Here is a 72089-nt window from a genome sequence, read left to right on the forward strand (position 1 = left end):
AGTTGGTACTTGTGTAACTTGTGCAATTGCTTCTCTGCGAAGGAAAAAGGTTTGAAGGTTTACTCTCTTTGTCCAATGTGAGACAGGGCTGTTCATAGGAGCAATGATAATGTTGTTTTGTATTGCCAGAAGTACACAAACTCTCCAGCTTCCATATCCAGTAAGTATGTTTGCATGTTGGGTTGATATTGGTTAACTAGCAAAATTATTTGGTGCCATGGGGCACCACACCACATAGGCCATGTCATAGACCAATCAGCAAATGTCATCGCCCCAATTTGTCTCTCTAATTATCAACACAAATTTGTGTGCCTAACTTTTATTACTATCACTGTTGAGTTCTAGCACCATGTGGCCATGTCCCAAGAACTTCTCTGGTTAACTAGGGCCTGTTTGGTAATCATTCTGTTTTCAATTTACAGTTTATATTTACAAAAATTTTAAAAATTATCATAAAAACTTGTTTGATAATTTTTTTGATTTATAAATGGTTGTCTCAGTTTATAAGTTTGAGAAAAAAACGTAAACTCAAAAAATGAGTTTACGTTTTTAGTTTTCAATTAATTTATTTTTCAAATAATTTATTTTCAATTTTTTTTTTCAAATATTTTTTTTCCCAATTAATTTTTTTTCAATTATTTTTTTAATTAATTCTTTTTCAATTAATATTTTTTCAAATATCTTTTTTCCCAATTAAATTTTTTTCAATTATTTTTTAATGAATTCTTTTTCAATTAATATTTTTTTTCAAATAATTTTTTTTTCAATTATTTTTTTCAAATAATTTTTTTCAATTAATTTGTTTTTCAAATATTTTTTTTCCCAATTAAAATTTTTTTTCAATAAATTTTTTTTTCAATTATTTTTTTAATTATTTTTTTTCAATTATAATGTGTGTCCCATTGTCATAAATAATAAAAATAAATATAAATATTTTAAGGCCGTTGAAAACGGCTTCGCATTCGGAGGACCATTCAAAAGCCTTGCCCTGCCGTAGTGTATGAAAGAATTGTTAGTAGCGATCTGTGGACCGACTGATGAACCTGTTGAGCGCGGCGGCCATCTCCATTAACTTTTGAAACTCTTTTACTGATCGGGGGGAGCTGAGCTCCAGGATTGCTGTGATTTGCCTTAGGTTAGCTTCGATTCCTCGGTAGTTGACAATATATCCCAAGAATTTGCCAGAGCCGATTCCAAAAGTACATTTGGCAGCGTTCAACTTCATTCCATATTTGCGTAAGATGCTGAATGTTTCTTCAAGATCGGCTATATGATTCTACTTTACTTTGGACTTGACCACCATATCGTCAATGTACACTTTCATTGTGCGGCCAAGTTGCTTCTTGAACATGGTGGTAACTAGTATCTGGTAGGTTGCCCCTACATTCTTCAGTCCAAAAGGCATAACCTTATAGCATTAGGTTCCTCTTGGGGTGAGGAATGCAGTTTTGTCCTAGTCCTCCGGATGCATGGCAATTTGATGGTAGCCTCTGTAGGCATCGAGGAAACTCATGTGCTAATGACATGCTGTAGCATCTACCAGTTGGTCTATTCTTGAGAGAGGAAAACAGTCTTTGGGGCAGGCTTTGTTTAGGTCCGTGAAATCAACGCATACTTGCCAGGTCCCATTCTTCTTCTTCACAACCACAGTATTAGAGAGCCATGTGAGGTAGGTCACTTCCCTGATTGCCCCTGCATCAAGCAGCCGGTCAACCTCTTCAATGACGACGGCAGTGTGCTCTGCGACAGATCGCCAGCATTTCTAACTGATCGGCTTGCACCTAGGGTCAACATTCAAACGGTGCGCTGAAACAGTTAGGTCTACGCCCGGCATTTCATATAGAGTCTACGCAAAGACATCAAGATTATCGAGCAGGAAGGATACTAGCTGCTGTCTGTCGGCTTGACTTAGGGAGGTGCTGACCATGAAGAACCTCTCTGGTTTGCTGTCAATCTCAACTCGGTCTAGGTCTTCCGTGGCTTTCTCATTTGGGAGCCGCCCGACATCGTCGAGGCTATCATGATCCGGCACCTCGATGGAATTAACTTGCAAATCCTTTGGCGTCTTTCCGGAGAGAAGATAACATGCTTGTGCCGATTGCTGGGAACCACGGATTTGCTCAATGCCATATTCTATCGGGAAGCGTAAAAGCTGATGATAGGTGCTTGGGACCACCCGCATAACATGTAACCAAGTTCAACCCATGATGAGATTGTACGGCGAAGGAAGCTTGACGACCAAGAATTCCACATCCACTGTTCGGGAGCCCGCTCGGACGGGTAATATGATTTTCCCCAATGGGTACTCTGGATTTGCGTTGAAGCCGAATAATGGATAAGGAGCCGGAGATAGGTCTGATTCGTTAAAGCCAAGTTTGATGAAGGTCTTGTAATACATAACCTCCGAAATACTTCCCTGGTCTATGAGAACGCCCTTGATAGTAAATCGGTTTACCCGCAGTTCAATGACCAGTGGATCGATGTGGGGGACTGTTATGCCAATAAGATCAGAATCGTCGAAAATGATACTCGGAGCTTCGCGTGGCCGTTTTGTCGGCGTGAGTTGCTGTTGGGATACTAGGTGTGATTGAATTGTATGTACGGCTGGGGGCGTTGGCAGGCTATATATCATATGGATGACATCAAGTGGAGGTGAATCCCGCCGAAGTGCAATTATTCTGGTTGCGCTCTTTTGGACATGTTGCTGGGGCTGACCATCTTGGACCAACTCCTTAAGGTAGTCTTTCAAAGCATAGCTATTGTCACGACTGTGATCTTCATGATATTCATACCGCCTATCCCTTCTTCTCGTGTCGGGACGTGCCACCATTTCTGACGGCCATTTGAAGAACGAGAAGCTTGTATGCGGACTTTCTTCGAAAGAACTGGAAACTTCAGATCGTCCTTTCTTCTTGGGGACCGAGGATAATAAGTCAGAGTCACTATCAGCATCGTGTTGAGCTTGAGGTCGTCGACCATCTGCCTTCACAAGTTGTCCTGGGGGTTGGCGTGCATCTCGTTTGGACTTTTTCACCTCCGAGGCCAAATCCTAACGGAGACGTCTATTTTCAGCGATCATGTTGGCCAATCTCTGTTCGTTTTGTTTTTCTTTTTCTATGATCACTTGTGTTGCCTTATGCGCCAGAGTTGAAGGTGAAGCGTAGTGCAAAGCGCGTATGGCAGGGATAATCTCCGGTCCGTGCATGTTTGTTGGAGTGAGGTCGACTTTCTATGTGGTATCATTGGTGACCATTGGAGGGTCTTCCGTCACGTTCGCCATGGATATGCTTGAGTATTCCCACAGACGGCGCCAGCTGTGGAGAAGTGGTTTAGGAAATACTCTTCTGATCCTGGGGGACGCTCGTGATCCTCTGATAGTCACCTGAAAAGAAATAAACACTCTGGTCGGGGGTGTCGGAATTAGCACTCCGACGGACAAGTTAGTCTCAACACTCAAGATTACTTGTATTCTAAGTTAAACACCACAATTTTCACATACCTCTTTCTCGCTGATGTCTTTTCTATTTATATCTTTTCTTCTTTGGGCCTCGGATTAGATCCATTTCCAACCCCCTATTCGGCATATTTTATAATAGACCAATCTTCACTCGGCCCCTTGCTTAATCGGCTATTTGGCCGAACAAGGTTGGATTTGAGTTTTCGAGCCAATTGCCGAGTGTTTCGAATCTCGATTCTTCAAAGTTTGACTCTCTGGAATCACTACGACTCCCATTATTCGACCCCCACAAGACTGTTGACATGTATTTGATAACTTCTTGTAATCTTATGAAATTGAGAGAGGATCAAAATTCTTCTTTTTTTCCCTGGATTTCCTTTTATTTTCTTAAATATACCACCCCAAAAAAAAAAAAAAAAAACACACTCAATGAAGAAATGGTTTTTTATTTTTTATTTTTGGTTTTAAACAAAAAATCTGTTTCCAAATTATTCTAAAACAAATAATGATAATAATCATAAATGATGGCAATTGTGTGACATGTGAAAAAATTGGACGATGAATGTCAATATCCAAGAATTGGGAATCAACTAAAAAACTAAGAGAAAATTTGAGTATTTATGCTAATTTCTTGACAAATAGTGCAAGAACTTGCAATTTTTGCAATTACTTTTGCAACCAAAATTGACAAACTTGTCTTAAATCCCAAATTTGGATGCTAAAAAGTTCTAAAATATGCCAAAACATGGAACACCTAAAGTGGATGTTCCTAGACAAACGTATTATTACTAGAAACAAAATATTTAAAAATAAAATATAAAAAGAAGCTAATTTGAAGGATTAAACAAGAGAATCTAATCAAAATCCAACGCGCGTCAATGTCAAGAGGGATTAAATTGTGTTTAGGTTGCAGTTCCATCAAATAACCAAATTTTAATGCACAATTAATGTCGTGATCTAAATACATTTTAGTTGATAATTTTAATGTCAATACATTCTAATTAAATGTCCTATTAAATGTGAATAGTTCATAAATCTGTTATAAATAGTTCATTGTAACCACAACTTCAACCATTTTTCTTTATCCAGTCTTTTCCTTTCCCTTTGTTTTAGGTTTGAAAAATATGTCTTTGAAGAGGTTGTTTGTGTTGGTGTTGGTGGTTCTTGTGGCTAGTGATTTGTTGGACGATATTGTGTGTACAAATCTATATCAAAATCTGAATCTACAAACCAAAAGAAGGACATGTGAAAATGTATGTGAAACACGGTGTCCATATGAATGGTATTTCTGGTCCCCTATTTCGCCATTGGATTGCAAAGAGAGGTGCAAATATAGATGCATAAACCAGAAGATAATGAGAAAATGAACTCTGAGGAAGTTTAATACTCAATGGGTTATTGGGTTTCAAATATGTTATTGATGAATTGATCATGAATATAAATGACAAAATTTTGGATTAAGTGGATAAACAAACATCCAAATTGCACCATTTTTTTTTAATAATTTAGATATCATCGAAATATTTTAATGAAACACTTCGTTTCTTATGTTATGATTTGATGAGTCCTGGTTTGGCATAAACTAATAAGTACACACTTTTTATCTTTTTATTTTTTTTGGATCACATCACCTCTTTACTTTTTTGCACATCTTTTTGTAAAAAGTTAAAAAATATGTATAACTTATAGAAAGATACACATAAAAAGTATGGGAAATTGTAAATTAATGGGATAGTAAAAGAATATTTACATTTTCATGAAGGTTGTAAATTTTTTGTCCACATGGTTCAAATTATTTTTCTATGTCAGAGTTGCACTAGAAATTTTTTTATCTATAATTTAATTTTTTTTTCACAATTTCACTAATTTGTAATTTTTCCTAAAACGAAAAATAAAGGGAGAATTTTGTACAGGGGGACTCACCACAGTTGCCACTTTGACATTTGGATTATTCATTTTGTTAGACCAGGGTCGAGGCTTAAAGCAAAATTTTATTACAATGCTTTTTATATTTTAAAGTTAAATGTAAATAATATTTATTATTTTTAGTAAATTATCATGTAAAATTCATGTCTCTTCCATTCTCATGACTAAAATTTAGAAGTTATTGAAAATATTTAGTTATGACAAAAAAAAAAATTAATCAATTAAAAGTGCCAAAAGTTATCAAATAAATAAAATTTATAAATTCAAAACGAAAACCAATAAAGGTTTGAAGAACCTATTTTAAATTGGTGGCGTTTCTTTTAAAGTGAGCTGTCTTAAAATTATATATTATATACTTTTTAAAATTTATGGAGCCCTTTTCACTGTGAACCTTTATATATATATATATAAGAAACAAAAACGAAAAAATGTGTGCATATGACAAACATATACAAAACCGATGGACATTTTTACCAAAATTTTAAAACTTGTATTTATGCTCATGGAAATATATATATTTTTTACATTTTTCTTGTGTTAGTTTTGTGGAGGCCTTCAACAAAGTAGACCTTATGAGAAACAATTGAATTGTACTTGACTTATGGTTATATACGAAAATTTTGGGGCCATTTTGCAATTGAGGCCTAAAGTCATTGCTTCAATTGCTTTAGGCTTTAACCGGCCCTGTTTTGACCCTGTCCGCGGATCATTTATGATAGAGGTCATTCAACTATTAGGTCACTCAACATGTTGTCTAAAGTCACTAAAAAAATTGCAAAAAATTCTTATTGTTCAAGGATTTGAATTTTCAATGGCCTTGTAAAATAAGGTCTAATTTTAACAATTAGCCTAAAGTTTCAAAAGAACCTTGGACCGTTATTAATTTGTGAAAAATAAATCAAATTGATCTCATAATTAAATGATGTTATTATTATTATTTTTTTGTACTTTGATTAATTTCAAAAAAGAAAAATGATAGAATCCCTAAATATTTTACCAAAAAATTTAAGCATTTAATAATTTTTTTGATAAAATATTTAGTATCCCTAACATTGTTGTTCAACAAATACAACTGAAGAGTTTGATAAACTTAGGCCTCGTTTGGAAACATGCTATTTTAGTAATTTTTTGGCTTTTTAGCTAAAATATGGAGTAAAAAAAATTATATGTTTGGAATGATATTTTGATTTTTTACGAAAAGATGTGCAAAAGTAAAGAGAAAAGAGAACATTCGACTTTTTTATATAGGTTATAGGCTTTTTGATTTTTTTTAAGGGCTTTGATAGAGACCCTATCCAATCACCACCCCCACCACCCCCCACACACACGTGGCGGATGGTGATTGGAGGAGAAGGAAAAAATAAATAAATAAAAAATGCTAGCCAATCATGTTGAGAGGGGGTCAAAGGGGGTCTGGAATATTTTTCTTTTTTTAAATAATTTTTTTGGCTTTTAAACTAAAACTATTATTTCCCAAATGAGACCTTAATCAGACTAGGCAAGTACATGAAACTCAAATTTTGTAAACCCAAATAAATGGTATAAAAGTTGTTTAATTTTGAATTTTTAAGGTAGATTTATGAAAATGGTTCCGCTTCTGGTTGGCAAACTTAAATGGACCATTCAATTTGGGTTTGTGGCCTATTACTCTGGGAGCAAAGATCATATGGTGTTTTATGGTATTATAATTGGTGAAAAAAGTATAGTATTATAATTTTATATTAGGTGATTGAGAAAAATCAGGAAGCATGGTGAATGATGATCAATGAAATAATTTAGACACTATAAAAAATTAAGGTTTTCGAGACCAAAATTTAGGGACAAAATTATTTTTTAGGGGCCTAATATTTTTGTTGCCAAAAGTGTCGTTATTATATTTTTAGCAACAAAATTAGACATTAGTGATAAATTATTATCTTTTTTTAACCAAATTTTTTGTGTCAAAAATAAACTATTTTGAGGCTAAATTATTTTGTCCCTAAAAGTGTATTTGTTAGTGACATTTTCAAAATTTTGTTGCTAACAGCCTTATTTTTTACTTATCGGGACAACCTTTTAGTGACTATTCTCACGACGATAGAAATTGGTCCCTACATGTCTTTTGCAACAAAATTTTTACTTTTAGAGACCAAATTATATGTTGTAATGACACGTGATACTCCAAGAGTACCTATTAATTTTTTCATTATAACTACATCCACGATGATTATGCCTACTCATTTTTTAGGATTCTATGTGTTGGTTGGTAAGAGTATATCTCCAGCTCAAGCAATATATCTCTAGCTCAAGCAAGTAGAACCCACGAATGAAAATCGAGGATAACTTGCCTCTCTAACTGAATCAGTTAGAGAGGTCTGTGTATGTATAGATTATATATATGTTTGTTAATAGTTGGTTAGGTTGCACTCTTGTATTATAAATACTTATGTACTGGTTTGTTGTGAAATGAGATTGAAGATTTCATTTTCTCATCATGGTATCAGAGCAGATTTACTCAAACGAGTATCGAGGGTTCATCTTCTTTCTTACATTATATTCTTGAGTTCGAGTTCTTGAATTTGTTTCAATGGCTTCTCTTCCTCCTAATCTCACACTTCTGATTTCAAGTCTCAATTCTTTTGTTACTATCAAATTGGATTCTACAAATTACATTGTTTGGAAAAACACATCTCCAAAATATACTCAGAGCCATGAATGTTCTCCGCTATGTGGACGGTACTGTTGCTGGTCCATCTGCAACGATCACAGATTCAAAAGGTAAAGATGTGATCATTATTGAATTCTGAGTTGGACACAAATTGATTCACATTTGCTGAGCTGTATTATAGTAACTCTAACTCCCACGGTGTTTACATCTGTGTTTTATTACAAAAGCTGTCAAGAAATCTGGAAGTATCTTGATAAGCGCTTCACGTCACTCTCTAGATCTTGCATACACCAACAAACTCAGTAGTATCATGAAGAAATCTGAGTCCATGGAAGAATATCTTGCTCAGATCAAGAGTCTTGCTGATCAGTTAGCACTTGCTACCTCTCCTATTGAGGATAAGGATCTAGTCTTGATTACTCTAAATGGCTTTCCATCTGAATATAATGCTTTAAAAGTAGTTATTCGAGCTCGATCAGAGGCCATCGCTGTGGAGGATCTTGCTTCTCTTCTCTGTTCAGAGGCTTTGCATATTGAGGTCGATCATAAATCCTCTTCTTCAAATCTTACTTTTGCTTACACTGCAACTAGAAATGAGACTTCAAACAGGTCATCTTCTTATCAGATTGGGAGTCGTGGAAATATATCATCATACAGAGGCTCTTCTCATAGCGGAGGAGGTATATATTTTTCTAAAAATACTTTCAATCGAGGTTGAGGAGGAAGATCTTCATCGTTCCATCATCCATCACATCCATCTTCCTCTTCTTTGGTCTGTCAGATTTGTGGCAAACCAAACCATACTTATCTTGAATGCTGGCACAGATTAGATACTTCCTATCAAACACCAACTCCAAATTCATCTCCTGACAAACCTGCTTTTCTTACATCTTCATCTCCTTCTTCCTCTAATTGGTATGTGGACTCTGCTGCCACAAATCATGTAACTCCCGATCTTAATAATGTCCGAGTCTATAGTCCCTATCATAGCCAAGATCATGTGATTGTTGGAAATGGTAGTCATCTTCCTATTCACAACACAGACAATGGTATTCTTCCAACCCCATCTTTTCCTTTCAAATTGACTAATGTTCTTTATGTTCCACATATTTTATCTAATCTTCTCTCAGTTCATAAATTGACTTCAGATAATAATCGCACTGTTACTTTTGATAACAAATCATTTGTGGTTCAGGACAAGACTACCAAGATACCTCTCTTCAGAGGTATTCATAGTCAAGGCCTTTATCACTGGCCTTCATCTTCTTCACACATTTCATCACCACAACATTCTTCAGCCTTCTACTCCTGTTGTTTCTGCTTTGCCTGTAGTAGTTCAGTTTACTTGTGGCCAGCCTGCTGCTGTTCAGCCTACTGCTGCCCTTGGCCAGCCTGCTATTGCCACTGAAGTGGTACCCAACCACTAATAAAGGTAGATCTGAGTGGTTTTGTATTCTTTTAAATGATAAGGTTGCAATACAAAAATAATGAGCCGAAACCATTGAGTTGTGAATGAGAATTATCCCATGAAACAGGCATTAATAAAGATGAGCTTAGATTTGGACTTAATCTTAGTTTGGACTGGACCTAGGATTGTGCTTGTGCTTGTGCATGTGCTGGGTTTGATCTTAAACTTGGATTTGGAGTTAATCTTGAGCTTAGGCTAAATTATATTATGTTGGGCTTAACTTGTGTATGTGTTTGAGAATTTGGCTTGAATCCGGTTGTGTCCAACATTAGTATTCATTTTGTGACTTATCTAGTTGGTTTATTCAAACATCATTATATATATATATATATATATATTTGTATATATTAAGCAAATGAGAAATGTCAATTTTTGTAACTCTCATCTTTTGATGATGGAATTGATGACCATACACACAATCTTACAAAGCAATACATCAATGGATTCAAATTCACATCTCTCACAGCAAATTTACAATTAAATATGACTTCATGATCAGAGAGAGAGAGAGAGAGAGATTACCACTTGAGAACATTTTCCAGACTAACATTTTGCAACTTACAAAACCCAAAATTCATGAGAAAAGAGGCTTTATACAAGTGGAGACAATGAAAACATACCAATTGTAAGCACAACACATAAACATACAACACAAATCTAAATTGAGACTAGCATTTATTTATATTAAAAATATATATAAAATGACAATTCTATAGAAGAGAGAAGATATATAGAACAGAACCTCTTCATCTGTCTTCTCTCTAAGGCGTTATGCCCCCAATTTTCGATCCTTATCTACACAACAAAATCTACATTGTACCTATGTTGATCACATTATTAGAGATGGCTGATTGAAAACCCTAGGAGAAGATTCAAGATTGTAAACCCTAATTTTGTGTTTGGTTGGAGGATATGAGGAGAGATTTGGAAAGGAAAATGGAAAAGGTAGGTGAAATGTGAATCAAAACATATCTATATTTCACCTAGTTTCACACACCTTGTCCATTTCCCTTTCCAAATCCCTCCTCAAATCCTCCAACCAAACACAACGTAAGAAAAGAATTGACAAGAAGAAAGAGAATACGAAACTGAGATTGTAGACGGTGGTACTCACCTTAGTAGACGATGGTGCTCGCTCTCATTGGTGCAGACGGTGGTGGCAGTGGAGCTTCGAAATTGAGAGAGATAAAACTTCAAAATTGAGAAAGAGAACTTCGAAATCAAAATCGAAATTGCTTTGAGATGAATCTTTCATCCCCTCTCTGAGATGAATCGAAATCACTGAGATGAATCATTGTTGATTCGATCGGTTGAGAGAGATTAAGGTTTAGAGAGAGAGAGAGAGATAGAAAGGAAGAAAGTGAGTGCGAGAGTTGATCGGTTTTCCTTAGATTCAAACTAAGGATGCTTCCTGTTTCTTCAAAATAAGGATGTGGGAATATTAGATATAAAAATAAAATTTAAAAATATATAAAATCACATGTTAATTAAAATGTGTGATAAAAAAAAGGATATAATTACATTTAATTAAAAAGTGACATAAAAAATAAATACTATCACACTCAATTAAATTATGTGTAGTGAATGAAATAGAACCTCAAAATAATTATGACTACACAAGCCATAATTAATGATTTTACAAAATCATATCCTCCTATAGAATTGCCTCAATAGTCACACAATTCAAGAACTTCATTTGATTGTAAAAATTCTTGTAGCGCATTCGAGATTATGTCATGAATCATGATTAGCAAACAACTATACTTCTCTCCTCCACATTTGTGGTAATACATAAATTAGCACAAAAATTAACCTCACTTTCAACAAGTGTCACAACTAATAACTGATTTTTGATAAATTTATATTTTATTTATGACAAACTAACACTCAAGATAACTATATCATTATTAATAAAATAATAATCTATTCTTTTATATGATTATCAAACGATTTAACGATTTATATCCAATTAAATAGAACGACACATTATTTAAATGATCATATTTAAATTTTTATAATGTCAACAACTGCTATGCTACTACCACAACCAAAAAAGGACATCATTTACACATGAAATACACTCTCTTATAAGAGATCTAACAGTGGCAACATTGATATAAACATCATCCCAAATTAATTGAAATATACCCATGTAATTATTAATAATATTGTAATAAATAGTTCAGTTATAATTTTCCAATTGTTATGCATCGTATTATAATTTATTTAATAATAAATTCATGATGAGATGCCAACTATATACATACAAATAAAAGGAAGCATATCAACAAATTACAACAACACTTATCATAAATTGAGATTTAAGATGTACCGAAATTATACACCGACTTTACACATAATAAGTGAATGCTTTGACAAAATAAACTTGAAAAGTTATACCTTTTCATAAAAATGACATCACTGAAAAAAAATAATATCAAACAAATTATAAAATAAAACACTTCTTATAATAAATAGGCAATCATATGATATGTACATAAATGAGATTTGTACAAGATAAATAAAAATTTGAAACAAAAACCAGATTTTGTCTAGATTGAAATGTAAATTAAACTCGTATTCTGAAATCACAAACATGAAATTCGTGAAAATCATATTGTAAATTATGTTTAAAACAAACCAATTTTACTTGTGTAAAACCTCAGAAATTTTAGATTTGTATAACAAAACAAAAATCACTCACGGAAATTTTTTATTTGAAATAAATTCTGATAAATTTTATAAATTTGAACTACAGTCTATTTATACCCTTACATAAAAAAGCTTTTCTCTCTAAACTTTGAGAGCTTCTCTCTCTACACTTTTCTTTTCCTAGGGTTTCAAAGCTTGTAGCCACCGGCGTTGGGGGAGGGGGTTTCCGGCGGCCTCCGGCCTCCTCTCCCCCTCCCCGTACCCCTTCCTTTCTCTCTCTTTTACTTGCTTTGCTACAAATAACTTGGAAGCTATTGCTTTCCACCCTCTCCCTCCTTTGTGAGGTGTTTCCTCCCTTCCCTCCATCAACTCCGGGAGTGGCTTCACGGATTTGCCACCACCACCACCTCCACCTCCACCTCCGCCGGTTTCTTAGCCCTCTTCCCCGCCGCCTTCACCTTTGTCGGACTCGCCGACGCCACTGCTGATGGTAGTTTGATTGGATGTGGATTTGGGTTTTGTTTTTGTTTTGTTTTTATTTATTTTTTTTCTTTTGTGTGTTTGTTGATTTGGGTTTGTCTGGTTTGAAACCCTCGGTTTTGGGTTTGTTTGGCTAATTTTCTTTGAGTCCATCAATGCAGATTTGTTTTAACTTACCCCCTCTGTGATTGGGATCTATGATATATCTTGAACATGCTCTATTGTCGAACTTTTATGATCGGCTCTGCTTTGCAGTATGAGCACAGACACGTAATGTAGGTTCGAATATTGTCATAGTTTTTTCTTCCTATGTGCTTCTCACTTTATTTTCACTTTGTTTGGTGTAAGTTTTGGGTTGGATGGACTCATGTAAATGCCGTTTGGCTTCTTGAATGAAATATTTCTTCCGATCCAAAAAAAAAAACAACAGTCTATTCCAATAAAAAATTAATTAACAAACTCATATCCAATGAAGCAATCTATCTATTGTATTTAAATATACAAAAGATGCAACAATTTATATATGGAGAAACAGAATGAACAGGCAAGACTTGAATTTCAATAAAATTTGACCATTACTTACGATATATCAAAAGATATCTTCCACTTCTGACTTTAAACGGTACACACAGAATCAAATATCGAAATACATCCAAATCTAACTAAACATTAAACTGACAAATGGTGAAAAATATATCCCAATTCTGTGTGTAAAAACTCTGAACCTGTTCTGGTATTTTGTTTATGAGCAAAATAAAGAAATCTAAAACCAAACCGTGCAACAACATTGTGTAACAGAAATAGAAATGAATTTTGTCTAAAACAGATTTAAAATGAATTGTATAATCACAATAGAAACTAAAATTTGTCTGACAACAAATCTAGAACTGTTTTCTAGAACAATACATTAGTATATTGGAAAAGATAAATATGCAATAGAATTCAACTTAAACACAATTTCAGATAAAAAATTAACAAAATTTATCGATTCTATTACCAGGGAAAAGATGCAGTCGCAATACTAGAGTTCTACCGAAAGCAGGAAAAAAACTTTGCAAGAAAGCAAATTTGCAAAAAAATTAATTTAACTGAAAGGAATTAATCTGTATCACTATAGTTAGTAAATTCTGACTTAAAAATTATAGGAAAATATTTTCAGAAAACAATTTAATGTAAATAAATAATAAAATAAAACACAAGAAATTCTTTACAGAAATTTTGTAAACTTAGTATAGATTGTGACCGAGGCCAATGTTTGAATATTGTGTCTTTAAGATAGAATTTTGCCCTTGCCTCTGGTACTTGCGATTAATGGACGTCCTGCCTCTGGGATACAAGATCACCCCATACAGAAATTGCACAATTTTTTGTGTGTACAGCGAACTAATTTGTGTCATGCACTCTCTATTATATACTCAACTAGACATAATCTATGAATCCTAAAACAAACCTTAACTTATGCAATAATGCCATGGGATGGGATGGGATGGTACTTATAGAAGTACTTGTGATCTTTAGAATAGTCATATCTATTCGGTTCACACCCTTTCATGCGAATAAGCACCATGAAAGATTGCATCATTTCATTCAAATGGACTCTAATTCCATTCACTTAAAAAAATTTCCAACACTAACATTCTTGTACATACACCACCTAAACCATTCGTTACACAGAGAATCAATGGTTTAGACCCATTTTTTATTCCACCTACATTGAAGATATAGCGACATCAAACTCTATTGAAGAAGATCCACGGTGACTCCATTAAAGACTCGTTGCATTGTTGAAGGTGAGCATCTCCCTCCCATTTTGTTAATTCACTCACAACCATTAGATATGTCTTGAGATTTTCACATCTTGGGATTCTCATATGATCCAATGGCAATGAGTGAATTAGGACAAGGGGACAGAGTTATTTGGAGACAGAGGATCCTTATCAATTAAAGACCTACAACTCCATTTATTTCTTATTTTCCATCAACCCTCATTTTTTCTTGGAAGAAATTCAATTTTGTTCATTTGGTATTGGTTATTTGAATGAAAAAGTTTTATTTGATTTTGAACTTCTAAAACATGTAAATTCGAAACTTAATTTCCAAAATAAATTCTTAAATTCGAACGTTGAGTTCTAAATTTGGTTTATATCCGAATTCAGAACTTGACTTTCGAATATAATTAATAATTTCGGCAGTTGATATCTGAAAAACGTAACATGTTTCGGCACTGGTTTGCCGAATTAAAATTGCAAAAAAATAAATAAATAAAAAATGCACAAAAAAACTCAACTTCACTGCTTTTGTTGCAACCAGGCATATTCTTATTTGAATTTGAACTTCCATTGATTTGCAACTTTTTCATCACATAAATCAAGAATTATGATAGATTCTAAAAACAAAACGATATATGCAATGGAGAATAAACCTAGTGAGCATTGCTTTGCAAACAATAGAGGACTATAGAGTGTGTAGCAAATAATAGACAATAGAACAAGTGAAAAACAATAGAGGAATTAGGGTTTAATTTTTTTTTTACTCGAAAAATGTGCAAAGATTTTTTTATTTTTAAATGATGTGTATAGAGGAAACGTTGATTCAATATTAAGGGTGTGGTTTGATGTCCATTACAGTAATTTTGTTTCAAGATAAAATTGTCATTAAAATAAAATTGTCATTAAATATATACAAAAAGATAAATAAGTGTGTGGAAATTGAATTACTCAAGCTCTTCCCTTTCATGTGCAATCTAATGAAAGTTTGGTTCAATTTTGGCATCTTGTTTGAGTGTATATTTCTTTTAAAAAAAATTAAAAACACATAAATATATTACAAAATTAAATACAATCCTCTCATATAAAGTGAGTCGTATCTTTATGTAGCTCTCACTTATGTGAAAATTTTGTATTTGATTCTAAGATTTATATCTATGCAAGTAAAACAACTAATTTCTTTTTACAATACCAAAATCTAAGAAAATAGAATGTTTGTTGTAGCTTGAACGATGCAATTTTGAACTTTTTAAAATTTTCAATTTTGGGTTCTTTATGATATAGAAAAGTAAAATAAAACAAATAAAAATAAAAAGAAATTTTTTCTTTCAATCCATTATGTAAGAAAAAATGATTGGTTGGTTTAGAGACACTACGTGACCATGTCTTTAACCAATTATAAATTTTCATTTATTGTCATATTCCTTAATTACGTAACACAAAATTGTAAATCCTACCCTTTCCAACAATCAAAACACACTTAAAACGTTTCATGACGGTACTTTGAGACCAACAAATAACTTAACGTACATAAGAGTTTTTGTCCCAAATGATGTGACAATCCATGACTAATTAGCCTAATTTACTTTATTTGTTTTTAACGTAATATTATCGCATTATTAATCAAATTTGACGTAATTTGCTAAACAAACCTTTAGGATTTGTTTGGAAAGTGGATTGACTTTTTAGCTTTTTTAGTTATTTTAGCCTTGGGCTAAAAAATCTCGTTTGGGAATGACTTCTGGTTTTTTTGACTTTTTTGTAAGAGAAAGAATGTAATGATTATGGGTTAAATGTAATGTTTTATTTTTTGTGGCTAAAAAGCCTATTTAGTTTTTTGTGGATATTTTAGCCAAAAAAGCCTAACCTTTGGCTTCCCAAACCAAGGGTGGGAAAAGAAAAGGAAATTACTAATACAAAGAGGGGTGCAAGTGGCACTTGCACCTCTACAGCATTTTATTTGCACCTCACCATAGATACACTTGCCCCTCATACAGTTGTAATTTTTTCCCCCTTCTCCCACCTACATATAATTTTTCCAGCAAACATCACCATAAATAGTTCCAAAAAAAAAAAAAAATCACCATAAATACCACAATCATATAGAGGTCACTTGGCAACTACTATAATAGCATATTTCTTATATTTTTTAAGGTTATATTATCTCTTTATTTTCTTATACATTTTTTTCATAAAAAATAAAAAATATATTTATTTAACACTTCTCAAACAATCTTATCCTGTTTAATCTGGTTATGTACAAACGGGTTCGGTCCTAGTTTGGCAAAAGCTGTGTTTGGCAAGTTATTTTCTTAGTTTAGTTTGGATTTTTTTTTTAAAAAAAAAAAGAAAACTAAAGTGGTCTATAAAGATGAAGTAAAAGTTAAAATATTATATATAACTTATAATTTTTTTTTTTTTCTTACAATTATCAAATTTAGTATAAAAAAAAATTAACTACCATTTTAAATATTAGTTTTTTTATCAGATTAAAATAACTAAAAAAAAAACAAATAGTAACCTTCTCAAACAAGGGGATAGTCAAAAGACTTTTTGCGACCGCTATAAACCGTCGCAAATAATAAAAAACAGTCGCAAAAGACTTTTTGTGACGGCCCATGCGACGGCAAATGGGGGTCGCGAATGTGGGGGTGGCAAATACTTTTTGCGACCGCAAAATAGCAGTCGCAAACTATTTGCGACCGCCTAATCTACTTATCGCGACTAATATTTTGCCGTCGCAAAAAAATTAAAAAAAATACCTACAATGTATTAGCGACCATCTTGTTACCGTCGCAAAAAAAATATAAATAAATAAAATACCTACAATGTTTTAGCAACCTATATTCTCATATATATATATATATATATATTCAAGTAGTATATACAATAAATATAAAGTGATATTTGCAAAAATTCTAATACACATGTATTATTTTCCATCACTTCCCTCAACAAAATTATCTTTCTTCAAAAAAAAAAAAATGTGCATACAAAATATAAACTTCTATACACACAAAACAAATATCCATCAACCATCCTTAAAAGTATTTATACAAAATACTAATAGATTCAAGTACTAAAAAAAAAAAAACTGAATTTAACTCTCAATATCACCCACTCAATCATATCAACTACTCCCTCAACACTACCTGCAAAAATATACATCAATATATTAGTTGCCAAAACAAAAATGGATACAAAGAGCACATTAATTGACTTACTTGGATGCCAAAACCTTTTCCAATAACGGTACAAAGTTCAAAATTGTTCTTAGAATCAATACTAGTTTGAAAAGAGTTAATCATTTAATCATCTCACAAAAATATCACAGAAAAAATCAAGTTGTCACTGGATATAAGCTTTCGAATGTCCCATTGGTACAAGTAACAATACAGCTGAAATTTGGACTATTCAAGCTAACACCCAATGGTTAATTATTGAATTCTAATTATTAAGCAATGACAGGTTGTAGGCTCCATTCCAACGACTGAAAATTGTCAGAGGCCGGAAAAATGTACAAAAAGGGGGATGACCACAATCTCAAGATCAGCAGCTCAAACCTCAAACCCATGCTTATCAGACGAACCAAACCGAACCTCCAATTCACGTCATTCTCAGAAATTCCATTTACAGACCAAAGCTGCAATTACTTAAATTAAGTAACAAAGAATCAGCTCCATAGAAAAAGTTTAGTTCATGCATGCACAAAATTGTTTTTCTCAAAACATTGAGGGAAACAAAATTCACAAACTATAATCCATTATCTAATTATGAAACATTCATGCATGCACGAAATTGTTTCCCTCAAGTTTTGCCTAGCTGCTGGAGCTGATTAATAAGTCATAATGAACCAAGAAAGAAAACCTAAACACAAGCCAGTACATGTTAAACGTAAAGGTATAAATTAATACAGAGTTATATGATACATTGAAAAGAAAGACTTGTACATTTTCTGGACTAGTGACAACATGTCTCATTTATGATTTCTTATTAAAGGCCAGCTGACAATAGGATACTGCAACCAGGTAAAAGAATATACCAGCATATAATGGATTAAAAAAAAAAATTAAGCACAAGACTTACTGTTTTACGAACTCCAACAGGTGACTCTCCAAAAATGTCATCACAAAACATATCATTTGACCTCTCACTCTGCAAAATCAAACAGAAACCGAAATCATGTACCTATATAGAACAAACTACCCAACATGTGTTATTCAATTAACAATAACAAAAAACATAAATCATCTTGATTCATAAAAAACATAAACCAATAGAAGAACAAGAAAAATTAAACAATGAACCAGGTTGGTTAGCTCTTCCTAAATTAACACTTCCTATACATTGGGTACCAGATTGACAAAATTTAAACATTGGGGACCAAATCGACAAATTTTAAACAATGAGGACCAAAATGACAAAAGACTCTTACTTTGACAACCAAAAATATAATTAACCCGATATGGAATATGGATGAAGTTATTTGCACTAAGCAACGAATGGTTTGAGGGCTGTGTTCACATAATTCTTCCAGTCCACATTCATGGTTAGAAACATCAAAATTTATGGATTTTGTAACGCCCTCAAAATAATAACATTAAACCCATCAAATAAGACATGCATTTACATATAAACTAACCACATTCTTTTATTCCTTAGAGTTCCATTACATAAGTATTACATGTTAACATCATAACAAAATGCCCTATGGGCTTACAGCTTTCCAAGTTAACACTTGGTTACAACAAAAGAGTACTAACTCGTTTACACATAAAGCCCTTGGCTTGAAGTTACATGTAATACATCAAAAGTAAAACGACAAAACATGTCCGCCTCTAGCCTCCCAAGCTATGTCCTTGGAGGTGGCATGCTTCATGTACCTGAAAATGATATTCCCATATAGGGTGAGCCACAGCCCAGTAGAAATACACTAAACCAACCATGAACAATGACTAAAATATTAGCAATTGATAGATGGCCAACACTGGTACAATCACATATTTATGTCATACGACTTATGAGTCCAAGTTTCCTTTCATTTTCCCTTTTTCAACGGATAGGCATATAAGCACTAACCACATTCACAACAGATATGTATAACAACAATATCCACATTCTCAGATAAGCAAATAAGCTATATCCACATTCTACAACAGATATGTATAACCACAACATCCACAGATAAGCATATGAGCTATATCCACATATCACAAAGATAAGCATATAAGCTCTATCTTTACTTCTAGACAAGCATATGAGCTGTATCTACGGAGTTCATCCCCTATCTTCTCCCAACACTAACCGGTTTAGAGGTACATCCCCTATCTTCCCCTAAACCGCAGAGTACATCCCCTATCTCCTCCTCTACACAAAACGTATATAAACACATTGGTTCTATATACAATCACCCAATACATACAGTTAATGTATTCTATCAACCGTCAAGTTCCATGACACACTTCATTGATTAGTTTCAGTTGGCCTAATCATCATGCATTGTCTACAACAATCACGACTATCCTCCACCGATAGCCCAAAGCAGTTATTTCTAAACAGAAAATAAATGCACAATGGATATTCAATCAACATTTCATTTCTTCATTTTTCTCAATTAATTATCCCAATTAATTAAACAATGTAATTAGGTCAATTCCCATAATTAACATTTCAACCCTTAGGTCCCATTTTCATCAATGATTTAACAATCATTCCATTTTTCTATGCCAAACATGCATCTAGGTTTATTATGAATAAAACCCCAACTTTTGTAAAATTACACAAAAGCCCCAAACTTTCACAAAATTACCAAACCAAGCCCAACATCTCAAAATACCAAAATTTAAAGACAAAATCCATAGAGAGGAGTAGGATATCCCTACCTCGAAGTTTTAGCCCAAAAGGAGATGAAGACTCCAAGATTAACTTGCTCCAAATCCAAACTTTTTCAGATTAAATCGAAGCTCTCAACGCCCTCTATCTTTTTAACAAAGGCCCTAGGCTAGATTCACACCCTAGGGAGATCAAATCTTAGAGAGAATGCAAGTTTAGAGAGAGAGGGTGTCGGATTTAGGTTTTGCTCAAAGAAAGGGACTAAAAAAGTGATGTTTAAGACGCTGCTGTCCGCTGATATAAAACACGCTCGCTCGAGCGAAGACTTGGTCGCTCGAGCGACCAGACACAGAAAACTCTCGCTCGAGCCAAGAAGTTCTCGATCGAGCGAAGAAAAATCCAGACCGCTCGAGCGAAGGAAGCTCGCTTGAGCCAAGAAATGGAACTCTCAGGTCCAGAACCAGACGCAACACTACTCTCGCTCGAGCGACAAACTCCTCGCTCGAGCGAAGGACTAAAAATCTGGGCAGCAACACTAGGCTCCCAAACACAACCAACCTGTAACAAACCTGCCCAACACATCCCATAACTCAATATACAAAGTACAAAGGATGCAAACTAGATAATAAACAACAACCAACATCCACGGACACATGTCCGGATCACTGTACAACAAGGGTAAACCCGGGATCGCTATAGATTTGTTCCTCACTTCCGGAGGTGAACAGAAAGGGGGAAAACAAAAAAGATAGTTCGTACTACCTGTTCAATTCTGAAGTCGAGCAACTTCCTCCACGGCCACAAAGAACATCATTGTTATCATCTGTTTCCAGCCCCTTGCACACCATCTCTGCACACTGTTTCTGAACAGGTGAGCCAACTAAACAGAACTCATTTTAATCTTCAATGAGTGATTAAATCATAATTGACCAATCATTCCATGATGATAGACAATTATCAATTCATAGAAAGCTGAGAAAAAAGGAGTGAAGATTTGGGTACCAACAAAGCACCAATCGTTCTGCAATTGAAGTGACGACAGTTTCTCCAGAAATATCTCCTGTATTCAATTTCTGTCAACCTAGAATATCAAGACTTTGGAATTAACCACAGCCCTCTGCCATGAAAACATGAGAAAAAATGAACCGGCAGCAAATAATTGTACCCTGGAAATAAGAAAGTCAGTAAAGAACTTAATAAGTGAAATTTTACTTATTACCCCCCTCCCCCCAAGAATAAATAAATTTTATTCTTATTACCGGCAGCTATTTCCATTTTTGTGATGCTGTATGAATCTAGGAAAGTACAAAATAGTGGTTCAGTTTAAAAAGCCGCCTACACCCTCCCCCCACCTATTACCCCCCTCCCCCCAAGAATAAATAAATAAAAACATAAACATAAAAAATACAAAATACAAAATAAAATAAATAATCAGTGTACAAGACACCTCCAAAATGAGCAAATAAAAAGCTGCAGAAAAAGCTTTAGAAAACTTATAAAATTGGAACCTCTGTATCGAGAAAAAATTCAATGAAACGGTTATACCATGTCATTGTCAGAAATATACGAGTAGTATGGTATGTATGCATGACAACATGTACATTGTACACAATGGATTCAAAATTATTACCTGGGAAACTCCAAACACAAAGGCTTCAGACCCATGTATACTGATAAAGAGATGAATTTCTTGCAACGAGCAAGTTGGCCTGATATCAGACTTCCAGTGAGGCCTTCCACATTTACATTGCATCATGTATAATAGTCTGAAATACAGAAAAATTGGCAATGAGCAGACAAGCCCCATCAGAGCAGTAACACAGGAAAGGATGTAATCTGAAATACCTTCAATACCAGATTTAGTGTGGTCACGCTCTGATGGACTTGGGTACCAAGGTTAAAACTGATCCACAGGTGAACATCCAGGGCTTTGATCCAAAGGAATTAAAGCAATAAAATAGAAAGTAACTCAATCCTGAATTAAATGAAATACATAGTCAAAACAACCAAATAACACAAAGGCAACTTTTATGATCAATTAACAGAAGAATGGGAGAAACACTTTACAAGTCATCAATGAAACAGTAAAACACACAACTGGCTTTAGTCAATTTTGCCATCTATGTACTCAAAAACCAACCAGCTTTTGACAGGTCAAGTTCTAACACACCATTGAATGTGTTTGTTTGCATTTTGTGGTCACCTTAAGAGAAATACATAATGCAATCCGGTACTGAAGGACTCCACCAATCCTAACTTCATGACATTGGTAAATCTGCAATGCATTCTGTGTATCCTGTACTTCAGATCCATACCTAAAGGTGGATAAAAGAAAAAATAAGAAAGAAAAAGCAGGTTTTAGTAGTTGATCAACAACCTATGGAGCTTTTATATTAATAATCACGATATAATGTAATCATCCATCAATTATGCAGTATGGCACAATATAAGACATAACAAGAAGTATGAATCAGAGAAGGTTATCATACCAATTACTTGGCTGAAGAAATGCGCGTCAATGATGGCATCCAGCTGCTTGAAGCACCAACTCTATTCCCAAATACACGGCCAACATTTGAAGATTCAGTTGGCTCCTCTGGTCTTGGAAGATTTCTTATGTTCGGTTCTGTGATCGATTATGTGGAATTAGAATTATTCAAGTTTTAACAGTGAGTGACTGGAGAATTATAATAAAACATATGTTAAAGTTTGAAGATTTAATCAAACTGAAGTTTGGGAGAAAACTAGAGAGTGAAAAGTATAATATAATTTTCTCATATATACAAAGAAAGAAATAAGGAAAGAAAGATTAAGCATCACCAGAGAGAAAGAAATAAGGAAAGAAAGATTAATAGAGGTTACAACACAACAACATAAGGTATTTGCAATTTTTTGAAATCTATAGAAGTAACAAACACCAGAGAGAAAGGCTAAAGCCAAGAAGAGAACAAAATGAAACAAACAAACAGACTACCATAAACAGCATCCAAATCAAGCGAAAAAAAAAAAAGAAGAAAAAGGCAGTTTGGTGTTGCTTTCTAGTACAATTGTTAATACAACTTCCCAGAATTAGGTCACTCACTCTAAAGATAATCTGCATGGATATTAGCTTTCAAATAATAGCATCCACATTCATTTCTTAAACCTTCTGTTGGCTTATTTTTCCTACGAAGGAAAATATCATAAATGCGAGCGTGCCAGCAAGGATTGAAAAATCCTTACAGATTAAATTCAAGCCAATTATCAAGCGATTGTGTTGACGGTTCTTTTTCCTCAACGAAGAGGACTTCAAAATTGTCAAGTGTAGAGAAAAGAAAAAGTAAAAGAAGAAAAAGGGACGGAGAAAGATGATTGAGTGAACAATCGAAGTAATAATTACTTACCTCTACTCCTATGCTTCGAAAAGAAAGTGCATAAAATGCTTCGAAATGAAAATGCTGAAAATAAATGCTTCGAAATATAAATCTATGTTAAACTACTCCTAAGATAAGGAAAATGACAAGAAATATTGAAATCAAGTGTCTTTGATTTAAGTTCTGGATCTTTTACAATGTAGCCATTAATGGCTATTTATAGAAGAAAAAATACAGCAATAACTACTTAGTAACTACCCATTTCTTCCATCTTCATTCTTGTCTTGCCATGTGTCCTTCCACTCATCCACTTTGTCCTCCCACTCATCCACTTTGTCCTTCACATTCTCCATTATCTCTATAACTTCTTTTAACTTCCAAATGAATAAAAGGATGCCACGTGTCCTGCAATTATATAAATAATAAATAATAATAAAAATTGCAGATTTATGGTGTTAACATTACCCCCCGCGGCCCTTAAAAATGATGTTTATTTGAATTTTTGAAGGGCCGAACCAAGCACATGACTAACCTAAGCAGCAAAGTGCTTCGAATGATGTAACAACACCAATAAAGTGCTTCGAATGAGTATGAAATTATGACTAGATGACTCGAATTATTACTAGTAACAAGCTTCGAAAGTGATATAAAGGACCAAAATCATTCTTCGAAGGTCGATGGAACCGACAAAAGACGAATTACATCCTCAAAAATACTCGACAAAGCTTCGAAGGTTCACAACCACCATTATTATTTCTTCGAAGCTGTTGTTGATGCAAGATAGAGTGCTTTGAAGCTTACAAAATTATGGCAAAACGGCTTTCGAAGCAACTTATGGCGGCTTTCGAAGCTGTTTTTGGCCAACATTGTGGTTATTCAAAACTTATATGTTCTGGTTCACACATAATTAATGAAAATATTAATTTTGTGCTTCGAACCAATTATTAATTCTTCGAAGACACCAAAACTGTTGTTCTTCGAGCCAACTTATGATGCCAAAAACAGGCATTATTCGACAACTAATTAATTGTCATTTTACATATATTTGAAGAGATGTACACATTTCGAAAGTTTTCAAAGTTTTATACAGTTTCGAAGGTGAAGCAATCAACCTTCGAAACAACTTTTGATGTTTTGAATGTATCTTCAAAGCTTTATACAGCTTCGAAGGTGAAGTAATCAACCTTCGAAACAACTCTTGATGCTTCGAATGTATCTTCGATGCTTTGATTGTGTACATACAAACAAGTGGCCATCAATTTGAAAAGATAAGCCATTCTCAACCATTTATTTAAATGCACAGGCTTTTCTAGCCAAGTTCATGCATTTTAAATGGTCATCCCTTGTTCTTAGTGCTTCGAACTCATAAGAACAATTTGTTAATTTTATTAGCCACATCATCAGAATTATATTTTGATGTGAACCACAAATCCAAAAAGGATTTTGAACACCAAAAGTCATGGTATAGTGTGACCATGAAAATTCATACTTTTTGACATTTTGAAAAATGTCAAAAATTTTGAATTCATGAACAGTGGCTTGTTCATTATTCTTGACCATGTTTGCTTTAAAAATATGACTTTTGCCGAATTGATTTTCATAATTATTTAGCAAAGTGGGTTGTTTTTCCATGTTAGCCATTAATGGTTTATGAAAATCACCCATAGATATGTTATTTTCATTACTTGACTTTCTAAAAATTGGTTTTGAGACCCCCCGAGCCATGCATGAAACATCATTCTTAGCCAAATTTGGCTAAAAAACATGCTCTTTCGTTATGTTAATTTCATAATTTGGCTCTTTAAAAACGGATTCTTGAATCCCCCGAGCCATTGATGAAATCAACTCTTTGCTTTTACTATTTTTAACCATGGAAAAATTCTGAAAAAATTCACCAATTCCGGCCATTAAGGCCTCATTTAAAGACTTAGTAGTGAGAGTTGATAACTCATCATTCCATTGGCGAATTTCCATATCAAGTTGATGAATTTCTCCAATTAAATGGTGTCTTTTTTCTTCCACCAAATAATATTGTAAGGGATGAAAATTTATTTCATCAAGAAAATGGATCTCTTCTTGAAGATCCAAAATTTCTTGTTTACGCCAATAAATTTCATCTTGACAAGTTCGAATGGCGAAATCCAAATCGTTTGTCATTTCTTACACTTAGCTGTCCCACTGGGCGTGCCAAAAAATGTTGGCTTATTTTTCCTATGAAGGAAAATATCATAAATGCGAGCGTGCCAGCAAGGATTGAAAAATCCTTACAGATTAAATTCAAGCCAATTATCAAGCGATTGTGTTGACGGTTTTTTTGCCTCAACGAAGAGGACTTCAAAATTGTCAAGTGTAGAGAAAAGAAAAAGTAAAAGAAGAAGAAGAAAAAGGGACGGAGAAAGATGATTGAGTGAACAATCGAAGTAATAATTACTTACCTCTACTCCTATGCTTCAAAAAGAAAGTGCATAAAATGCTTCGAAACGAAAATGCTGAAAATAAATGCTTCGAAATATAAATCTATGTTAAACTACTCCTAAGATAAGGAAAATGACAAGAAATATTGAAATCAAGTGTCTTTGATTTAAGTTCTGGATCTTTTACAATGTAGCCATTAATGGCTATTTATAGAAGAAAAAATACAGCAATAACTACTTAGTAACTACCCATTTCTTCCATCTTCATTCTTGTCTTGCCATGTGTCCTTCCACTCATCCACTTTGTCCTCCCACTCATCCACTTTGTCCTTCACATTCTCCATTATCTCTATAACTTCTTTTAACTTCCAAATGAATAAAAGGATGCCACGTGTCCTGCAATTATATAAATAATAAATAATAATAAAAATTGCAGATTTATGGTGTTAACACCTTCTAGCTAATTAACAAAACAATGAACATTAAAAAAATAAAATTTAAAATTTAAAAATTAATCTAAATTGGAAGGATCTGAAACAGCTAACATATTTCATAATAGGCCACTTGTCTCTTTCCTCATGACATTAAAAAAACAACTCCAAGTTACATAAGTAAGAGTAAATGCATAAGTAAGAGTTTAAATGCATAATAGGCCACTTGTCTCTTTCCCCTTTTAAAAATTTGCATAAGTAAGAGTTTAAATGCATCACTTTGACTAGAAATCTGCATGGTTATTAGCTCTCGAATAGGTTAAAAATGGACAAACGATTAAAAGATCTTCAAAAGTCCCAATTGTACAACACCCAGAACCTAAGACCTTATTTTAATGTTCAATCTAAGGCCTAAAAATACCGTAGTACATTTGCCATTCAAAAAGCCTCGCCAATGTAGTCTTGCTGTTTACCATCAGGCCAAACAGCCCCTTTAATATATATATATATATATATGTATGTATGTTGGATGGACGAGAAGTGTCAAAATTTCTAGAATGTGTCTGACCCTGGCCAACATGTCTTGTTTCCATTTTGTGTGTCAAAATTTCTAAAACTAATTTAAAATCCTACAACTCAGTTATAGATAGTGAGAAAACACGCATCGATTAGTTTGAAATGAAGGCATTGAGGTCGTTGTCTAACCTTAAATCAATGAAATAACTGTCAACATTAAGTCTCTCAGAAGTCCTTATACGCTAGCTGAGTTAGGTATGGGCTTGATCTGTAATGACAGAAACGAGAGTTAAAAAAATATTAGATCTAGAATTTTTTCTTTCCTAAATAGAACATGTCTGATTGATATTCAAAGCACATGTAGCAGCCATGAAATGAACAGCATATTCAACAATTTTGCAGAGAGAAGTAATTTGAACAATTCAAGCGATGAAGTGTTTCCAGTAAGGAGCTTCCAAATTACTGTCAACAAGTCCGGCGGAGGACCGTTAACTGAGTCAAAGAAAGGATGTGAAGACCTTTTTCCATCACAAATTTTCCATCAACTTTCTTACCCAAAAGTACAAACCCCAATAACAAAGTGATCATTTTCAATAATCAATTGCACCATCAACAATTATCATAGATAAAACAATTACTTTCTCTTAATAATTATGTGAAGAACATAAACTGAAAGTATCTATAAAAAGCTTGAAGATCTACACCTTCCTTTAAAAGCTCATATGCCTAATATCAACAAGCAGTACAGAAAATGATGGATCATAATTTTCTCATAAAATGAAGGTCTTTTCAAACACTCCATTAAAGATCACTTTGACTACAGAGGTATGATTAAATCCATCAAATAAAACTATCAAACATGTGAACAAAGTCAAATGAACAAAGGAGAGCTTTGAAGCACCCTGTTTTCTGGTACCTTCATCAACAACAGCATGTCTAGGAGTCCTTTTTTTTTTTTAAAAAGGTCTTTATTTAGTAATGCTCAGAACTGGTAAACATTTCAGAAATAGGCGTTCACAGTACCAACACTAAGCAATATATTAGCAACATTCCATCTGGAGGTGATACTGTTGTAATTTACACACTGTTGTAATTGAACAACACATATCGGTGATACATTACATGGATATATATATATATATATAGAGAGAGAGAGAGAGTACGAAGAGCAGAGAGGAGAGCAAGATTACAGAGAGAGACAAACAGTTGAATCGATTAATGTTTCGATTTACACATTACAAATTAATCGATGAAGATACGTCAAACATTACAAAGAGTAAGATTCGAGCGATGAAGATGAATCGATGAAGATGTGCCAAACATTACAGAGAGGGACAAAGAGAAGTGTTTAGGCTTACCGATTATGAATCTCGATTATGGATCGATCGAAATCTTCATCAACAGCAGATTGAAATCTTCAAATCTTCATCAACAATCGATCAAAATTTTCAAATCTTCTTCAAAGTGAGAGTCTAGTGAGAGAGACAGTGAGATTTGAGCGAGAGAGTCGAGCGACAGACATATTTTGAGAGAGAGAGAGTTCAGATTTGGGAAATAAGGGGAAAAAAGGGGGACGGGTCAAGTTTTTTAGTGATTTGGGGGTTTTTTATTTTTTTTATTTTTAAGAACACGGTTGGGTCAATTAAAAAGAGATTTTTTGCGACCGCAAAACAAACGGTCGCAAAAAGATAGACGCAGAAAGTCATATTTCTAGTAGTGAGTGGAGGTGTTTGGTGGGATTTTTTTGAGCCAACTTATGGCTTTTGACTTCTAAAAGTTATTTTGGACTGTTTGGTTAAACTTATTTCAAACAGCTTCTAATTTTAACAATTTATTTTAAGTCAAAAAAGCTAATTTTGAGAAGCTGCTCACCCCTTGCTTCTGATTATCAACTTCTGCTATGGACATGTTAATTCACGGTTATACTCTTAAATTTTTTTATTTTTTATTTTTTATTTTTAAAAAAAAGACCCAAATGGACTATAAAATATTATTATTATTTTTTATGAGAAATGTAGACAAATAGTGAATAATAAAAAATAAAAGTTAATTGAAAAAGTTACTTCACAGCTTATTTAACAAACACTCCTCAGCAACTTAAATCTATAATTTAACAGCTATACCAAACAGATTAACAGCTTCTGATTAAAGTCATAATCTACAATCTGTTAAACTATAATCTATAGGCCCTGTTTGGTAGAACTGTGGGAAAGTGATTATAACTTATAGCCTAACAGCTTATAACTTATACCTGTGAACATAAGCTGATTTTTGGCTTATAGATTAAGCTTCTCTTCCCCCACTCAAAGAATAAGTTGATTTTTGACTTACAAAAAGCTATAAGCTGTATTGTTAAACTGAATCAAACACATCCAAATAGCTTAAATTAAGCTAAAAACTGAAATAAGCTAGTAATAAGTTCTACCAAACAAGGCCATAATTTGTTTTAACAGTTACACCAAACAGGACCAGTATGGTTTTAAAAAAATAAACCGGTTCGAAGCCAATCTAACTGGTTTTTTTAAAACATATTAAACCCTAGCGGCTAGCCATTCTCCCACTCCTCACACTCTTTCGTCTTTCCTTCGCAATCGCACGTCTAGCTGGTCTGATAACTCCTATTGGTGAGTAATTTGTCTTATTTCTTTAATTTTTTCCCTTTGATTTAGGGTTTTTATTTATTTTTTTGTTTAATTGTTTGTTTGTTAATCTCTTTAACTGTGCTTGTCCCCTTTGTAAGTCTAAATTAAAATAAATTATCACAGGTCCGTCTCATATCCTTACAATTCTATTGATTACATACCCATTATTTTCTCTCTCCCTATATATTTTTTATGCATTGCAGAAAGCCTTTCGTTTGCATGTCAGGCTTTTTATTTTGTTAGTGTTTATTTTTGGCTATTTTAGCTATAAAAAATTAAAATAGACTTTTTAGTCTAAGGTAAAACTTCACCTCCAATCCATAGGCATTTTATTTTTTCCTCTTTAGTCTCAGGCTAAACTAGTCAAAAGCAAAAACCAAACACCAAACCACATCCCAAATGAAGTAATCAATAAAATTAGAAGGAGTCTATAGTTGGAATTGCTGATAGATAGAATAATTCCTCATAAATTAGGCTTTTTAACTATTAATTTTAATTTTTATTGATTACGGCTTTTTAGTTTCTGGGCTATCAGGTACTAATTGTTAACTTTTGGATAACTGACTTGATTCTGTTCTCATACCTTTTTTATTGTATTAATGGACTGGTTATATTAGATTTGGGTCATTTTAGTATTTCACTTAATTGATTAGCTCTGTTGTGGAGGAATCATGAACCCAATTCGGTTCGGTTCAGTTCTCGTCGGTGCCAACAGTCCAGTCTGGTTCTCAAATTTATGGAATCATTAGGACCTGTTTGGTTCCTAATGTACATCGTGACCGTGCACTTTAAATTTTGAAGCTCTTTACAGATTGTTTGACACTATTTTATTAGGAATATGAATCGTTCCGGTATGTGGAATGAGAATGGGAGTATAGTAAGTGACATTCTCTAAAATTTCATGAGATAAATTATAGGCTTGTATAGCTTACACTATTAAAATTAAGATTCTTTTAGAGCAATTTTCTTTTACAGTTAGACATCCAGTGAAATGTATGTCTTTTTTGTTCTTTTTTCTTTTTCAAATTAATCATGTACCAAAACATTTCTATGAGCATTTTGACCCATTTTTTGTGTTTTGTTCAGTGAAAACTCCACTCCACTTAGATTTTAGTTTATTATTTTTGAATTTTTTTTTTCTCAAGGAACTGTTGAAGTATTTATTGGGAAAAAAATTGGAATTGATTTGGATCACTAAATTCATCATTTTGCAACAAAAGTGTATCATGTTTTGGAACTTGCATTCCAAAACATAATTTGTGAGGGTATTAGTGTTTTCTGGTAACACTATACGGACACAATTCTTACTCTAGATACTATATCTACGGAAATCGAAGTATATGCCTAGATGTTATTTCTTCTTTCTTCTTCATATCTTCATGCTCCACACCTTTATAACTTCCAAACCTAATCTTAACCAACTTCTTTCCTTTTTCTTAACCCTGCTTTGCAAGCCTATCTACAACACATTAATTCATTAACCAATCGACCATAACAAAAGAGTAAATCTAACCAGCTTATGCTAAGTCACAGCACTCAGAAGAACTGTTGGATAGTTGCATGTCCATCCCCAAAACCCTACCATTTTGCAACCCTAAATCCTAAAAACTTATATTAACCAACTATTCAGCTCTATCATCTTATGAAAGCATAGACACCTCTCCAAAGGTTATGTACTAGTGTCTGATATGTTTGGGAGTGGGGACACGGAGGGTCCCATTTTTTAAAAATATTTTCGAAAGAATAGCATACCAAGGTTGATGAATTTGATGAGAATTAATATTTGACACAAGATAAATATATAATATTAAAAAATATGATATGTCTAATAAATATTTAAAATTATATGTTTTGCTCAAGTCCTAGGCATGTCGTGTCCTGCATTTTTTAAAAATTTGCATGTCCATATCCGTGTCATGTCATGTGTTTGTTTTTGTGCTTCTTAGATAAAATTTAACAACATCAGCCCTAAATCTCTCCCTCCACGTTGCCCTAGGATAACTTCGGACTCACGACTTTTAGGAGAGTGTTCCCCTCATTTATCCTACATTTTGCTTCTCCATGAATATCAATGCAATGATGTTGAGCTTCAAGTTAAGTTATTCTGGTTATGATGTTACATTTGTTTAACTTTTTTTTTTTTTTCTTTTTCCCCTCACTTGTTTTAAAGTGGAACTATAGACACAATCGTAAGAAGGCGGAAGAGTAAGCTTTTTGAATAGCCATATTATTTTGTTATTTTAACGACTTCAAAAATCTAATATTTTTAGGGTTATTTTGGGAATCTCACAGCTTATATTCAAATTGTAGGGTATACTTAGAGAGGTTAATTTCCCTCAATGTTCAAATGTTCTCCTTGTGAAACATGTTTCAAAGAGGCTCAATTGATGCTATATTGCCAGAACGTGAACAAGGTAAGTTCTTCATAAGGTGGAAAGAAGCTAATAGTAATAATATTGAAAGCTTTGTGCCAAAGCAAAACAGTATAGTCAATTGTCTCTTGAACTTAGCTCATTGTTAGGCCATCAAATATTTAATTGGCCTTTTGTGATTGAAGATTTTTCATTGGGCATTCACGCACTGCTTTTGTTCAGAAACATAGTGAAGAATTCATCATTTCCCTCTAATGCACCTTTAATGTTTGCCGGTTTGCGTATCTTAGAATCATCAGATGATCCTGTGAAAATATATTGTGAGTCTTACAAATTAGGCATGATTATGGTTGTACATATTAGAGTCCTATTAGAGGCGTAATTGTATTAGAGTCCTATTAGAGACATGATTGTATTTTCCTTTTTGGTCTAGGAGTTAGAGCTATATAATCTAAGGTCTGATTGTAATCAAACACACAATTGAATATACAGAAATATAGAAAGCTTACATGGTATTAGAACCACTTCTGAAACCCTAGGTCTGGCCTTGATCATTCGAATCATTCGAAGTTCTTCGTTCTTACTTGCTGGGTCTTTCTGGGTCGATCGAAGCTAGCCCTCTTTGGGTCGTGACAGTCGCGAAAGCCATCTCCGAAGCCACAAAGGTCTTGCTGGGTTGTGACAGTCTTCTCTGAAGTCGCGACAACTCTCTCTATCTTCGCCGAAATTGCGATTGCCTTTTGGTACTGGGTCTGGGCTTGAGGGATCTCTCTCTCTCTTGCGACCTTTGCGTTGGCTCTCAGTCTGGTCTTTGCTCTCAATTTTGCTCTCTCTCGATCTTCAGTTTTGTTCTTTGTGTTCTGATTTCAGTCCACCTTGACCCCTCTGTCTCAACTTTGGATTATTGCAGGTTGACTCCTCAACTTTATTGGGTTTTATCACTGTATCAGTTCTCTTTTTTTATTTTATTATATTTTATTTTTTTATTTCTGGTTCATTACAATGTTGGAAGCTAAAATCGAAGCTAAAATCTAAGCTATTAAATGCAAGCTTACAAATGACAACTATGTTTATTGGTCTAGTGTTATAAAAATTTTCTTCTTCGTCGAAAAAAATGGGGATATGTTTCTGGATTTGTTCCTCATCTATCGGATCCCAACCAAGAAGACTATCTGAGTTCCTGTGACACTTGGGATTGTGATAATGCTTAAGTTTTGACTTGGTTCCATAACTCTGTGGATGACCGTATCGGGATGATGTTCTCTAAATATAGCACAGCCAAAGATGTATGAGATTACTTACAAAGTGTTTATCAGCAGTCCAACTTTTCCAAATGGTATGAGTTGGAAACAGCTATTCAAGGAGCTCGTCAGCGGGATTTGTCTATTCAAGACTTCTACATTGAGATGACAGGCCTCTGGGATCAGCTGGCTCTCATGGAACCATCTAGCCTCAAGACACTAGACGCTTATGTCGAGTTTCGGGCGCAAGGTCGTTTAGTGCAATTCTTAATGGCACCCTCCCCTCAGTATGAGGCTATCCGTGGTGGTATTTTTCATCGGTCTCCTCTCCCCTCTGTGGATGCTATTGTTCGTAAGCTTCTCTCTCAAGAAACCCATCTTAAGATAGCCAGTCAAACTTTGTCTTCTTGGCTCCTATTCCGTTTCTTCTACTGTCGAACCCCCTACCTTATTAGCTTCAGGCCAATGCAAAGCCCAAGAAGGGGCCACTAGCCTCTGATGAATGTGCTTTTTGCCATCAGAAGGGCCATTAGAAGTACAACTGTCCCAAGAAGGGCTGTCAATCTGCTCAGTCTTCGTAGCCGCCTCAGCTACAGTCCCGAGGTCCTGTTCCGAGTACTTTTCGCCCTCCTGCTGCTTATACTGCCTCTGCCCCGGCTTCTGATCCTGACTTGGCTTCCTTAAGTACCCAAATTGCTCAACTTCAGCACCTTTAGTCCACCTCTCAGTCATCTTCATCTGCCTCTCCTCATTCAGGTTTGCTTGGGTCCTCTTCAGTTATTTCTTCCTCTGTCTGGCTTTTTGATTCTGGTGCCTCTCATCATATGACTTCTCACATTTCTTACTCCAACACTGTATCCCCCCTCTCTTTCCTATTATTATCAATACTGTTAATGGGTCTAGTCTATCTGTCTTATCTATTAGGTTTGTTTTACCCTCTGCTATGTCTGGTGTTACTATTCCCTCTGTTTTTTATGTTCCTCAACTGTCTGTTAGTTTGCTTTCTATCAGTCAGCTTGATACTTCTGGTTTTGATGTTATCTTTTCTTTTTCTATCTTTTGTGTGCAGGATCAGGTATCCAAGAAGCAGATTAGGACCGGCCGTAGAGTTGGACATCTCTATGTGGTGGAAAGTTTGCATCTTCTTCAGTCCACCTCCCCCGTTGCACTTTCATCTTTTCAGTTAGATTCTCAGTCGAGTCAGTTTTATTTATGCCATTCTCGCTTAGGTCATTTGTTTGTTAACTGCTTGCAGTCTTTAGCTCAGTCAGGATTGTTAGGTAAACTTTCTCCTAGTCAAATTAATGAGTGTCGAGGATGTAAACTTGCTAAAATGACAGTTTTACCTTTTAATAACAGTACTTCTATTTCTGCTTCCCTTTTTTCTCTTGTCTATACTGATGTCTGGGGACTTTCTCCTATTATCACTAAAGGGGGTTCTGCATATTATGTGTCATTTGTTGATGATTGTATCCGCTATACCTGGGTTTATCTTATGGCTCATAAATCTGACTTCTACTAGATATATCGTACCTTTCAGTCTATGATCACTATATAGTTTGGGGTCACCATTAAAATACTCTGGTCTGACATGGGTGCGGAATACTTTAAAACTGAATTCTGTGAGTATTTGGCCAAATTAGGCACCATTCACCAAACCTCCTGTACTGATACCCCTGTCCAAAATGGTCGTGCTAAGCTTAAACACTATCATCTCCTTGAGACAACTCGATCTCTTCTTCTCTCTGCCTCTGTTCCGACACCATTCTGGGATGAGACAGTTCTTACCACTGCTTTCCTCCTTAACTGTATGCCAACTCCCTTACTCTCCGGTCGATTCCCTTATGAGGCTCTGTATTCCCAACCTCCCAATTATTCCCTCATACGTGCCTTTGGCTCTGCTTGTTTTGTCCTCCTTCCTTGTAAAGATAGGACCAAACTCAGTGCTTGGTCTCTCTTGTGTGTCTTTTTAGGTTACAGTCTTACTCAAAAAGGCTACCGCTATTACGATTTTGTCTCTCGTCGCCTTTATGTCTCCTGTCATGTTGCATTTCTCGAAAGTCTGTCTTACTTTCAGCTTTTCCCTCTCACTGCTCCAGTTTCCAAAGAGGATTTGGTTCACATTGACCCATTTCCTTCTGAGGTCTCGTCTGATGAATACATCTCCACTGTTTCTCCTAAGCTTGTTCCATCTTCTCCTCCTGCTTCACCTCTAGCTGCTTCTTCTTTTTCATTATTAGTTTATTCTTGTCGTAAGACTCCTCCTTCACCTGTTGTCTTTGCCCCTACTGCTACTCCTCCTACTTCTGATGTCATCAATCCTGCTGAACACTGATATCCTACTCGAGCACGTCATGCTCCAAACAGATTAGGTTGGTCTAATACATGTTTTTTTGCTTCCTATCGTCCTTTTTTGTCTGCTATTCACTCTTTTTCAAAACCTCAATCTTACAAGGAGGCATGTCAGGATCCTCATTGGGTTCAAGTTATGGAGGATGAGTTGTCTGCTCTACAGAAAACTAGTACTTAGGAGTTGGTTCCTTTCTCTGTTGGTAAGAACTTGGTTGGTTACAAATGGGTCTACAAAGTCAAGACTCATTCTGATGGGTCTCTTGAGCGCTACAAAGCTCGTTTGGTTGCCAAAGGTTTCTCTCAGGAGTATGGTATTGATTATGAGGAGACATTTGCTCCTGTTGCTAAGATGACTACTGTCCGTACTTTGATCTCTGTCACTGCTATTTGTTCTTAGCCTCTTTATCAAATGGATATTAAGAATGTTTTTCTTAATGGCCATCTCATTGAAGAGGTTTACATGTGTCCTCCCCCTGGCCTTCACCTTTCACTATTTCTTTGGCTAGTTTTGTCGTCTTCGGTGTGCTCTGTATGGTCTAAAGCAGTCTCCTCGTGCTTGGTATGATCGCTTTCAGATTGCTGTTACCGAGCTTGGGTTTCATCATTCTGCTTCCGACTCTGCTTTATTTCTGAGACATACATCGGTTGGTTTTGTTGCTCTTACTCTATGTGGATAATATGATCATCACTAGCTTTGACTCTTCTGCTATCTCTGAGGTCAAGCAGCATTTCATTCGCACCTTCGAAATAAAAGATCTGGGTCCATTACGGTATTTTCTTGGTATTGAGGTTGCTTCTTTTCCAAAGGGCTATTTTCCGTCTCAGGTTAAGTATGCTAATGAAGTCATTCACCGTACTGGTCTTATTGATACTAAGGTTTTTGATACACTTACTAAGCTTAATGTGAAGCTTAACTCTACTGATAGTGTCCCTTTGGATGATCCCACTTTATATCACGAGCTTGTGGATTGTTTAGTTTATCTGACTGTCACTCACCCTAATCTTGCTTATATTGTTCATGTAGTTAGTCAGTTTGTTTCTACTCCTCGCTCTACCCATTGGGCTACTTTGGTTCGCATTTTTCTCTATCTCAGGAGTACCATTTTTCAGGGCTTACTGTTGTCCTCTACTTCCTCTTTGGACTTGGTGGCCTATGCTAACTCTGATTGGGCTAGTGATGTTACTGATCGCAAGTCTACGTCTAGTTTCTGTATGTTACTTGGTGATTTCTTAATCTCTTGGAAAAACAAAAAACAATCAGTTGTTGCTCGCTCTACTGCCGCAGCTAAGTATCATGCTATGGCTCATGCCACTGCTGAGATTGTTTTGCTTCGTTGTCTCTTGTCTGATTTTGGTGTCTCTCAGTCTTCTCCGACCTCTCTCTATTGTGACAACCGTAGTGCTATTCAAATTGCCCACAATACTGTTTTCTATGAGCGGACGAAACACATTGAGATTGATTGTTACTTTGTTCGCCAATATCTGCAGTCTGCCTCTATCTCGCTTCCTTTCATCCCTTTGGCTTTGCAACTTGCGGACTTCTTCACCAAAACTCATACTATCGCTTGGTTTTAGTTTCTTCTTAGCAAGCCCTCAGTGTTTTTTGCTAAAACTCCTTGAGTTTGAGCGGGGGTGTGAGAATATATACTGAATCTTACAAATTAGGCATGATTGTAGTTGTACATATTAGAGTCCTATTAGAGGCGTGATTGTATTAGAGTCATATTAGAGGCATGATTGTATTTTCCTTTTTGGTTTAGGAGTTAGGGCTATATAATCTAAGGTCTGATTGTAATCAAACACAATTGAATATACAGAAATACAGAAAGCTTACAGATCCATCCCCTCAAATGCCTGATGACAAAGAAAGTAAAGGCGCTTGGTCTTCATTCCCAGATCTCCTTTTATGGATGATAAAGGATAAGCTAGATGCTGCTGTTTGTCCTGATTGGCACTCTGCATCAGCACAGTATCCGAAAGTTCTTCAATCTGCTGGAGATGGGTTGCCATAGATCTGGCAAGAGCACTGATTTTAAGAACAGCTTACAGGAGTTCATCAGTGTTACAAGGAAACATAAATTTAGTATCGACCTGGCCGAATTTCATGGAGCTTCAGTGCTTTTATCGAAACATGGATGGATTCTTCTGCAACAAAGACAGAATTTCTCCAAGCCAAAGGAAAGGTTGCCTGATTCTCTGCTTTTAATAAATCCATTTACAAAGGCTAAAATTAAATTGCCTGATGTAGTAGATCCATCTGGTGGATACACTGGTTCCTTTTCCACCTGTGAAGGCTATCCCAACTTTGTAGTCCTCCTTAAGTTTGGTAATCCTACTCTGATGACTTTTAAAATAGCTAACCCGGGTAATGATGTGTGGACTGAGCATACCTATTTTGGTCAGAGGACAGTATTTTCAGGATACAGAAATCTAATTACTATGGGACAGAATGTGTATTGCTACCATACAACGGGAAGGATGATAATTTACAATATGGCTAGTGATTCGTGGAAAGAGTTGTCCACATTAGAGAATGTGTTTTTAAAAGGTTATATTACATAGCACGAAGGAGCGAAAGTGAAAATCGAGCAAGATGACTACAATTTCTGGTCATTTAAAGTGTATGTGTATAATGATGCTGATACTGCATGGGTGAGGTTGAATAGTGATGCTGTGAGGGACACAAGTTGGTACTTGTGTAACTCGCGCAATTTCTTCTGTGCGAAGGAAAAAGGTTTGAAGGTTTACTCTCTTTGTCCAATGTGAGACAGGCCTGTTCCTAGGAGCCATGATAATGTTGTTTTGTATTGCCAGAAGTACACAAACTCTCCATCTTCCATATCCAGTAAGTATGTTTGCATGTTGGGTTGATATTGGTTAACTAGCAAAATTATTTGGTGCCATGGGGCACCACACCACATAGGCCATGTCATAGACCAATCAGCAAATGTCATCGCCCCAATTTGTCTCTCCAATTATCAACACAAATTTGTGTGCCTAACTTTTATTACTATCACTGTTGAGTTCTAGCACTATGTGGCCATGTCCCAAGAACTTATCTGGTTAACTAATGTTTCTTATTATTATCAGATTTCTTTGAAAAAAAAGACTTGTAAAAACTGTCATTTACTTATCATTTTGGTGTAATATTTTCGTTTCTTGACTTTATAAAACATTTGTATTTTTCAAAGGATTTGGATGAGAACAGTTAATCTCGTCATTTACTTATCAAAAAAACTTGTTTATTGGCTATTCTCCATGCTTTTATCCTCTATACTTTTTCATACTTCATTTTTTGGGTTTCATTTTAGACCCACAATGATAATCTAAATAGTGTGTTTTGTAAATCTCACAATGAAGACCGTCTGTGCAAAAATCAACTTCATCGAATATCGATAAATACATAAATAAATCACTTTTTGTTTTATAAAAGAAGGTTTAAGCTTAAACTCATAATTACTATCCATTTTAAAAAACAAGATGTAATTTATTCATGTATCTAGTGATATGTGATGAAACTAATTTTTTGTATAACTCACCTAAATTATTGGAATTACAAATGTATGGTTTAGAATATCATTGTGTGCTTAGAATGGAGTTTAAAAAATAAAGTATAAAAGAGTATGGAGGATAAGAGTATAGAAAAAAGTCATTCTGCCTCCGTTTGGGAAGTGGGTTGGCTTTTTGGCTTTTTGGCTTTTTGGCTATTTTAGCCTGGGCTATTTTAGCCTGGTTTGGGAAGGGCTTTTTGGCTTTTGGCTTTTTTGACTTTTTTTGTGAGAGAGGATTGTAATGATTATGGGTTGGATTTGATGTTTTGTTTTTTGTGGCTAAAATAGCCTATTTTGTTTTTTGTGGCTATTTTAGCCAAAAAAGCCTGGGCTTTTTCTTCCCAAACAGAGGCTCTATAAGAACACTAGTGTTCAGATTTAATGTAATAAATAATGACTAAAAGAGGCCGTTATACGGCTTATTCAGTACTACTAGTCATATAGAAATATACGGTTCACATCTGTACTTGAGAGTCCTGTGGGGTTCACAACAAGTCTCGTTTTGATGATTCGAATTGTTTATTTTGTTCAGTTATCTGTGTATGTCTATGAAAATAATTAGGTTGATTCAATAATCTTAATCATTTTATTTTATTGTGTTTGCCTTCAAAAAATAGATAGTTTTTTTTTCTCATAAACATATTTGTTTACTGACAAACGCGATAAAATAAAAAAAATATTCAGTGTGTTTGGTTTCAGTTTTTTGAAAATTAAGTTTTTTTGTTTTTCGTATTTTTTTGTTTTTAGTGAATATTTTTAAAATTTTAAGTATTTTTTTTTTTTACTTTTTTAGATATACCTTACTTAGATATATCTAAATAGTAAATTACTTGTGAAAAAATATTTTAAAAAATTAATAAATACATAAAAATACAAAAAATGTACTGAATTTTCATATCTTTTTTGTATTTTTGGTATTTAATGAATTTTTTAAAGATTTTTTTCACAAATATTATACTTTCTAAATGTATTTATGTTAAGTGTGTCTAAAAAATAAAAAATAAAAATTTACTTAAATTATTAAAAAATTCAGCGAAAACAAAAAAATTGAAAGCGAAAAAGTAAAATTTTTTGAAATGTGAATTTTGAAAATTAGAAACAAACAGAGTGATTATGATTATCGGATTAACGTAATTTTATGAAAGATATATACTGAGGTCTTGTTTGGGAACAGGTTAATTTAGTAACTTTTTGACTATTTGACTAAAATATGAGCTAAAAAATACTATTACAAAATGTTTCGGGAAGTTGGTAAAAAACTGGCTTTTGGTTTTTTATCAAGCTTTTTAGCTCTTTGGAAAGTGATTTAGAAAGTTGGTAAAAAGCTGACTTTTGATTTTTTAGTTTAATATTTGTTTATGGTGTCAAATCAAATTAAAATGACCAAAATACCCTTACCCAGCATAAGAAATTTATTTTTTTATTTTTTTGTCATAGGCCCCAATTTGTAATTTCACACTTGCGTTTTTGGCACTTCCCAAACCAATTTTGTTACGTTTTTGCCACTTGCATTTTTGAACATTTTGACAAAAACGTGACTTTTTATTTTGGTTCCCAAAACGGCTCTATGCCTGGGATGACTTTTTGACTTTTTACAAAAAAATGTGCAAAAAGTAGAGAGAAAAGAGAATCTTTGACTATTTGGTATGAGTTTTTCTTAGTGACTTTTTGACTTTTTAACTAAAAAAGTCACTTGCTAAATGAGGCCTGAATGTCTTATAAAATGATGATTAAATTATCGAAATGAAATTTGTAATGATATTAACCATTGCCTGGTAAACAGAGAAATCATCCCCCCAAAAAAACAATCGCATAAATTATTCAGTACAATAACCAGAATTGTTATGACAAGAAAAAACATATTTTATTTTTACATTGAAAAACGCTCATTTAATTCTCAAAATAAAGTTTAACAAATTATATTGTACAATACAATTATATATGAAATTTAAAAGTAATAAAACACAAAAATTAATTGGCTGAAAGGGTAAGGTCTTACATAGTGGTGTAATTTTGGGCCGGCCCACGGGTCAGAAAACTAGGCCTAGGCCCAGGGGTATTCGGGCTTTAAACGGGCCAGTGATCGGGCCTTGGGCCGGGCACCTGGGCTTGGGCTTGGGCTTGGGCTCGGGCTCGGGCTTTGGGCGGGCTTAAACAAATTTTTTATTTTTTTTATTTTTTCCACTAAAATTTTATTATTTTCCATTAAAAATAACGCTGGGCCTCGGGTGGGCTGGGCCTCGAGTCGGACTTTTGGGCGGGCCTTGAGCGGGCCGATGGGCTAGGCCACGGGCCGGACCAAGCGGGGCCGGGCCCATGAGCCGGCCTGGGCTTCAAAAAGATGGCCCAGGCCCTGTCCCAAGGCCTCGGGCTGGGCCCACCTCGGGCCGCGGACGGGCTTCGGGCTGCCCGCGGGCCATGGGCCAAAATTACACCCCCAGTCTTACTGTTATGTAAACCTTCAAAATTATGAATTATTTTTTTTAAATTTCGTATTCAAAATAGCTTTTGTTTAAAAGACCTTAGAAATAGTGCCAGTTTGGCATAGCTTATAAGCAACTTATTTAAGCTTTTAGCTTATATTAAACTATTTTAGAGTGTTTGGCACAGCTTATCAAAACAATTTATAGCTTAATTTAATCAATTTTCAGCTTAAATCCATAAGTAGCCCCACAGTAGTTTATCAAAACAGCTTAAACGGACAGCTGTTTTGGGAGGGGCGTAATGACTTAAATGGCCCTCCAAAACTTCAAAAATTATCAAAAAACCACTATTTAAACCCTTTTTTCAGACCTAACAGCCACTCCTCTCGTCTCCTCTCACACGACACTCTTCCTCTTCTCCTCTCCTCTCTAGCGAACGACGAATGGTGATACGACCTCCACATCTAAGATCGCAATGAAATCGTTCACGAAATCCGATGTTTTCTGTTGATCTCCACGAAAAAGTAGGATTTCAAACCCTATATTTGTTATATATATATATACATATGCAAATGGTAGGGTTTAGCGTTTTTGTTTTTGGTTGATCTCCACCAAAAGTAAGTTTTCACGCCACTCTCCTTTCCTAACCCTCCATTCTTGGTTCAAATTTGTTGAAAAAAGGCGACATCCTTCTGATTTAGCTCTGTGAATAGCGTTCTCTGCATCTATTTGTGTGTATGGTCTAGGTAATGAAATTGAGAATTTGATTCTTTGGCTATAAATTTGAAAATTTTGGAACTGAATTGTTAAATTTAGAAAATTTGTGTGTATGCCTTATTTTGCCTTATGTTGCTTCTAACTTGAAAATTCCATACATTAGAGTAATAATATTTGGAGTCATTTAATTATATATCTAATATCTGTCAATTGTCTTCTGCATATACTTGAATCTTGCATTATTGTTTATTAGGCATATTGGAAATCCTTCCTAAATCTATCTAAACAATCTAATTTCACACTTATTACCTATCAACTAGGAAGAAAAGAAAACTATATAGACCTTGTTTATCTCTCTGCATACTATAATAGCATTTTTTTGGTAGCAACTGTTCTTTTGATATACATATGAAGTTATCTATTCATTTAACACTTATAAGATTAAAATGGTTAATGAAGAATATGATGGACTTTTAAAATATTTTGAAGAATTTTTTTCCTTCATAAAATGAGTACCTAAGAGGAAAAAGTATCTGAAAATAGGAAGAACAAGGGAAAATCCTCTCAAGTACCATCCGTTAAGGCTCACTGGGATGCAAAATCAAATGAAATTTTCATTAAGCTTTGTGTTGAGCAAGTGAAGGCTACACACAGACCTGGTACATACTTAGATAGGGTCGGGTGGGAAGATGTGATAACTAAGTTTAAAACTATGACTGGAAAAGCATACCAATGAATACAAATGAAAAATCATTGGGCTGTTTTGAAAAAAAGATTGGCTTTTATGAAATAATCTCTTAAGGGGTGAGACAGGCTTAGGTCGTGATATATTGACTGGAGCTAACTTTGCATCTGATGAGTGGTGAACCAAGAAATTGGAGGCTAGTTAATTGAGTAATGTACATATTCTTTTTTTTTTTTAAACAGACCAAATTTTTATTATGCCAAACCAAAAATTTCCTTTCTAATTGTTGTAAAGGCATCCTGATGCTGCTAAATTTCGGCGTATGTTGTTGCAATTTTCTAAAGACCTAGACATATTATTCTCAAATGCAGCTGCTATAGGAGAATAGGCATACACCTCTAGCTCAGGAGTTATGCCTAACACTGATGAGACTCGGGAGGAATTTCATACCCCACATGATGCTGAATTTGATGATGATGCTGATTTGGAGGATCTTCATCCTTCTGATTTAAACAAAAAACATCCATTAAACACTGATGGTTCATCAACCAAGGGAAAGGAAAAAAAGAAAGTTTCTGGTGCAGTTCTACTTAATAAGACACTTGATCGTATAGTCAATGTGGTTGAGTCATCTTTACCAACTTCAACACAAACCTCAGCAACATATCCTTCAATTGCAGAATGTTTGGTGAAGCTAGAAAGCATCCCTGGTGTGTCCCCGGATGATGACATGTATGTATGGGTTGCCAGATTGTTCTTAAGAGACAAGCATCGTGAGTGCTTCATAACACTTCTTACAGATGAAGTTCAGCTGAGGTTTCTGAAGTTGGAGATTGTGATGGAGAATTGCGGGTAATATTATTTCTGGATGTATGGCAGACTTATTATTAATGATGGACTTTTATTATTATTTGAGGTTTATGTAAGACCTTTATCAGGACTTATTATTAATAATGTTGGACTTTTATTTGAGGCTTGTAACAAATATTTGTAAGACTTACTTATTTGAATGGCTGAGTAGTAGGTGGCATTTATTTGAATAGTTGTGTTGGAAGTTGCATTTTTTAGTAGGTGGCTTTCATTGTCAGTTGAATGGTTGAGCAGTAGGTGGCATTTATTTGAATGGTTGTGTTGGAAGTGTGCTAGAAGTGTGATGCTTTAAGTATATATATATATATATATATATGTAGATATGTTGGCCTCAGGTGGAGTTCAACTTCGGTATTTCATCTTTCTTCAAGCAAGTCTTTTGTTGAGACAATAGTTGTGTTTTCAATAATTTTGGCCCCCATGTATTTTGGTAAACAAATCTTATTGCGTTTTCAATAATTAGTTGTGTTTTTAATAAATATTATTGTGGGTTTTCCTCATTTTCGTACTAGTAAATAAGAAGCCTTTAAATTAGTAGGTATTTTAGAGATGAGTAACAATGGTAACGATGAATGGATTGATGATCATGATGATGAAGATGTTGAAGATGAAGGTGCACATCGCAAACCCAACAAACTAATATGCTCTCAGCAACAGCGACAATAGTTGCAGTGACATATGTGACAAATTATTTGATAAAAGAACCAGGCAGGACATCTTCTCTAATAGGGTGGTAGTGGAAGGTAGAATTATAAAAAGGGAATCGAACTATAATATTTGAAAATTTTCTAATGGAAAGAGAGGTATTTTATCATTTGTGTGATTTGTTACAGTCCAACTATGGCCTTCAAACTGGATGAAAAGTTGGGGTTCAGAAGCAGGTTGCAAAATTTTTGTATATTGTTGGCAGTGACATTCGAAATAGAAATGTCCAAGAAAGATTTCAACATTCTGGAGAGACAATTTCAAAATACTTCAAGAAAGTGTTAAAAGTTGTTACAATGATATCTATTGATTGGATAAGGCCTCAACCGAGAAATGGTGTGCATCCATACATTAGAAGCAAGGGTGGATACTATCCTCATTTCAAGGTAATAATTAACTACAAATGTAACTTGGGCATTACATATAATTAATGTTGTTAGGATATTTTTAATAATGAATAAATATATTTTTATTCAAAATTTTGTAATAGGATTGTATTAGAGCAATTGACGGAACACACATCAAAACATATATATCTCCAGATAAGCAACCTCGTTTAATAGGTAGAAAGGGGTATGCGACTCAAAACATAACGGTCGCATGTGACTTTGATATGTGTTTCACATTTTGCTTGCCAGGATGTGAAGGAAGTGCACACGATATTCGGATCTTCTTAGATACAATTAGGAATCCTAGTTATAATTTTCCAAAACCACAAGGAAGTAACAGTTTTATATTTTATTGCTATAGTAGATACACCACACTCACATCTTCATATTTATTTTTACATTTATAATTGCTTACTTTAATTTCATTTTAGAATTTTAAAATAGATGAGTTTACTTGGTGGATGCTAGGTATCCAAACACAAAAAGATATCTTGTACCTTACAAAGGAGAGATATACCATCTAGCTGAATTTGAACGTGGTCAACCCCCCCAAAATGCACAAGAAAAATTCAACTAATTCATCACTTAGAAGTGTAATAGAAAGAACGTTTTGGATTTGGAAAGCAAGATGACCGATGATAAAGGATATCCCACCAAACTACAAGTGGCCGACCCAAGTGAAACTTGTTTATGCAACAATGGCAATTCACAATTTCATCCGACGAAGTGAGTTCCACGATATTACATTTGACTCTTATGATAAATTCACAGATTATGTGCCTAATGATGAGGAAGGATCCAGGTCTCAAGAAACACACCATGGAAATCATGTTGAATGTGATAACAACGCGATGGAAGTGAGGAGACATAATATTTGTATGTCAATTTGCGGATGAAATTATCTAATACGTAGAAATTTGTATCTTTATTGCCTTAATAGTAATTTATTGTATTTTTATTACAATGACATTTTGTTGTTCCTTTGTGAACTCAATATTAAAAAAATTAAAAATTAAAAAAAAAATGAAGTAATGTAAAAATGTATCAATATAGGTACTAATTATATTAACTTCCATTAATGAAGTAACTTTTTCAAAATTGAAAGTGAAGAAAATAACAAAGTTACAATTTTTATGTTCATAAGGGCAAAAATGACAATTATACAACAAAAAGCTATTTTACAGCTTATTTAAAAACACTACTCTGATGCTTAAATCTATAATTTCACAGCTGCACCAAACAGGTTACCAGCTTATGTTCATAGTTATAAACTATAATCTGTTAAGTTATAATATATAATCACTTTTTCACAGCTCTACCAAAAGGGGCCATAATCTGGTCAATATTTTCTCTCTCTAAACCCAGGGCATTTCTTTTTAAACCTCCTTCTCTAAGCCTTCTACTGGGTGTGCCGCTGTGATAGGGAGGTGTTTCGACAACCGATCTTCTCTCTCATCCTTCCACTCATTTTTTCTCATTTTATTTGTCTTTTTGCTTAATAATATTAGAACTTTGTTCTTCTAACCTTTTTCGGCTCCGCCACCTCCACCTCCACATCGCCACCAGATCTATCACCTTTTTGCCTCCATGGATCCACCTTTACTAGATCTGCCTCATCTCTTTTAGATCTGTCTTTGGCCACCGCTATTGGCGTCCCTTCTCTCTCTTTTCGATCTTTCGAATTTGATATTTGGTTTGTGCTCAAACTTTCACTCTCACGCCCAGGTTTCATATCTTCCCACAATCTGAAGACTGATAGTGTTTAATGTGTTCATTTTACGCTAGATGACCACCTCAACCACAATGTTCCATCTTAATAAGCGGAGGTGGGGTCTTCAGATTTCAAATTGAAAGTTGTGGTGTAATGGAGCTGTTTGGCAACTTGGATCTAGTAGTTTTCGGTTTGTTTTTTGGTTTTTTCATTATTTGCTGTAATAATCCTCCCTGTGTGGATGTTGTGTCCTTCCTTTGTGAGGGTTTTTTCTCCTCCTTTATGGATGCCAGAATTATTCCTTTTATGGAAGTTTGTTATCTCTTTATGAAATGTTTTGCTACCATTGTACGAGATTGATCTAATTTTTTATCAGTTTTGCAATCAATATTTTCTTTCCGATCTAAAAAATAAAATAAAAAACAAAAAAACCCCTTAAAAATAAATATGTAAATCTAAAGTTATAACATTTTAAAGATTAAACAAAAACCACACAAACGGAGACACAAAAAAAGAAAACAAAGGCAAAATAATAAAAAAAAAAACTGCGTCCTTCAGTTTCCCAAAAGTTGATGCCTGTTATCTCCAATGAAAAATCAGTTATAGAATCGGTCTCAAAAAAATTAAAAAATATGTAAAATTTTATTTATTCATGAATATTACATATTTCTATCTATATGCTTAGTTTGTTTGTATGATGGAAGCAGAACTGGTCAAATTTCCCTCCCACACAAAGTGGTTAATAAAAGATTTGGGACATAAGAATTATTTGCTATTGAAATAATTTGACGTTAATCTAAAAACAACTATAACAACACAGCCCAACATAGACTCTCAAAAGCCTTCCACTACATTCTACGAGATAATCTAGAATACTTTGAAAAATTCTGAAAGTTCTAGAACATTTAATAATAATTTAGAATGTGAAAGATTTAGATAAATCTAAAAGATTTTAAAATATTCTCAAGAAGTGTGGAAAACTTTATTATGTGTTAAAATAGAATAGAACATTCTAAAATATAGTAGAATGGTATATGTATTCTAGAGTATTCTAAAGTCAAATGATAACTCTTGGATTAAGTTGATCCTAGCCGTTGGTTGAAGAGATAGATTGACTATATAAGGGGGAGAGGTCTCATTTGGGAGACATAAAAGTTGAGATAGCTTATGGAAACAACCAGAGGGTGTATCGTGTAGTGTTTGAATTGATACTTTAAGTATTATTAGTGTATTGTAAGTGAAATCACTAACTAATATTGTAATGATTAGTATCAAGTTAGTTTGTAATATAGTCTTGTAAAAGGTATTTTCATATTTTTTTTTAGTTTCATTGCATAGTATTTTTAATAACGACATCAAAAAGAACATTTATTGCAAAGAATTTGAGATTTTTGCGCAATAAACTGTATTGGGTAGCAAATAATCAAGAAGTGTGGAAAATTTTATTATATATTAGAATAGAATAGAAAATTCTAAAATATAGTAGAATGATAAAGGTATTCTAGAGTATTTCAAAGCCAAATGATAACTCTTGAATTAAGTTGATCCTAGTCATTGGTTAAAGAGATAAATTCACTATATAAGGGGGAGAGGGAGACATTAAAATTGAGATTGCTTATGGAAACCACCAGAGGGTGTATGGTGTAGTGTTTGAACTGATACTTTAAGTATTGTTAGTGCATTGAAAGTGAAATCACTAATTGATGAAGTATTATAATGATTAGTATCAAGTCAGTTTGTAATATAGTCTTGTAAAACAAAAATGCTCGTACCACTAATTTTAGACCACTAAATAGATCACTAGGAATGTGGCGCCCACGTGGAAAGACGTTGCTAACTCACCATTTTCTCTCTCTTTCTCGCTTATTTCAAATTTCAAATTCATTTTCATTTCAGATATTTATTTTCATACTCTCTCTCTCTTGCTCCTTCTTTCAAGTTCTCTTTCTCTCTCTCTCTCTCTCTTCGCTGAGCTCCCCGACGATCGCAGCTCTCCAACTCCGGTGATGATCGAGTCTATCACCGACAGAGCCTCCCTTAGTCACGACAATTGGCGGACTAAGTCACTGACAATGACCATTGAATCACTCACGTCTTCCCGCCGAACTCGTTTCTCTCAACTCTCTGTCTTTTGTGGACAGATCTGTCTTCTCGACAAGTCAGTTCTCTCTCTCTATATATATAGATCTGTCTTGAGATTTTTGTGATTTTGATTTTGATTTGATCTGTTTAGGAGGATTTTTCATGTTGATTTTGATTTTGATTTGCTCGAATTTTACATTGGATTAGCTGTAGTGGTGGGCGCTGTGACTGATGATACTAGGGTTTATGAGGGTGCTGAAATTTGGGCTGAAATTCTGTGCTGAAAAATCTGTAGCTACTGTATTAGCTGAAATTTGTGCTGAAAAATCTATTTTAATGTTAACTATTAGACTGTGACAGATAATGCCCTATGAATTGTTAGGTAATTGAGGATAAATGCATGTAATTGTTTTTGTAAATGTATGAACTTTGGGGATATTGATTTGGAATTCAATTCAAACATCACATTTGCTAAATGCATGAAATTTAGGGATATTGATAAGGAGCTAGAGATAAGGATTCCTCAATTAAAAGAATGTCATACTCATCTCATTCCAGTTTTGGTGGTGCTAAAAAAAATTTCCTAGTTTGCAGATAATATGAAAAACAACACCAAGCATTTGCAAACAATGACCCTTGAAGATTTTATTGCAATTCCAGTCCAAAGCTAGAGCTCAGTTGAAGTGAACAGACTCAAACTGAATCACAAATCAAGATGACTCATGCATAGAAAAATATCAATTATGTTCTTGTGTAGGCATTCCCATTGAAACTGAAGGAAAGAGTCGAGGAGGTAGGATATCAATAATGGAGAAGAGGCTAGCAAACTTAACCATTATCTTAACTGTCTATGTCCATTTTATACTATTTGCTTCAAGATTTCTACGTGGGATAAAAATATATATATATAAACAAATTTTGTGAAACTCAATGATTGAGTTCAATTTTTTTATAGCATGAAATCACATTTGGCAAAAAAATAGGTGAAAACAAACAAAATAATCTAAAGAAAGAGAAAAACCATTTGGTTCCTTGTAAAATATCCTAAACAAAATCAAAGGGTAGTTCAGTTAGTTTCAACAACCACCTCCTGGAGCCTCGACACTTCTATTCAAAGAGCTCCTAATCTCAGTAAGTAAAACAATTTTCTTGATTCAGTGTTCTTAAATTTCAATGTTCTTGAATTGGTTTGCATTTCTGTGCTTGGAGAACTTGATACTTTGTAGAACAATGAGCTCATCTATTTTGGTAGGGAGTTTGGAGACATGTGTTAATATCGATAGATGTTGCCAATAGAACCTTGTGCTTAAGCACAAACACAGTTGTATAGACATGTTTAGGAGGCAAGCGGGATTCTGTAAAACTACCACCTATGTTCAGTTCTGCCCTTGTGAACATCCTTGATTGCCCATCAGTAATTGGCTAGTGTTGGACTATATGTATTTTGATTTCAAGTTATTAATAAATCTTAGGATTTTGGTGGAAATTTGTATGTAGAGTGAGTAGTATTGTATGTTAGCCTACTATAATCTATGGGTGTTGTGTGCAGTTATCTTCCACTTTCCATTTATGCGATTGTAAAAGCTTTAATACATTCCAATATTGTATTTGATACAAGTCTACCTAGTCATACCATGTTTATAAGCACATTGTACTCCATGTTCGCCTTTCTGTTTTGCATATTAAGACAATCTCTGACTGATTGAGATTTGGCTTCATATTTTTGTAGATGTCAACTTCAAGCGTTAGTGGTAGTACCTCCGATCATTTGACATATTTGAACAAAAATTGTCATAAATGTCAGAAAAAAATAACTATTCGAATTTCTAAGACAGAGCGAAACAAAAACAAGTTATTTTATTGTTGTCATGATTGCGTTGCTTTTTTTTTTGGATGGTGCTTGCCTACAAATTCACAATGTAGACATGAAAGACAAGTGCATATGGAGAATATAGCAACTGTCACCAAACAACTTTGAAGTATGGGCGAACACCTTCGATTTCAAACCGAACAACTTCAATTTCAGAGTGTGCAGATGCAAAAATTGTAGACAGACATAAATCAAAATTGGTGTTATATTTATGGGATCTTCTTCTTCCTTGTAATTTGTGTTGTATTAGTTATGAAGATGTAATAATTTATATGATAGTTAGAAGTTGAAATAGATTATATGTATGAAGATTTATGATATCTGACAGTTATTTTTGAAAAGTATGAAGACGTAATCTGTTATCTGTTTGTCTGTTTGAAGAATGGTTGAACACAGGTTGTTAGTTGTTTGTTTGTTTGAAGAATGATTGAACACTGGTTGTTATCTGTTTGTATATTTGTCTGTTTGAAGAATGATTGAGCACAGGTTGTTATCTGTTTGTCTGTTTGAAGAATGATTGAACACAGGTTGTTAACACAACTTGTTAACACTTTTTTTTTAACACAGAATTTTCAGCACTTCCACATTTATAAATTTATCAATTTATCAATTCATCATTCTAGTTTTTGTATATATATATTTTGAGAGCCAAACCAGAGCTAAAATTCCAGCTTATGCTCAAATTAGAGCCATATATATATATATATATGCATATCAATCTAACATCACTGATGAAAAAAAGGACATAGATAAATGTATATAGAGGACAGCATCACTGATCAATTACATGTTTAGAGTAGAGCATCACTGACCTGGTAATGCTTTCAGAGTGACAGAAAGACAAAGATAGGAGATAGAGAAGACGTCGGACGGTGGAGGAGAGGTAGCAGACAGATTTGCAAATGCTTTCAGAGCGAAAGAGGAAAGCCTCAGAGGGAGAAGAATAGAGAGGAAGAGAGGGAGACAGTGAACGCCGGACTGTGGATGAGGGACAAGACGTCGTACGGTGGAGGCGAAGGACGGTGGAGGAGAGATAGATCTGGAATAAAGTTGCAATACCTTTGTTTTACCGTTGTTTTACATTTGCGCGGGATTTCAATATTTTTTTTTTTTAACACAATGTGTGAAACAAACGTACTATATGTGCAACTATCCTTCACCGTCCCTGGTTTGGTGCCACATGTTTAGAGTTGCTTTTAGAGCCTCTAAATTAGAGGTCTGAATCGGGACTGCTTGTAAAAAGGATTGCAATGATTAGTATCAAGTTAGTTTGTAATATAATCTTGTAAAAAGTATTTTCATATTTTTTACTTTCATTGCATAGTATTTTTATTTTCATATTTTTTAGTTTCATTGCATAGTATTTTTAATAATGACATCAAAAAGAACATTTATTGCAAAGAATTTAATATTCTTGCCCAATAAACTGAATTGGGTAACAAATAATTAATTTTTTTTTCCTGCTCAAATGATAAACTTAATTAGTCCATAAATTTTAATTTATTATTCCAATAATCTATATTGGGCAGCAAATAGTTAGCTTTTTTTTCTGACTCAAATGATGGACTTAATTGGTTTTTAAGTTTCTATGTATTATTCTAGGACTTGTTGAGAGAGGGTTTTCAAATAGATTTTGATTTGTAATATTATAATTACAAACCAACATTTAGTTATTACACTATACTTTAGAGGGGAAAAAATTAATAATAATAATAATTAGTTGACAATGCTAAAGAAAAAGTTAAGGAAATTTTATTTTCATAAGGGATAATATTATTTAAACAAATCAATTGTAAATAGAGGGATTAGGGTATTGTACAATAGGTAAATGATGTAGTTGAGAGGGATCAGGATATTGTACAATAGGTAGATGATGAAGTTGAGGCCATGTACGTCTCCCTCTTGATTGTAATTTCTTTACATTCTATCTTGAAGATTAGGATATTGTACAATAGGTAGATGATGTAGATGAGGCCATGTACGTCTCCCTCTTGATTGTAATTTCTCTACAACCTATCTTGAAGATTTTATGGAGTTGTGATTTCACTTTGGCCCTCAACTCGAGACTGAAAATTTGTGAGATCGACTGAGATAAGTTACCGACAGACCCATCTCCCTTTTCTTAATTAAGGAGGAGATGGAAGTAACTTAGCTCCCGACGGATAAGGAGCTATAACACATCAAATGACATACAACTCATAAGTCCAAATGACATAAAACTCATATGTCCGAACATAATACAGAAATGCCAAACTATCCTCCTCCTATACATCATTAGGGATGGTCATAAAAGTGTTCCTAAGCCAACTCAAAGATACATTTGAAATAATCACTTGTCATACTTTTTATTTACAGTCAAAACATTATTTACACCAAAAAATTTCTCACAAATTGTATCGGGATTACTATGTTCAACATCAATGATTGGCTTACCATCTACGGGAAATCCCGACAATCCTATAGATGTTGAAGTAGATAGATCTCAAGCAATTAGCATAGTTGACAATGGATCCTAACTTGTATAAACTACCTACACATTTACATGTGTCGTTGTTTATTTATTTAATTTTTGGAAAATGTTTGGGATCCTCTTTGGGGATGATTCTCATATCCCCAAATTGATCTTGACCCTCCATTTATGTGTAGGGCCCACTTATATATGTGTGAGGTCCACATAATGAGTGATTCAAATTTGTAGAAGTCTTGTAGGGTGGGAATTTCAATCATTACTCTTAATTTTTCTAAGTCCCTTCTGTTTTGATTATTGAAATATTTATAATATTATATATAAGCGTGTATAGAAGTGACAGCTCATGTTTTTTTATCTTTTAAAGAAAAATTTAACATGTGGATTTAGGTTAGGACAAAAACATGTTAATTTTCTTAATGCTCTTCCATCACCAATTCCTAGTTCATAAAAATTAAATGGGTGGAAAGTAAATATAGAATTTTTTCCAAAACATCGGTTTTTACAAAATGATCATAGTGAGGGAAAAAAAATCTAAATTTTGGATTTTACAAATTATTCAACAAAAATTGTCTCTACGCTTTGTTTTTACATGTAATTTGATAAGTTTGAATCAGTTTTGTTGTTTTGATTGGTAATATATAAAATTATGGTGTATCATGCCAAAATTAAAAATATAGTGTGTTATGAGTGGTAATATATATAAACTCAATTTGTTGAATGACATCGATGAATGAAATTTTTGACTATGCCACTGCATACATTCATAGTAAATCTCAGAATCTTTTCTACTAAAAGAGCAACATTTCATGTTCAGATATTTTTCTCTTACGTAAGTTCGGTAATAATCACATGCACCAAGAAATTCTTAATGAATATAGCCGATTGTGTGTGTGAATTTCTGACCACACTGCCCACTTAGTATTCAACTGGAGAGCACTAGCGGAATAGATGGCGCCTGAATGACCTGCAACAGAAAGAAGAGATTCCGGCAGTGGTTCGTCCACCCGGGGGCACTCCGATGATCAAGTCAATTATCTCTCAAAAATAGATAAAGTGCTTAACTCACTGTTCACAATATAAATTGTGTACCTTAGACCCATGGGGGCGCCTCTCTTTTATAGCCAACACAATCCTAGTCGCAATAGAAGCCTAGCTTCAATGGACTTAGGATTGCTGCTAATCTTGGACTCCTAGTAGGATTGGGATAGACTCTCTAAGAGTCTTATCTTTATCCAAACTGAAGTCCTCTCCCATTCTAGGACTCTTGTCCCTTATCCGCTTATCCCGGATTCTGATATTCTCCCAAATAACATCGGCCTAGCCGAGATAACATCAGCATTATGAACATGACACGTGGCACCTCAGCTGGCACTTCGGTGACACCTCGGCCACGTGTTGTTACCCAAAAATTATGTCTCCACAACTGTTCCCTAGGTTCTATTACCTCGACATCCTGAAGCGATGGAACCTACATCGTTTCTTCCTTTTTAGCACATCGACTAAGCTCACTCCATTCATTTATTACCGAGGTCATAATACGTCGGCTCAATATGACCAAAAAATTACAGTCTGCTTTCACCAATGCCTCAAAATCGTTTAACCAAGTTTGTCCAAGTTTCTCAGCTGATATCATTCTCCAAGCTGAGGTTCTACTCCGTTAAATCGAGAATTCTAAGAGCTTCAACACGCGTATGAGTTGTCACGCATGACTACTCAACCGTTCTTGCCACGCGTTTATCTCTCTTTGGGCCGTACCCAACATGCGCCATTAAGTCAAATTGCTCTCGCGTGTGCCGTCTAACACGTACATTGTTTTAGGCACATTAATTGCCTTTTTGCCACCGTTTTGTGTTTCAACAAAACTTCCTTCCTCTCTCTTCATCGTTTCACTTTACACCATCGCTTCTGAAGCACCCAACTTTTTCTCTCTCTAACTTCTCTCTCCAAATTCGCCATTGTTCCAGATCTTCAAGCTCTGTAACCACTTTTATTCCTCTCCTCCGGTGAAACTTTCGCTGTCCTCTTCCGATTGTAACCGCCTCCTAACTCCGGCGTCTTCAACACCGGCTTCATTCCTCTAGTAAGCTACTATTTTCATCCTGGTTCCCAATTCTTGGTTCTCTTTGAATTCTGTTACATTCGTGCTCTGTTACTGTGGCATCGCATATATTTTTTACAAATCGATGTATGTGAACTCAATCATGCATTTGGGCATATTTACATCGTGATTTTATTTTTGGCCTAATCCACTCTTGATTATTTACACACTGCTTACATATCTGTTGATCTTTGCTACTGTTCTTGGCCTCACACACCTGCACAAACTTTGTCAGTGTTCTTGACGACTTCGTTTCTGTTCTTGATTCTGAATCACGTTCCTGTTTCTGTTTGCCATGTTTTTTTTCTAGATTCTTGCTTTCAATCTTCATTTGCCTAGACTTAGGATTGGGATTTGTCTATAGAATTTACGAACCTTAGGAAAAAACTAACACGAATTCCCTTTAGATCCATACAAACTCTTACCATAGTACATTTTTAGGTTTTAGCCGAGGTCCCTCAAACCCTTCCAAAACACTTCCTTCTAAAATCCAACTCCTCCAATTAAGCCGACGTCATGGATATGTGGAAGCATAGGGTAGACACCCCAACTAAGTTAGAGTACTTTAGGCAGGAGTTTTCCATTCCTGCTAACGTCCACCTCAGGTTGGAAGGGGAAGAGGATTCCATTATGCCCGATGTGAACCTCATGTCTTTCCTAGTAGTGGCCTTTATCGAGTGTGGACTTAGGTTTCCACTTGTCACCATTTTTCAGAGAAATCCTTCATTATTATAAATTGAACCCAATGCAGGTTGCCATCAACTCTTACCGAGTTATCAACGATATAATAGCCTTAGCCAAACAAGAGAATGCTATGGTTACTCTTGCCGATATCCAGTACTGCTACACTATGTGTCGCCTGAAATCGGAAAAAAGGCCACATCTATTACCTCAAGCCGAGGTCCACTGAGTACAAGCTCATTGCCGACCTCCCAGACTCAAACAAGGGTGCTGGAGACGATTACTTCATCGTCTCGGGCAACTGGGAGTTTTAACCAAACGATGACCTCCACCTTTATCCCCTAAGCCGAACAGTTTTCAGGGAAGGATATGGTAAGAGCCAAGTGTCACCTTTCCTTGCTCTCTTTTTTAAAGTTTTTAATACTTTGTTCTAATGTCTGTGCTCTTCTTTTTGCAGTTCTTCCACAGCCACCAAAGGGCTTTCGCAAGTCCTTCTTCCCTAGCAAGGACTTGAAGAAGCTACTGGATCTACCAGTTCACAAACGGAAAGCCCATTTGCTACTCAACTTCATTTCCACTTACAAGTCGGTTCTTCCCGACGTTCCAAAGAAGAAGAAGAGAGTTAGTTTCCTCCGTTCGCCACTACTCCTCCCACAGCCTCATCATCTCGGCCAGATCAAGGGTCTACCTCAGCTCCACAACTGATCCCACCATCTCAGTGCCACTTTTGTAATTTCTGAACAACTACTCTTTTGGTAGGCCGAAGTGCCCTCTTTTTTGAATTAATTGTTCTGAATGGGAGTACAATTTCCTTTGTATGACTCTTGTATGTTTCTGTATTTAGAATAATTTTGCATGCTTTCAAGCATACACCTTATCTGTGCAATCTTCTCAGGGTGACATACCTCGGTTATACAAACCAAAGCTTTAATCTCGACAAGTACATAAGTATTTCTTTTAAATACAACCTTGGTTAAAAAAATTTCAACAAGTGTTTAGACTAATTTTTCTTTTAGTCATAACCTCGGTTTAACTTTAACTTGTAACTTCAACTTGTAAATTTTTCACAAATTTCAACAAGTGTTAAACATAACCTCAGTTTAACTTTAACTTGTAAACTTAAGTTTCAACAAGCGTCGAACATGACCTCAGTTTAACTTCAACTTGTAAACTTAAAATTTCAGCAAGCGTTAAACATAACCTCAGTTTAACTTCAACTTGTAAACTTAAGTTTCAACAAGCATTAAACATGACATCGGTTTAACTTCAACTTGTAAACTTAAGTTTCAACAAGCATTAAACATAACCTCAGTTTAACTTCAACTTGTAAATTTCTCACAAATTTCAACAAGTGTTAAACATAACCTCAGTTTAACTTCAACTTGTAAACTTAAGTTTCAACAAGCGTTAAACATGACCTCGGTTTAATTTCAACTTGTAAACTTAAATTTCAATAAGCGTTAAACATAACCTCAGTTTAACTTCAACTTGTAAATTTCTCACAAATTTCAACAAGTGTTAAACATAACCTCAGTTTATAAATTCTACCTTTCCAGGAACCATTTCCCAACTCTCTGCCCCCTAATGTGAACTTAAGTTCCACTTGAATTCTCATTATGCATGTATTCCAAAGACATCGTCAAGTATCTTATCAGTCACAAGTGTAAAAAATCAAGCTAGAACTTTATTATTACTTCGGCTAATAACAAGGAACAAGAAAGTCTAATGATAAAAAAATTTCAGATTGCAAGTATTCCAAGGTCTTGGTAGCTCTTTGCCTTCGCAATCCTTAAGCCAATATGCCCCGTTGCCCAAGGCTGAGATAATTCTATAGGGTCCTTCCCAATTTGGGCCAAGCTTGCCTTCTCTAGGATCCTTCTTGTTGCCGACGACCTTTCTCAAGACGAGATCACCAACTTGGAACTCTCACAGGTTCACATTTTTATTATAAGTCCTGGCAAGCTACTACTGGTATGCCGCCAGCTGAATTGCAGCTTTCTCCCTTCTTTCTTCTAGCAGATCCAGATATCGAGTTAATAATACATCATTAGTCCCATTCTCTACTCCCTGGGTTCTGATCTCTGGGATGCCAACTTCTAGCGGAATGACTACTTCTGTGCCATAAGCCATGGCAAATGGGGATTCCCCAGTTGATCTTATCGGCGTAGTCTGATATGCCCAGAGTACACTTGGTAGTTCATCCACCCACTTTCCCTTTGCTGCTTGCAGCCTTTTCTTAATCCCATCCAAGATGACTTTGTTGGATGCTTCTGCTTGTCCATTGCTTTGAGAAAAACATGGGCTAGAAAAATAATTCCTGATTTTGAACTTTGCACAGAAGCTCTTGATTAGCTTACTGTCAAATTGTGTTTCATTGTCTACAACTAGTGCTCGTAGGATCCCAAACCTGGTGATGATGTTCTTCCATATGAAGCTCTTCACATCCACGTCTCGAATCTTTGTAAGGGGTTCAGCTTGTATCCACTTGGTGAAGTAATCTATTGCTACCAGTAAGTACTTCCTTTGCCCAGTTGCTTGGGGCAGTTTTCCAACGAGATCCATGCCCCATTGGGCAAACGGCCAAGAACTGGATATTGGGTTTAGGTCTGCTGCTAGTTAGTGTATCAGAGGTGCAAACCTTTGGCACTTTTCACACTTCTTGACATAGGCTTATGCATCTTTCTGTATGTAGGGCCACCAATACCCTTGGATAATGGCTCTATAAGCAAGTAATCTGCCCCCAGTGTGGCTTCCGCATACTCCTTCATGTATTTTGTATAAAAAATCTTCAACTTGTGAAGAATGTACGCACCTCAGAAGGGGTCCAATGAAGGATCTTCTATAGAGGTGTCCCTCTACTGTCAGGCTGAATCTTGCCGACTTCAGTCTGATCTTGTCTGCCTCCTTGCGATCATCTGGCAGTTTTCCTTCTTTCAAGAATGCTATTATTGCATCCATCCAGTTTGGTCCCATGTCCACACACATTGCTTCACGCTCTGTGGTCAATGGTTCGATGCTCGGGCCCGACAAGTAGTCAACCATTATCGTCCTTGCCTTTCCAGGCTTTATGGCACTAGCCAAGTTAGCCAGGGCATCAACGTGACTGTTATTATCTCGGCTAACCTGCTGTAGTCAGCAATTCTGAAATAAGGCCACCAACCTGCCTACTTCCTTTGCGTATGCCAACATTCATTCATCTCGGGTTGGAAATTCCCCTGTTGCCTGATTGACTATAAGCTAGGAGTCACAAAAGACTATTACCTCGTCGGCTTCCATGGCTGCTGCCAGCTTTAATCCTGCGATCAGCACTTCATACTCTGCTTCATTATATGAGGCCTTGAACCCCAAACGAATGAATTGTTCTAGTATCTGTCCATCTCGATATACCAGTACTACACCTGCCCCTGTTCCTTGTCGGTTTGAACTCCCATCTACAAACAGTCGAAAGGAGTCGCCGATGTAAATGCTGTAGGGCCTGAGTTTTTCTTCCTTCCTTTGTTCCGTTGCCCTCGGCTGGGCTCCTCTTTGTTCGCTTGGACATCGTTCACCTCGGCTCAACGGATCCCGATGTACTTGGCCTTTGATGGCTGTTCTGGGTCTGTATTCCAGGTCATACTGGCCCAAGGCCATTGCCCATCTGGCTATTCTGCCTATCAAATCTCCCTGCTGCAACAGGGACTTCAAGGGATGTTCAGTTAGCACCACAATTTTGTGGGCTTGAAAGTAATGGTTCATCTTCTTTGAAGCCATTACTAAAGCCAGTGTTAACTTCTCCATGGGTAAATACCTGGTTTCTGTATCAGCCAGGGTTTTGCTTACATAGTAAAAAGCCCTTTGTTCTCCTTTTTCTTCTCGAATTACCACTGCGCTTACTGCATGTTCCGAAACTGCTAAGTACAGGAATAGCTCCTCTCCAGGTTCTGGATTTGAGAGAACTGGAGTCTTGGTCAAATACTTCTTCAAGTCGGCCAAGGCGACTTCACACTCTTCTGTCCATAAGAAGTCTGTGGCTTTTTTCACTAAGCTAAAGAAGGGTTTGCATTTGTCAGAACTTCTGCTTATGAACCTATTCAAGTCTGCAGCCCTTCTAGTCAACATCTGTACTTGCTTCGCCGATGTTGGGCTTTTCAGTTCTAGGATGGCCTTGATCTGATCTGGGCTGGCATCAATGCCCCTTCTGGTCACCAAGTATCCCAAGAACTTACCAGATCCAACTCCAAAGGCACACTTTGATACATTGAGTCGGAGCCGATATGTGTGAACGTCCCCAAACGTCCCGGGAGGGAGATCCCGTTTTGTTCATTTGGGATTACTACAGTTCGAACTCAATGTCACGATCTTGTATCTAATCTCGCAGAGTGCAATGCAAGACCGATGAATCATCAAAGAGTCTAAATCTGGCAAATCATTTTTGAAAACAAATTTTTTTGAAAGAAGTGCCAAACATGGACTGCTTTGCCAGATACAGAGTCGCCATCTAAATATTTTTTTTTGGAAAATTTAGGAAACCCTGACTCGTTGCCTAAGGCCACACGTGTCCGTCATCACTAAAGTTGCCTCGGCTCGAGAACTTGGGTACGATTAGGGAAGATCACTTCATGAGCACCCCCACTCGCCCGATCAAAGATCGGCCTCTACTAACCATGATATCGAGTTTTGAAAATATTATGTGCTCTTATTCCGGTTATTAGCCTAGAATTACTATGTGATGTGCACAGCATACAAGTATAGACTGGGTCGCCTGAGTTGGAGCAAAACATCTCATGTTTGTTTTTTAAAACAGTATGCCACCCGCAAGTAGGCTAAAATGCGGATTTTGCCACCCTCAAGTGGGCTTAGAAAACATGATTTTGCCACTCTCAAGTGGGCTTAAAACTCTCAATCGATGAATTGTCCCAATTCAGATAATCCAACCTTCACCCACAGGCATTCAAGCAGTTATATCACATAAGCAGTTAGCCTCATGGTAAACATGCTATCATGGCAATCACTCACACGCATGCAAGGATGCTAAAGCATAAACACTTACCGAGTACTCCAAGCCAAAGAAAGAAGCTAATTAGAAATCATGCATGAATCCTAACTATGCTGAAATGCCTAATGCAACACATGCAAAAATGCAACTAATATAGGCTCGGCTATTCTAAGATGGCATATGAAATGCTACAGATAACATGTATTCAACTCGGAATTGAAATACAATGCAGTTAGCATGATGCGCCGAGCCCGATGCATGTAATACAGATAAATGGATGCAAACATGCAAGCATAAGGATACTAATTGAAACATGCCCTAAAATTAACCATCATAAGCTGGTAAATAAAAGGGAGAAAGACGTAGGGTTGGAAGACATACATCACACACACACACACTTATTACAACATTGCCCTCGCTCGGAGGGTCTGAATAAATAATATACAAGCAACTAACTAATCTAAGCTAATTAAACTAATTGTTACATAACCCTAATTAATAAACAAATTAACTAAGAAAGCAAATGAATTAGCATGCAAGCTAAATGAATGGACTACCTCAGCTCTGTCTTGAATGATGATGCATGCATGCTCGAGTCGCCTTGTCGGGAAATCCATTGCGATGCCCCGATTTGCCTCTGTTTGTTACTAATCCCGGAATACTGTATAAAGCTCCAGAAGGCTTGCTGACCAATTTTGGCTGTTGGTTTCCGGTTTGCTGCAACAGAGAGCAAGAAAGGGGCATAGCAAAGTATTTTCAACGTATGTATGCACAACCACTTTCCCCATCATTGCATAAGCTCTAGGGAGTGTAGTCCTCGATCCTCGGACCATCAATCACACATCCCGATGCATGATGACCGAGGAGTCGAATTGCATGACTCAATATGACATGAATGCACATATACGCACCTAAAGCCAACAACTCTATCATGGAAAGTCAAGAGTGTCGGTGACCGGGAATCGAGGCACATTTCGTCACTTTGAGTATGAAACGTCCCTCGTTTCCCGTGTTTGGACTAACTCCTACTCCAAACACAATGCAACAAGTAAGGCATGCACAATGCGACCTCGAATATACAACCATAAATGCAATGCAACTAAGTGATGCAAAGATGCACGGAATGACATGCAAACATGCAAATGGCATACACAATGCTATGAACTAAAAATGGCATACTCGATGCACATGGACTATATGGCATACGCAATGCACGCGAAAATTAACATACGCGATGTTATGACCGAGGCATACGCAATGCAATGATCAAACATGCGATGACATGGCATACTCAATGCTATGAACTACAATGGCATACTCAACGCAAGAATGGACTTACACCAAGATGAGTGGACCTCAGCCACACCCAAATCAGTGGCCAAACATGATAAAAATGAGGCAACAACACACACACAAACATGCAAGGTGCAATGACTCCGAGTCGAGGGTACAAAACACAACCCAACAAGAGCATTGGAAGGATGAAATATGGCATACAATAGCACAAGTCCCAGCTCTGAAATGGCATACAAGATGGTCCCGAATCATGCAAACAACTCACACAATGCATGTTGGATGGCTCAAATACCGAAACTAGTTAAGCACATTACACTACAGGTACACAAAGCAATGCTCAAATGGCAAAACCAGCCCCAAGCAGACCCTAGGCAGGTCCAAGACAGTAGCAAAATGGTCTAAAATGATGGCTCGAAAGGCATGGAAATGAAGCTCATGCAATGGTCCAAAAACGAGGCATTTATGCACAACTCTCAAACGCATTTAAAGAGTGGAAAACATGGAAATATGGCATACATATAAGCTCTGAAATATGATGCACAATGGCCCTAAATCATGCAAACACCTCAACACAAGCATGCAATACGCTCCAAAACTCAAAGCTAGGCAAGGGTATTGAACTACAACCATGCATAGCAAGCACCATTCGACCATGAGGCATAAAAACAGAGCTAAGGCAATCCAAAACATGCATAAAATCAGTTTGGAGTATGGCCAAAATATGCTAGAATTAAAGGCCGAAACAACATGCAATACAAGCTAGTGAAGAGGGTTTACACTACAAGTATATTAAGCATTCAAGAGGCCACTAAACCAGAAAAATTCAGAGGTATAAAATGCCAAATAAAGCCCAAAAACCCACTGAAATATGGTCTATTCATGCAAGAATGATAGGCTCCTTTGATAGGCTATGAAAGGGATTGCTCTACACATGCAAGAGGCAAGTAAAAGGGGACCAAACCAGCCATGGACAGAGGCTAGGCAGGTCCCAAAAGTTACCAAAAAGTGCATGAAATAGGCCCCCAAATGATACAAAAATATGCTCCCTTGATATGCTATGAAGAGGGTTGTTCTACACATGCAAGATAGACACCTAATATGGAAAAATGGGCTCTGGACAGAGCCTATGCAGGTCCTAAAACCTACCAAAAATGGCCTGAAACATGCTCAAGAAGTGTACAAATAAGGGCTCCTTTGTTAGGCCAAATATGCTAGTAAACAAGACAAGGGGTGAGGGGGTCACCCCTCTCTGATTTTGGCCCTCAAAACAGTAATCCACTGGATTTTAGTGGCTAGAAGGCCAAATAAAGCCCAATGCAAAGGTCTAAGTGCATGGCTCAAAACAAGGTGAAAACAAGCATGTAAGGGGGTAGATGACCCCCAACAGAAAAATGACCTTAAACAAACATGTAAAGGACCTCAAAATAAGACATTTTTTCAGTTTACGACAAAGCTCAAAAATGATTGCAAGTAAGGCTAAAAGATGAAGCAAAATATAGCCTTAAAGAGGGAATAGGGTGTTACCCTTGTAGCTCAGCAACTCCAGCAGCTTCTGGACCAAAAATGTAACTTCTTAACCTCTGAAAACAAGCTCCAAGGACCTTAGGTTGGTGTTGAGGGTGTTAGGCTAAGAGGTAGTGTGTAAGGGGGCAAGAACTTGGCTCTTTAGAGGCTAAAATATAAAGACAAAGGGAGATATATGTATGTATGCTCCGGCCAACTTCTGAACCAAGGCCAAGGAGGGGAAGGCCCTCCTTTATAGGCAAACAAGTCTAAAGCTTCTCAAAGAAGCTTCAAACCAAGGGCAAACATCCTCTATACATGTGTATGGAGGATCCAGTCTGTGCCCTCCAGTTGGCACAGCTGGAATCAACTCACAAAGACAAAATTGAGGGAGGCAGGCCGACCAGTTCAAGTGGTCAGCCGACCACTTGCCCTGGTCATCCGACCAGGTCAAAAGGTCCAAGGTGGTCAGCCATCACCTATGATTAATCCCCAGAAGTTAGCTTTCCAATGACGCCAGCCTTGCATTAAAAGTCCAACTGTGCAAAAAGTTATGCCTGTTTTGGTGAAGCCGCGCAAATTCGGTCCAACCGGATTGATGCCCTACTTCAACTAACTATATCTCCCCCGTCCGGACTTGGTGTTAGGAGATTCTTGAGTGAAAAATGAAGCCCTGGAAGTAAGCTTTCCAATGGTGGTGGCCTCATAGCTGAAATTCAAGTATGCAAATGAATAATGCCTGATTCAGCGAGGACTGCTCGTCCCTCTCTTAGCGATTCATGTCCATTTCTCCCCCAACTGGGTTTCTTCCCTCTTCTCTTCTTTTCTTCAACTCCAAACCCCTATACAAGGTGTTTTGAAAGATTTTTCAGAGATTTCATCTCTCTTTCATTCATTTCCACTTTGTCCTGGCTCGGTTTATCGAAAAGCGCGACATTTAACAAAATGCGAGCGTCGGAACATCGTAGAACTTTATTTTCAAAACATTTTGAAAGAGAGGGTTTCAAATCTAAAATCTTTTGATCAAGATTGTTTTGGTCCAAAAAAAAGGGGTATGAAGTTGATATTTGACTCTCTCCTTGCCAAAGAAACTGAACCTTTCCCCTGCACACCTTTCTCCACCAAGTAAACCATCAGTAGTGCCCAAGTCTTAAGGGCGGTCAAAAATGGGATGTCTACAGTTGCCCCTCTTTGACAGAACTCGAAAGTCAAGAAATGATGGGAGTGAATGTCAAAGCCCAGAGATGACCCATTTGTAACAAGGCCAAAGACTTGGACAAACAAACAAAATACAGATGTAGTTGGTTGAACCCGCAGGCTGCCTACATATCCCTTTGCAAGGAATCAAACCAACGTAGTTCAGGGGCAGGATGCAAAATGATATGCAGGAAGATTTTGATAATTGGACTTATATGCTACGCGAAGCCGGTTTGAAAATTGAGGATTTATGCAAAGCACTGTAATGTAGTGGCTAAAATGCAATGTAATAGCTAAGAGGTGAAGGTACCTTACAAGGGAAATTGGCAATGACTTACCTCGGCAATGTCCTACCTCATGCTGATGTGAGAATCTTCACCTTCTTCTCGGTTGAACCATAGATACTACTTTTCTCCCTGACAATGGTCGCAACTTTCCCTATTCTCCAACAGGGTGACAGATTAGGTTGGTTCAGTATCCAGAATTGAGGCGCATACACATGTTATCTCAATCTATGGGGCTGTCATATAGATTTCAAGCCGAGGATATACCCCTGGGTATTTAAACCAGACTTTAGTCTCAGAAATCCCGAACCTTTGCGTTCTAGGCATAAGCCATTCGAACTCTGGTTTCCACCGTCTCAGTTGATCTCCTAGGAACTCACCGCTAACACAGGCAGGTGGCTATACTAGACCACCAGAAGTCGTTCGGGTACGACAAACACCAAAGGAATTGCACCTTTAGAGGATTTAAGGTCTTCTAGACCGGAAAGTGCACAAGATAGTGCGAATAAAGATACAGGATTTAAGGTCTCCTAGACCAGAGGACTTAAGGTCTCCTAGACCAGAATAAAACAGATATGATGCAATTGATGTAACAGATAGAGCAATAGATGCAAAAGGGGTAATGCACTCCAACCACGATGGAATCGTGAGAGGAAGCAGAACAAAGAAAACCAATTAGGAGTGCGTTCCACGCAATCGGAGATAAATTCCAAACACGCTGAAATCGTGTGAGGAATGGGACACTCTAACCACGCTGAAATCGTGAGAAGAGGCCTGAAAACAAATGCCTAGGTGCATACACAACGCAACCTGAGATGAATTCCAAACACGCTGAAATCGTGTGAGGAAAAGAACACTCTAACCACACTGAAATCATGAGAAGAGGCTCGAAAACAAACGCCTAGGTGCATACACAACGCAACCTGAGATGAATTCCAAACACAGTGAAATCGTGTGAGGAAAAGAACACTCTAACTACGCTGAAATTGTGAGAAGAGGCTCGAAAACAACCGCCTAAGTGCATACACAACGCAACTTGAGATGAATTCTAAACACACTGAAATCGTGTGAGGAAAGGGACACTCAAACCACGCTGAAATCATGAAAGGAGGTCTGAAAACAAACCGCCCAGGTGTGTACACAACACAACCTGAGATAAATTCCAAACACGTTGAAATTGTGTGAGGAAATGGACACTCAAACTATGCTGAAATCGTGAGAGGAGGTTCGAAAACAACCGCCCAGGTGTGTACACAACGCAACCTGAGAAAAAACCTGCCCAGGCCCGCACATCAGGCGTCCTGAGATAAATTCCAAATATGCTGAAATCGCGTAAGGAACGGGACACTCAAACCATGCTGAAATCGTGAGAGGAGGTCCAAAAACCCGCCCAGCGCGTCTACAACGCAACCTGAGATGAATTCCAAACACGCTAAAATCGTGTGAGGAAAGGGACACTCAAACCACACTGAAATCGTGAGAGGGGGTCCGAAACAAACTATCAGGTGTGTGCTCGGCACAACCTGAGAAAGTTCCGGAGGACAACGATCCTAAACGCAGCTCGACGTAAAAGGATAAATGATACAAGATAATACAAGATGCAAATAAACACAATAAGTGCGATGATACAGTACATGTTGCAAGCAATGTGGAGCGTGACGTTTAGGGAATGCAATAAACAGACAAAGCGGCACTTTAGAAAGCACCTCATGGAGTGAGTGGCGGTAAACCGCTTTACTCTGACGGGGATCTTCCCTCCATTGTGTTCTTCGAACACTTACCTTCAACTCGCAGTACAAAGGTCCTGAAATGCTGACGAGGGATAGCTTCTGCATACAGAAACCACAAATGTCGTTTTCCTTCCTGATCATATTCACAACTTTTCCTCATTGCAAACATAGTCAAGATAACTCTGACGAGAAATGGTACTCAGGGAGAGCACTTCTGATCGCCATTCTGGCGTGAAGTAGTGAAACAATCAACACAGTATTCTGTTCACTTTGAACACACAACTCGTATCAGCACACTGCTCATTCTGAACACGCAGCTCATAACACAGCATTTGGTTTATTTGGCACACAGCTTACGTAGGACATTACTGATTCTGAACACACACGATCCGTTTTGAACACAGCTCATTTTGAACTCACAGCCCATAACACAGTATTCTGTTTATTCTGAACACACGGCTTATAAAGACAGAACTTGCAGAAGTTAAAACACACTTAGATGCTCCAAATTTTCCCTCTTTTCTTTTGTTTCGCAGTCCGGAACCTATATAGCTTCAAATAGGTTCTGGTTCTACTGTTTTGACATGGCTTGGGTTGAACCCTGTAGTTTTACGAAAGAACAAATCCTGTTTTGCACAAATATGAAGAACGACACAGCACTCTGAGCACAAAACGATTCATTTTTGAGATTGAAATGAGAAAAGGGTTCTCAACCGGGTATTGAGCCTACAACTGACCACAGCCAAAACGACTCAACAACGGAAAACAAAGGTAGAACAACCTAAACACAAATCAACAAAGGAAAAACAAGGTAAAACAACCTAAACACATCTATTGACACTCAAACGACTCAAAACAAGAATCGAGACAAACAAAAACACACAAACACAACACTCAGCTGTGTTACAAAGGCAAGAGACCTCTCGGTGCACGAGGAGCCAGTTTCTCCGGGTATTGTTTCCCACCCTTTCTCATTTGTGATTCTGTAACAACCCTCATACTGTTTACCGATTAATGACTGATTGATTACCGATAACCATCGATTACCGTTAAACTGAATTGATTATGACTGATGATTGAACTGATTAAAAGTACTGAACCGACTGACTGAAATTGAAACTGAATTAGCCAAGTATAACTATTATGTTGCACATTCTATCTGTTTGATTGATTAATTATCTGTTCATGTCTTTGTGTTTAAACTGCTAATTGACGGCCTTATCGGCGGCCGAATCCGGAATTGATTGAAGTTTTATGATCATCATAATTAATGTGATTTTATAGTAAAGTTATCTGAAAAAGGGATTAGGTATGATTAAATTAGATTAAAACGAGTTCATTGCAAAGTTTGCCGTAATTACCAACTTGCCACTAAGTGGGCCACTATCTCACACACCTTTGAGCCTTGTATACACTCATACACTTGAATCAAAAACCATTTCCTCAGCCCTTTTTCCTTACACTAGCCGACCAAGAGAGGAGATAGGAGAGAATTGAGCTCAACTTGAGAATTGCTTGCTAATTGAAGTGTGGATTGCTAGATTGAACCTCAAGACTAGTAATTAAGGAACCTAGGTATGAATTTCATCCTTTTGGTTTGTCTTTAAGTTGATTCTTGCATGGTCCATGTTTAGTTGTAGAGCTAAGTCATGTTTTAGTTCATACATGTTGATATAGAGCATAATTCATGCTTGCATGTGTTCTTGGTTGAATTTGGAGTTGAGTTCATGGCAAAATGGTGCATGCATGTCCGTAATTGTGTAATGGTCCATGTTTTCAACTTGTTTTTGGATCAATTGGCTCCTTAGAGCATCAGATTGGAACTTCCAAATGATTTGAATTCATGCATGTTTGCGTGTTCATATTGTTCATGAAATTGGTTTAAATTGAGTTTGAATTAAACACCCTTGGGCTTTGATTTCTTAAAATTGAGCTTTGAAACATGTTATTCTATGTGTTTATAAATGTTTTCCAGAAAATTGGCCCAAGAGGATCGGTTTTGATGCTTTTGAACTTGGTTTTTGGCTTGGAGGTGCAATCTGGAATTTCCAGAATTTTGCATTTCCGCTCGAGCGGGGGAATTGCCGCTCGAGCGTGGAATCCGAGCATCGAGTATCTCTGCACTGTTTTACAGTCCGCTCGAGTGGAGGATTGGGCGCTCAAGCGGAGTCATGTCTCAAGCTCGAGCGGGCGTCGAGCGGAGATTTCACCCATCCAGTACTTTTACAGTACGCTCGAGCGGAAAAGTTTACGCTCGAGCGTGTACCTTTGTTGCATGTCCGCTCGAGCGGGGAAACATGCGCTCGAGCGGGACTCTGTTTTTCTGAAAACTCCGAGACTGTTTTCTGATCACATCTTTGCACCCTCATCCCATTCTAGGCATTCTTAGACCTAGTTTAAGGCATCTTATTGAGGATATAGATGTAGAACACACCGAGGCAAATTAGGGTTTAAGTTGTTATCTTTCCCAACTGTGTAGCTTAGTATGTGTTCAACCTGTGAACTGTGTAGGGTTGGCGACTGGGGAGGCACGCTCTAACATACTGTAACCCAAACTCTGTGAGTAACAACTGTGTAAAGATATGTTCAAAATGATTATTTTCTAAACAATTGAACTGTACTGCTCTCTGAACTGTTACTGTTAATTGAATGAATGTATGTCCTCTATTCTGAACTGTATTGTGGCATCCTTAGCAACTACTATTACTGACTGTTACTGTTACAGAGATCTCTGTCGGTTCCCTCGTGGAACCACCACTGTTTACTGATTGATGGCCATCAATACTGTTCGGTCTTTAAGACCTACTGTTTACTGCTATGCTAATGGATGTACCACATATGATTGAATAACTGTTCTGACTGAAATATTGATTTAATGGACTGTTTTCATTACTGTAAGGACATTTCATTCATAACCCCTTTACGCATTATGTTATTCACTGGGCTTTAGCTCACTGTTTATATATATATGTAGGTGCTCAGCCACCAGATCGGAGCTAGGAGCGTGGGTTAGACTCCAGTTTTGTCAAGCCAGCCTATGTGCCTCACTGCGAGGTTCCGAGCCTATCGTGTTAAGGCTTAGGGGTGTTTTACAATTTCCCCTTCTGTACCGTCTACTGTTCTGTATAGACTAAATGTTTACTGTACTGTTATCAAGGGATTAGGTCTCTGTACTGTGTGACTGTAAATTTTGTATAGACTGTACTGTTTGTATATATGAATGCATGAAAAATCTTTTTGGCATACAGACTGACACAGCTCAATGGACATTATTCATTTGCTGTATTGGCTTCCGTCAGGCCCTGTACTCTGTTTTACTGTACTACTGTTCTGCAGGCCTGTGGTAATCTCGGATTACTGGCCGGTTACGGTGCTAAACCCATAGGGCCGGGTTTGGGTCGTGACAGATTCTCACATCACTCGGCCCTCAAGCTCTGTTTTTCTGAAAAGGCCCTTTTCCTCACTCTTTCTCTCAGCGTACATCTCTCTATTCTTCAATCCCTCATTTTTTATCCCTCCCCTGGGTGGTTGATGGCTAAATAAGAAATTGTGGGCTCTTGCCCCTGGTATTCTACCAGATTCACATTCTTGTTCACAACAGTGAGTCTCTCCCACAGAGGGGTTGCGCTACAACTGGGTGTGTAGCAAATTTGCAGCTGACATCGGTTAACGATGCTCTACTAGGGAGTTTGGACGTGATCAAATCTATCCAGATGAGGAAGTGGAATATCTTGCCCCATTCCAGTTCGTGCTTCGCACTTAGCTTGATACCTTACTGCTTGGAGGGTGATAGAGCTTTTAGCCCTTTTGCGGTTAGCTTCAGTGGTGCCCTCCTTTCTGGCGAATACGGTGCCCTTTCCAGCAAGTAGAGTGCCCTTTTCTGGCAAGTATGTTAACAATGGGAAAAAGACAGGAAACCTGACCCAACTGTGCCCCTAATTCATCATTTTGACCATTTTTGTTTTGGCTTTCTATTAAAACAATTTTGATCAATATAAAAGTTTGATTAACATGCTTGTTCAATTTTCTGATTTGAAATCATGCAAGTCAGGCTATGAGCACTGAAAATTTTCCTTTTTTGGGTCTAAGAAATGGTCCAGTTTTGGAAAAATGGAATAATTTTTTAGAGAAAATTAGTCAACTTCATTAAAAATTCTCAAAAACTATTTTTGCAAATGGCCACTGCTCGATCAACGCAGAATTTATTCTTGAGATGCACAACTTCAGATCCAAAACAATAGAAAATTGCCCCTTGTCTGAATGGCACCACAGCGCACTGAATGGCAATGGAAAGTTGCCCCTTGTTTGAATAGTACCGCAGCACACTGAACGGCAACGGAAAGTTGCCCCTTGTTTGAATAGTACCGCAGCACACTGTAACCAGTTCTCATAATGAAGATCACAACCAAACTCTTGGATACAGAAATGAGAAAGATGATCAGAACCATTACATGGACACGATCGATTTTAGAAGTGTTTGTGGCTGGACTTCAGAATGAAGTTGCCTACGTATCCCAAAGATGGGAATCAAGCCGTACGTAGTTCCAGGAGCTAAGGTACACTCGGGTATTAACCTCTCCTTTTGCACTCTAACTTTTGCCAAGGCCGCCCTTTCTGGGTTTTCAACCTTGCGAGCTTTGTTCTTCTTTTCTTTTCATTTCTTTTCTTCTTTTTTCTTTTTCATCTTTTCCTTTCATTTTCTTCATTTTTTCTTCTTTTCTTTTCTTTTTTTTTTGTATTTTTCTCTTTTTTTCTTTTTCTTCTTTTTCTTACTCTAACTTTTGCTTGGGTCGCCCTTCCGGGTTTTCGGCCCAGCGAGCCTCTCAAGGGTAAAAATGTAGCTTTGTCCATGTCAAATGGTTTTGAGATCTTAAAGTCATCTGAATCCAGGAGAATGGCTGTTGTTCGCTAATGATGTAGGAGTCCATCCAATAGGGACTAAATTTTCTCCTAGTGTTGTGGATAGGAACTCAATTGTCCTTCAGCACAAACTTTCTTCTTTCCTCCCTTCTGGGATTGGGCATTCTTGCCAGTCTTCATTGATTTGCAGAATGATCCATCTTCGGCTCTTCGAGCGCATCTGACATTTTTGCCCCTAGTTCAAGGGCTACTTTTGATCTAGCTTCACAAGCTTCCTTTGATCACATCAGATATTCTCACCCCTAGTTCATAGACTGCTTCTAATCCGGCCACATGGGCCTTACATTGTGGTTGATCGTTGAACATTCTGAATTAAGGTTCAAGGTTTTAAAGCAAAGGGGTTAAGTCTCGAGGCTGAGAGCGATCCTAAGCTGCACAATCTC

The 72089-nt window shown here is 36.2% G+C and overlaps 4 long non-coding RNA genes across 8 annotated transcripts in view; 2 read left to right on the forward strand and 2 right to left on the reverse strand.

Moving 5' to 3' along the window:
- The window catches only part of LOC114261886 (uncharacterized), a 22688-nt gene extending 14846 nt beyond the window's left edge, over positions 1-7842 (forward strand). Inside the window, exon 3 of the long non-coding RNA XR_014330159.1 lies at positions 7611-7842. This is a non-coding gene — a long non-coding RNA (uncharacterized LOC114261886). The remainder of the gene's footprint in view (positions 1-7610) is intronic.
- Positions 7843-17383: 9541 nt separating this feature from the next.
- On the reverse strand, positions 17384-28655 carry LOC145790865 (uncharacterized). The gene is made up of 3 exons (XR_014330156.1): positions 28301-28655; positions 18483-18551; positions 17384-17548 (listed from the first exon to the last, which is right to left on the reverse strand). It is a non-coding gene; the product is annotated as an uncharacterized LOC145790865 (long non-coding RNA).
- LOC114280693 (uncharacterized) lies at positions 20934-22847 on the reverse strand. Of its 4 annotated transcripts, XR_014328878.1 has the most exons (6): positions 22718-22847; positions 22432-22543; positions 22083-22203; positions 21859-21994; positions 21231-21394; positions 20934-21108 (listed from the first exon to the last, which is right to left on the reverse strand). It is a non-coding gene; the product is annotated as an uncharacterized LOC114280693 (long non-coding RNA). The 4 variants fall into 4 exon arrangements; XR_014328879.1 differs by having other exon boundaries at positions 20934-21309; XR_014328877.1 differs by having other exon boundaries at positions 20934-21345.
- Positions 28656-29437: 782 nt separating the features above from the next.
- LOC114261858 (uncharacterized) lies at positions 29438-38807 on the forward strand. 2 transcript variants are annotated; one of them, XR_014330158.1, is made up of 3 exons: positions 29438-29566; positions 31895-31998; positions 37367-38807. It is a non-coding gene; the product is annotated as an uncharacterized LOC114261858 (long non-coding RNA). The 2 variants fall into 2 exon arrangements; XR_014330157.1 differs by lacking the exon at positions 29438-29566 and adding an exon at positions 29596-31789 and having other exon boundaries at positions 37367-38806.
- Positions 38808-72089: the final 33282 nt, after the last annotated feature.

The sequence above is a fragment of the Camellia sinensis genome, chromosome 5 (genome assembly GCF_055761805.1).
Source record: "Camellia sinensis isolate YWXY chromosome 5, ASM5576180v1, whole genome shotgun sequence".
Lineage (NCBI taxonomy): Eukaryota > Viridiplantae > Streptophyta > Magnoliopsida > Ericales > Theaceae > Camellia > Camellia sinensis.